The following is a 72,089-nucleotide window of genomic DNA, read 5'->3' on the forward strand; positions in this document are numbered from 1 at the left end:
CTGCCTCTGATGTATGTATGCCTGAGGCTACTAAAATTGCTCGGCTACCTCCCATTCAAACATCACAACATCCAGGGGAAGCCGAACATGAATCATAGAAGTGATATTTAGATTTCTCCAGTTTTAAAAGACCACCCTGATAAACAACTGTGAATGCTTCCTAGCCAGTTTTCCTATCTGTCCTGTGTAGGATATAATGCTACCCTCGTTGGAACCCAGGACAGTATTCTTTGTTTGTGCTGTAGTTCATTTTGTCCACTTGTGCCCCTAAATCCTATGCAACTCCTGATAATGGCACTGTTTTCCTTTTCTCCTCATTGATCTCACTACACATATCTAAAAGCGTTGTAACGTGTATGCCAATATATATGTACACACTATACCCTTTTGATTCGACAAATGAGTTTATAAAACTTTCTAAAAATAAACCTACACACAATGAGTGTAATGTGAGGATAGGAACCTCTGGAATAAAATGAAAAGTACTTTTTGAAAACATACTTTGATCTGTATGGTTGTTTCTCAAATGTCTACAAACAGATAATAACTATAACCGCTCATGTCACTTTTGTTAAGCTGAAAAAGAGACAGCTCCACTTACTTGCACATATTGCATTTGTATGTGCGCATACACCAATTACACCTGTTGCAAGGTTTTGATGAGCAATGTGTACCTTATCAATGTCATTTCAGTGTGTATCAACAAGATGCATTTTCTTGGTAGACACAGAGTGAGAAGGTCCTGACAAAGTACACACAAAATTGCCACCATTAAATGTGATGTTTGAGGCAAACACAGAATGTCATAGAGTTTTTAGATAACTCCCCTGAATTCCGTGGAGTAGAACTCTGCAAACTCCACCCATCCTTAGAAAATGGGAGACATATATGAAAAAATGTTTGTTGTCTTCTTGTTCTAACTGAGATACATGATGTGGCACACTAAGCAAAAAGTAAATTCAAATTATGATGGACGCTGTCCAGGCAGGTGTCACTTCCTGCACAATTAAAATTCGCAAAACAATGCAGGACTCCTTGCACAATGGTGCAAGAGTGTTAGCCTTAGTGCTAAGGCAGCAGTTTATGTCACAATGCAGGTAGGGAGAAACATTCTGTAATACAATGTCAAATTAAACACTTACCTCTCCACTCTCTTTCACACAGGGTGCTACAGTAAGTAATGTCAGTAGCTGACAGACAGGGGACAAGCACTGAGCATTTTGGCCCAACTGTATTCTTACAGAGTTTACCAGGAGCTTTCCACCTATCTTAATATTGCAGTCAGAGCAGGAAATGCAATATATCTAGGTGTCTACAGGAATATAAAGATGTATAGATGTAGGGATAGCAATCTCTCTTTATGTTCCAAACGGGGCTGTCCACTTAAAGACAGGGGTGCAGCTTCAGTGGTGGGGGTGTTTGGGGTGTTATACTCTCCCAATAAATGTATTTTCTGATGAATAGTTGGGTACAGGTGCTTTCAGTCCAGCTTGGTAAGGATGATGTGATGGCACATGTGGGAGTTTCTCCAGAGATCTTAAAGGAAAGAAGATCACCCAGTACCTTTGCAGAGTATTTTTCTTAGCTACCAGGGGCAGTAGGTGCCCTTAATTATTGGCCTATCCTGGGAGGAGGGCCTGGGGTTATTACTAAAACCCACACTTCAGGTGCAAGATGAGTATGTCAGGAGTTATGGGTCAACCCTTTGTACAGTTGGAGACTGAAAACAATATTTTTATTTAGTTATAATTTGAGGATTGAGCATGTAGAGGGAGTACTCAAGTTCCACTCTTAATTTATATTTGTTAATAGTTACAAAAGGGCTAATGATCATCTGCTGCTAAAGGAATCAGTCTAATGCAAAAGGACAAGGTATTATGAAAATGCCCTGGGAAAGAACGTTCCTCCGTCTACTAATGAATCTGATGGAGTATCACAGGTGGAGCGAATAGTCATCAGAATGTCTGCCTGTCTAGTGTCCTAGTAACTCCTTTCTACTTCAAACTGTTTTTATTCACTTTTCGCTCTGTAGATAGTGTGGATTTGGTGCCACCATCCTTAGGACCAATATACATATTGATTCTCTTTAAATAATTCATGGGTAGGAAAGTAAGTCGAAACTGGTATATAATAATTATTTATTCCTTCCCTACCTTATTGTCTTGCCAATTCTGGTGTTGGTTGGGTATTAGTTCAAAACACAAGTCACTGTAAGGATTGTATAGTTTATACAGAGTGAACACTGTGGTGGCAGAAGTTTGGTGTGGTGGCCCTCACATTTAACAAGGTGTCACCTTCTGGTGAAGTGTTGCTCGGGTTAGTGATTTTCCCGCTGGAGTGTATCATGTTGTTAGTTAATGTACATAGTTATGCATTTATGGCTTAGTCGGATGTTATATTATGTTCCTGCAGGTTCTGGAAATTTGTTTTGGAGTCTTGAGAAAATGTTGCGTTCCTGATGAAGGCGTTTCATGCTGAAAAGGTGCATTGAAAACATAATATGTTAGCTACAGTTGTTGAATATAACAAACAAATGATTTGCACAAACAGAATTGAGCAATATGCAAAAATGAAAATGTGTTTCTGATGTTGAATATATTTAAATGTAAGATATTCTAGCAAGGCCTGGGGTGTCACAGAAAGAATGATTTTAACAATTGTATGTGTGGATGACAAAAAATAATTGTATGTAGTGTGTATGGGTGTGGATGAGAGAAATTGTATGCTTCTTTAAGAATTATAATTCTGTTTCTACTGTAACCTATGCTGAAGAGAGTAGGGTTATACTAAAAAAACGAAAAGAAACATGATGTAAAGAGGAATAAATATATTTTTGTACTGGAAAATAAAGTATAATGAAAAATAAATGTTAAATTCTCTGAAGCATATATATCTATATGAATAAGGCGAGAGGTTTTCAAAATATTCAAATAGTAGGGTAGTCGGGGGTTCCAATTTTTATTGAAATGACAAAATGTTCATCAGGGCTGGTAATTGGTCAATAGTGACCCTCAATTGGGGAAAGGGCTGCTTGCCATTACTTAGCCCCATTAGTGGTTGCTCCATATAACCCAATACACATTTTATGCCAGGTGTGCTGCCTAGTGTGACCTTTTGATACTTCTGCACCTTAGTGTCACTCTCTGTTGCCTTGTATGTCACAAGGCATCCACACATTGCAGCTACATTTGTATTTTAATTTTAGCATGACTAATACAACTATATTACAATAAGATGATGGTACATAAATACATACCTAAAAGATCTCTAACCTTCAACCTCAGCAGGTCCACCACATCCACTTCACGGGCTATCACATCTGCCCAATGGTGCTTGAGCTGTGAAACAGACCAGTCTTCTCCAAAAACCTGGGCCATGTGCTACCACGCCCTCTACCATCTGTCCTTTTGATCCTTTGGGGGTAGCCTTGGCTCGCTCTACCCCCAGAAGCCACCATCTGTGGCAGGCAGTGCACCACCAGCCATATCAATGCACCATCATCTCCGACAGAATAGTTTTTGCCTCAGGCACTGTCTTATCCCTCCTTAAAACCCTAAACAGACAAAAAACACCCCTTAAACAACAAACTATACCCAAATTACAAATGCCCATAAAGAGGCAAGCATCTGACAAAATTAGCAAAATAAAGACAAATACAATTGCAAAATACAAAACAAAAACACAAAAAGTACACAATATATCGGAAACAGGGACAAACCAGACACAGACTACACCAAAACAGCACAAATCTCAGCAAAACTCTCTCACCTCTCCAAAAACAACCAGCACCAACCAACCGAACTAACCAAAGGTGAAAGTAACTTTCACACTTCCTAATATGTAGCCTGCCACACCCACTGCATCATTTCTTGGGTGCAATTAGCATGTGTTCGACGTTTGCGCCAATTTGTCTGATGCATTGCTACGTAAAGGTACATTGTATGATGCACTGTGTGGTTGTACTCATGCAGCTACGCAAATGGCCACACAAAGGCGAAGGTGTATCAGTTTCAAGCCGTGCAAAAGGAGCAATGCATCAGTTCTGCCCCACGCAACAGAGGCGATACTCCAGTTCTGACCTATGTACCAGATGTACCAGATCTACAGAAAACGCATGGCTTATGTTGGAGCAAACACCTTAGGCCCAGTTCCATGAGTTCACTCATGGAAGTTCACTGAGGTGGTATCACTTAGCAGGACAGACTGACAGATGGCCAGAGTCCAGGTGCTGAAGCAGGGTTGTTGGAAGTCTTTAATTTCTTTGGGAATTCATAACAGGAGACCAGCTGGATTGCCCTTGGATTCACTTTGGGTTCAAGGGATGCATGTGCAGTTCTTATCATTCAGCTGGTGGAACAGCAGGCAGCAGGGCAGCACAGCATTGCAGGACTCCAGAGCTGATTGCTTCCACATCAATACACTCCCATGTTTGCTCTGTTTAACTCCTCGTGAAGGCAGTTGCGTACAACAACTATGAGTGTGGGTCTTTGGGTGGCCCTCTTTGTCCAACCAGACTGCGATCCATGACACATGCCTATATCATGGCACACACACATATTCCATGTTCCCTTATGGAAATATACTAGTGTTAGTGATTCACACAACAATACCATTGGGCACTCAGGCAGGAGTACACGGCTCATACCATGCAGGGGAAGTTTCCTGCCCCACTCCACCATTGCACCATATATATTGAAACTGTGGCCCATATTTATACTTTTTGACGCTAAACTGCGCTAACGCAGTTTAGTGTAAAAAAATTTAGCGCCGTCTAACGCCATTCCGAAGCGCCATGCGGGCACCGTATTTATGGAATGGCGTTAGCCGGCGCAAGCAGACCGGCGCTGCCTGGTGTGCGTGGAAAAAAACCACGTAGACCAGGCAGCGCCGGCGTAGGGGGAAAATGGCGCTAGGGCGTCTTAAAATGGCGCAAGTCGGGTTGACGCTAAAAAATCGTCTTAACCCGATTTGCGCCATTTTTTCGACGCCCAGACGCCATTTAAATGACTCCTGTCTTAGTAAAGACGGGAGTCATGACCCCTTGCCCAATGGCCATGCCCAGGGGACTTATGTCCCCTGGGCATGGTCATTGGGCATAGTGGCATGTAGGGGGGCACAAATAAGGCCCCCCTATGCCACCCAAAAAAAATTGAAAAATATAAAAAATTATACTTACGTGAACTTACCTGAATGTCCCTGGGGTGGGTCCCTCCATCCTTGGGTGTCCTCCTGGGGTGGGCAGGGGTGGCAGGGGGGGTCCCTGGGGGCAGGGGAGGGCACCTGTGGGCTCATTTTGAGCCCACAGGCCCCTTAACGCCTACCCTGACCCAGGCGTTAAAAAGTGGCGCAAATGCGGGGTTTTTTGACCCGCCACCTCCCGGGCGTGATTTTTGCCCGGGAGTATAAATACGACGCATTTGCGTCGCCGTCATTTTTTTAGACGGGAACGCCTTCCTTGCATCTCATTAACGCAAGGAAGGCGTTCACGCTAGAAAATGACGCTCTTTGCCCATACTTTGGCGCTAGACGCGTCTAACGCCAAAGTATAAATATGGCGTTAGTTTTGCGCCGAATTTGCGTCGAAAAAAACGACGCTAATTCGGCGCAAACGGAGTATAAATACGGGCCTGTGTATGTCCACAGCCATTTGTGCTTGCATTTTGACATAAATGCTACCCACATTACCCATCTCATTAGTCACCTGATGTGGTGGTCAGGAAAAATTTCCCTTGTCTTGCTTTTCAGAAAAATGCCATGTGTTGTAACTTCAGCTGTTTATTATGTTTTGTTATGTGCCTTTGAGCCTCCTTGCATTGCTCTGCAAAGCATGGTAAATGTATATTGTATCAGGTGTGGGCAAATTTATTCTTTACGACAATCAGCCATGGAAAGGCATTACACATGTGCTATTTTGTGGATCCCCAGACATGCCTGAATGAATTTGACATCTACATCTGAGACTAGGTCTTTGCTCATGACAGCTGTCTCCCATGATCTGTGATGGTGCCTGTTGTAACATTTGCACCAGCAAAGTGCTGCAATTTAGCATTCTAGTCCATACCTTAAACATACTACAATTAGGAAATTGTAGGAAATTGCCCCAATGACTGCCTTATTGGGAGATTTGTGATCCATCATACACTGAGTGCCACATGAAACATATTTTGATGCAGCCGAACACAGTAAGACTGCTTAAGAGAGGGGGGACAGGAAAGCCCCATATCTGTGTAGATATGTAACAATCCTGCCCTCTCCCTTTCATGCACTGCATTACATTACATTGGCCTGCGCATTGATTTGTTCTTAGTTTGAGATTTGGCCCCATGCTTAATTAACAGCTCACAAATCAAGATACATACATGTTGAGTCCAACATCTCATTGCTATTCATTATGCAAAAAAAATGTCACTATTTGGTCCCATCTGCGCTGACCTACCATTGTGTGCTGTGTATCTGCAACATTATCTGCATCCTCTTCCAATTCCTGTGGAATTTGTGTCTCATAGTCTCATAGCATATTGTTTTTTAAACAGTTATTATGCAATATTGCACAAACAAGGAAGATTTATCACACCATAGGAGGTGAGTTCAAGAGTCTTCTGCCTGATTTGTCCAGACAGCAGAACTAGGACTTTAAGACCTCAAGTATTCTCTCAACGGCATTCCTTGTCTTTGTCAGAGCAGAGTTGATTTTTTTTCCCCCCTATCTCTGGATTGGTGAATGGAGTCATGAACCATGGCTGCAACTCACATCCTTGGTCACCCGATAAGTGGAAAATACCAACAGTCAATGATTTTGTACTTTGTTACTTAGACATATCTCACTATGGTGGTCATTACAACCCTGGAGGACGGTGTTAAAGCGGCGGTAAGACCGCCAACAGTCCGGTGGCAAAGAAATTGGAATTACGACCATGACGGAAACCGCCAACAAAGACAGCCACTTTAACACTCCGACCGCCACGGCGGTACAGACAAACAGCTTGACGGTCACCGCCAACAGAGAGGCGGAAGACAAAGTACCGCCCACAGTATCACAACCTACCAATCCGCTACCTTTTCCGGGGCGGATTCACCGCGGACAAAAACACGGTGGAAACAAGACTTCGAAGGGAAAACGCTCACCTCTACACACCCCACAAGGAATCCGGACGCCATGGAACCCGAGCTGCACATCCTGCCAGCCCTCATCTTCTTGCTCCTCTACCAGGAGCACGAAGGCCGGTGGTGAAGACAACGGTGAGTACTGCACCTACGACACAGGGGAGGGGGGAGGGAAAAAACAGACACACACACACGCAACACCCCCACCCTCACCCACTACAACACACACACTAATACATATTTATACATTATAGTTACACTCCCTAACCCCCCGGAAGAATGCAAAGACAAAAGGAAATGAGTGTAACCATTGTAATATATTAAAATCAAGTGCGCAAAAATATATATATATACACCATAAACAAAATATACACCAAGCTTGGTAGTCCAGGTAGTGCTCCAATGAAGTCCTTGGAACACTGGGCCCACACGGTATGGGTGAGTCCCACACAAGATCCCCGACCATAACGGAGAGAACACTGCAGGGGCATCAGAAAGCAAGAAAACAGGCACCTCAGGGGGAGGGAAAGGGGGGGCTCCTCAGCCGGTTCAGTGCACAACACCAAATTCATGAGGGGGCCACATGCCCACTGTTCAATCCTGGGGAGTGCAAAGCCACAATCTCTCAAGTCTATACAGTGGGTGGGTTGCCCACTGTTCCATCCTGGGGAGTGCAAAGCCACAGTCTCTCAAGTCTCTACAGTGGGTGGGTTGCCCACAGTTCCATGCTGGGGAGTGCAAATCCACAGTCTCTCAAGTCTCTCCAGTGGGTGGGTTGCCCACTGCATTATCCTGGGTAGTGCAAAGCCACAGTCTCTCAAGTCTCTACAGTGGGTGGTTTGCCCACTGCTTTATCCTGGGGAGTGCAAAGCCACAGTCTCTCAAGGCTCTACAGTGGGTGGTTTGCCCACTGCTTTATCCTGGGGAGTGCAAAGCCACAGTCTCTCAAGGCTCTACAGTGGGTGGTTTGCCCACTGTTCAATCCTGGGAAGTGCAAAGCCACAGTCTCTCAAGTCTATACAGTGGGTGGGTTGCCCACTGTGCCATCCTGGGGAGTGCAAAGCCACAGTCTTTCAAGTGGATGCCTTTCTCCACTGGTTCTGGAGGGGGCTTTGTGCCCAGAGTGCTTCATCCTGGCAAGGACAGAGGTAGTGGATGTATCTCTCCACTGGTTCTGGAGGGGGCATGGTGCCCAGAGTGCTTCATCCTGCTAAGGACAGAGGTAGTGGATGTATCTCTCCACTGGTCCTGGAGGGGGCATGGTGCCCAGAGTGCTTCATCCTGCTAAGGACAGAGGTAGTGGATGTATATCTCCACTGGTTCTGGAGGGAGCATGGTGCCTAGAGTGCTTCATCCTGCTAAGGACAGTGGTAGTGGATGTATCTCTCCACTGGTTCTGGAGGGGGCTTGGTGCCCAGAGTGCTTCATCCTGCTCGTGACGGACTCAGTAGCGTGGGCCAGCGGTGCTTGTTTCGGAGGTGCCCTGTTGAGCGGTGCTTGTAGAGGCGGTGCCCTGTTCAGAGGTGCTTGGAGCGGCGGCGACTTGTTCAGCGGTGCTTGTAGCGGCAGTGCCCTGTTCAGCGGCGCTTGAGGTGGCGGTGCCCTGTTCAGCGGTGCTTGAGGTGGCGGTGCCCTGTTCAGCGGTGCTTGAGGCGGCGGTGCCCTGTTCAGCGGTGCATGAGGCGGCGGTGCCCTGTTCAGCGGTGCTTGAGGCGGCGGGCACCTTTGCAGTGACGCAGCTGCTGCCGTTCCTCTCTGTCCCAGCGGGGCTTGTGCTGGCAGTCCTCTCTGTCCCAGCGGGGCTTGTGCTGGCGGTCCTCTCTAGCCCAGCGGGGCTTGTGCTGGCGGTGGCCTCCTGGGTAGCAGGGCAAGTGCTGGCGGTGGCCTCCTGGGCAGCGGGGATGATGATGGTGGCCTCCTGGGCAGCAGGGATGATGGCGGTGGCCTCCTGGCAGTGGGGATGATGGCGGTGCCCTCCTGGGCAGTGAGTATGATGGCGGTCTCCTTCGCCGTGCTGCTCTTCCTAGACTTTCTGGGTTTCTTGTGGCCCTTCCCCACCTTGGAAGGTGACGCAGCTGACTCCACACTCCCACCGGGACCCCTGGGAGCGGCTTTGATGGCTGGAGTCTTCCCCCTCTCCCGCTGGGCACTGGCCAACCTTTGATGCTTGACAGGTGGGGGACTGTCCGTGCTGTGGCTCCGTACCACACTGGCTGCCCTGGTGGCCGGTGCACTCCAGATTCCGGTGACTATAGGCACCCCTGGTCCCGGAGATGTTGTGGCTGAGGTACTAGGTTGGGACCTGGAGAATCGGGCACTAGGAGACGGACGGGGTGGGTAGGTGTGGGAAAGAGGTCAAGGTTGGACAGGAAAAGATTTTGGGAGACACTGGGACGGGTAGCTAGAGTGGGTTTGGGAGTGGAGGAAGAGGTTGTGGTTGTAGGAGGTGTTCGTTTGGTGACTTTGGGTGAAGATGCATGCGCTGGAGGCTGTCGTGAGGTGGATGGCTGTTGGGTGGGTGTGTGCCTGCGTTTGTGTATCTTGGGAGGTGGCATCACAGACATACTGGGAGAGGACACAGGGGACGTGTGAATGGTAGCAGGGTGGTGACTGCACGTGAGCGGGGTGTGGTGGTGGGTGTGCTGGTGATGGCAGTAGTGGCTGTAGATGTAGTGCAGGCAGGTGTGAGTGGAGACAAGACTGGGAGGGAGGAGGGGGACGAGGAGGAGGGGGACACAGTGGAGGCAGTGGATGTTGGTGTGTCTGCATGTGTGTGATGCTGGCATGAGTGCCTGTGGGATGTGTGGTGCTTATGTTTGCCTGAGCTTCCCTTGTGTGTTGAAGTGTGTGCATGCTGGTCTGAAGGTGTGCTTGGGATAGGCTGGGGTACAGGGGATTGGGTCTGGGTGGAGGAAGTTGGAGGGGGGAGTCTAGAGAAGGGGAAAATGGCTGCCATCAGTGCTGAGGCCAGAGTCTGTAAAGCTAGGTGAAGGGCCGCCTGACCAGAATGAATGCCCTCCAGGAATGCATTTGTTTGTTGCAACTGCCTTTCGACACCCTGAATGGCATTCAAAATGGTAGACTGTACAACAGTGAGGGATCTGAGGAGGTCAATGGCCTCCTCACTGAGAGGGGCTGAGGTGCCTGGGGCGAGGGTGATGCCCATCCTCCTGGGTGAGCGGGCACGGGGCAAAGCCTGAGGGGCTGCTGGGAGGGCGGTTCTGGTAGGGGGTTGGTGGCTGTAGATGCGGGGGCACAGATGTTGCCGCCACCACAAGGGAGCTCCCATCAGAGGATGAGTCTGTGTCTCTGGTGTCAGCTCCTGTCCCTGCCGTGGAGCTCCCCTCGCCCTCCATCCCACTGGTGAACTCCAAGTCTGTAGTATCGCCCTCCAGGGCCATGTGGGATGCAGCTCCCTCGTGCTCCGGTGCCACTGCTCCTCTGCCTGATGATGCTAATGTACACAAGAACAGGGAGACCACAAAAAGGCAGGGGACGACAGAAGAAAGACATGTTCAGTGCATGCATTACCGCTACCATTGGCGGACACGACAGACACAGAAGCCCCCTGCACTACGCCGCGCTCTTGGGCTGCACTGTTCAATCCCTGGGAAATGGCCTTCTAGGCTATGGATGACATCTGCACACATGGATGACACAGGGGCATGACTCGGTGTACTTGGCACTCTACAGAGGTGGGGTGGGGTGCCACATGGCCTGCCTTACAGAGGTACCTTGCCTACTAAACTTTCCCTGGCCTAGGGAAACCCACAGCCCACCTCCCCCACCCAGACACCTCCACTGCGCGCAAAATCAGCAGGATGAGAGTGTACTCACCCCCTTGTGGCTGCTGTGATGCCCTCAAGCGCCCATCCAACTCCGGGTACGCCACCGCCAGGATCCTGAACATCAGGGGGATCATGGTGCGACGGTCACCCCTCCCACGTTGGGAGGCCATCCCCAGCTGAGCCTCCGCCGTCTTCTTGCTCCAGCGACAAATGTCCTCCCATCTTTTCCGGCAGTGGGTGCTCCGTCTGTGGTAGACCCCCAGGGTCCGGACGTCCTTGGTGATGGCACGCCAAATATATTTTTTCTGGTGGGAGAAGCTTATTACCAACTGCACCGTCACAGTCATTGGCCCCCATCCCTACCCTTGCCATGTGACACATGTACTCACCGCCGTTTCATGCATGCCGCAATCTCCCCCCCCACTTACTTCCATCCCACCCCACACAGGCATAGCCCATACAGCATGCTCACAGTGTACTTACCTGTTTGTCTGGAGGACCGTAGAGTAGTTTCTCCAACTCCTCCGATGTGAAGGCAGAGGCCCTTTCCCCAGACACTCGAGCCATTGTCTCTTCCACACCGAGGTCACAGCAGCACTTGCAGTGTAGGTCCTCTCCTGTCAAAGATCAGGTATCGAGTGATTGAACATGTCATGGCTACTGAACCCAGTGAGGAATCCCAGGACAAGGGCAGAGGAAAGCTACAATGAGGCCCATGGGCGAACACAGTGGATAATCGAGCGGACCTTCGGCCTCCTGAAGGCCAGGTTCAGGTGCCTCCATACGACAGGTGGATCCGTATTCTACTCAACAAAGAAGGTGTGCCAGATCATCGTGGCCTGCTGTATGCTTCACAACTTAGCTTTGCAACAACAGGTGCCTTTTCTGCAGGAGGATGGTCCAGGTGGCGGTGTTGTTGCAGCTGTGGAGCCTGTGGACAGTGAAGACGAGGAAGCAGAAGAAGAGGACATGGTCAATAGAGACTCAGTGATCCTGCAATATTTCCAGTGAGACACAGGTAAGAATACAAACCTGCCTACTACATGTACTTTAACACTACTACTTCTCTACTGTCTGTCGTTTTCACCCAGTGTATGGTCACTGAGTTGTCACTTTCCCTTACGATTTCACAGATGTGGGTCCCACTGTGTGACATCTGCTTTGATTCCTCATGGACTAGAGCTGTGCGACATAGGTATGTTGACATTACAACTGAAAGAGCTTTTTGCCACAGTAATTGCTAATACACTATTCCAAAATCACAGACTGACTCCAGATTGTTTTGTGCTTCAAGGTTGTTTATTTAAGTGCAAAATATTGGAGGAGGTTGCAAAATGGTGAAGGATGATGGTAGAGGAATGTCCATGGCAGAGCCCAGTCTATTAGTCTCACAGGTGCATTGCCCAAATGGGCATAGGAAGTGGAGCTGGGGCAGTTTAAGGATGGACTGGGTGACAAAGTGGGACTGAAGGATGACATTCAGGGTGGTCTCATTTCTTGGCGGGGGTCTTGGCATCATTCTCTGTCTTTGTCCTGGATCTCAGGGACTGTTTGCGGGGTGGTTCTCCCTCTGCAGGGGGTGGGGTGCTGGTGTGGTGATCCTGTGGCAGTGCCTCCTGCCCACTAGCGCCGGCGGAGGTGGTGGGCAGTTCATCGTCCATGCTAGTGTCAGGGGCCCCTTGTTGTGCCACAGTGTCCCTCTTGGTGTTGAGTACTTCCTTCAGCACCTCTACGATGGTGCCCAGGGTGGAATTGATGGCTCTGAGTTCCTCCCTGAAGCCCAAATACTGTTCCTCCTGCAGGCCCTGGGTCTCCTGAAACTTGGCCAGTACCGTTGCCATCGTCTCCTGGGAGTGGTGGTAGGCTCCCATGATGGAGGAGAGGGCCTCGTGGAGAGTGGGTTCCCTTGGCCTGTCCTCCCCCTGTCGCACAACAGCCCTCCCAGTTCCCCTGTGTTCCTGGGCCACGGCCCCTGGACCGTGTGCCCACTGCCCCCAGGTCCCTGTTGTTGTTGGGCTGGTGGGTTAGCCTGGGTTCCCTATAGTGGTGGACACACTGCTGATTGGCGTGTCCTGGGGACAGAGGTATGGGCCCGCTGGGTGGGTGCTGTGCTGGTGTTTCCAGAGGGGGGAAGCTCTGTTGTGGCCTGTGACTGTGTGATGGGAACCGACTGTCCCGAGGTCCCCGATGGGCCGGTGCTGGTCATCTAGATCCAGTTGGACAGAGCTGCTGTCATCACTGTGGGCCTCTTCTGTTGGTGATGTGGACATGTGTGGACCCTCCTGTCCGGTGACGTTGGGTAGGGGTCCTGCAGGGGTATAACATTATGTTTATTACATCTGTGTGTGCCATGGTGTGCAATGGGTGGGTGACCGTGTACCCCAGTGCTTGCATTCCTGTGTGGGACCTTGTGTGATGATAGTTTAGGGGGGTGTATGGGTTTGTGCACTGGGCATGCTTTGGTGATGGGTGTCCATGCTTTGGTGTTGCATGCAGGGCTTGGTGTTGGGATGTGTGGTTTGTGATGCTGGGACATTTGTGAGGAGTTGGAGTGATGGGGGTGAGGGTGGAGGTATGTGATGGCATGCAGGTAGGGTGGGGGATGTAATAGTTAAGATTTGACTTACCAGAGTCCATTCCGCCATCTACTCCTGCGAGGCCTTCAGGCTGCAGAATCGCCAAGACATGCTTCTCCCATGTTGTTAGTTGTGGGGGATGAGGTGGGGGTCCGCCGCCAGTCCGCTGAACCGCAAGGTGGGGTCTTGAGACCACGGAACGCACCTTCCCCCATAGGTCGTTCCACCTCTTCCTAATGTCATCCTGATTTCTTGGGTGCTGTCCCACTGCGTTGACCTTGTCCACAATTCTTTGCCATAGCTCCATCTTCCTTGCAATGGAGGTGTGCTGCACCTGTGATCCGAATAGCTGTGGCCCTACCTGGACGATTTCCTCCACCATGGCCCTGAGCTCCTCCTCCGAGAACCTGGGGTGTCTTTGCCGTGCCATGGGGTGGTGTGGGTGATGTGTGGGGTGGTGTGTGTGGTGATAATTGTGCTGATATGTAGTGGGGTGTTGTGTGAGGTGCGTGGAAGTTATGTGGGTGATGGTCTGGTGTTGTTGATGTGGTGTCTCTCTCTGTGCTTCTTTCTCAATTGTGGTCATAGGGGTTTGTGGGTGATCTTGGGTGTGTGGGAGTGGTGTGTGTATGTGTATCAGGTGTGTGTATTTTGAATTGTCCAATGTGGCTGTGTTTTGTATGTGTGTGTGTATTTTGAGCACGGCGGTTTGTACCGCCAATGGAATACCGCGGTTAAAAGACCGCCGCGTGGATTCGTGTGTTGTGATAGTGTGTGCGTATTTCTGTTGGCGTGACGGTGTTGGTTTTGTTTTCGCCAGTTTATCACTGACCTTTGGTGTGGCGGACTTGTGTGGGTGTCTGAATTTTGGCGGATTCCGTGCTGTGGGTGATAATAGCTGTGGAAGATTTCCGTGGCCGCGGCGGTGTGTTGGCGGTCTTCTGCACGGCGTTAAGCAGCTTTTATCGCCAATGTTGTAATGAGGGCCTATGTGTGTTACATATGCAGGCAAACTCATACACATATGATGTGCACTTAATATGTCTGCAAATGAACAAACTTATGATCAGATTATCCTGCATACATTCAGCCCTATACAGGCTGCGACAGTGCCAACATGTTTGACACTCACACATACATGTGTCCTTTTGACACCTGTGATGTCCTTGCTTGTCTACATAACATTTGCACAGCCTTTGATTTGTTGAATTAACTTTACATGCCAATTTACCTAGTAAATGTAACCAGCTATTCAAATTGGAATTATTCATACAACAGCTAATGTTTTTTGTATCCAACTTGTTGTGCAGAATTTATATTGACACATAGGTATGGCAATGTGGACCTTTTTCTTATGACAACAGGACATAGATATATGTCACTTTATACTACAGACCTGAGCACTTTAGGTTTTCACGTGTATACATGTTATTCTACCTTGTAGTTGATTCTGTACTTACATGCCTTGATTGTGACATCATAGATTTGGCATGAGATGATTTAGATTTGGATAATGAGTACACTGTGATAGTTTACGTTGGTTGCATTTCCTCCTGTTATTTCCTAGTGTATGACATGTTTCACAGCAACTTCACTGACTGTGTCAGTTTTACATTGATGACTTGAGATGCAGGAATTATAGGCAACTAGAGCCACTAAACTGTTAATCTTTCACATTGATTAGGTATGTCATTGTGGGTTATTATTTGTGTGAATGTTCAGACCTAGAATGTTGGAATGGCTGAAAAATAGGCAAACTTTCTATATTTGGTATCACAGATATACCTGGAGTTGACATTTACACATGATTGGATACTTCGTTTTCAGAGCATGACACACATGGAATTTAGAAATTATTTTTCCATTTGTGCTTCCTGATACTTTGGTCAGCCTACACATATACTTAGGAACCCATGATTTGTTCACACCCATTATTTTAGTGAGACTTTAACTAATAATCCAAACTTGATACACCATTGCACATCCACACATCTCACAATTAGCTAATATGTATCCTTTCTACATGGATTGAATTTAATTGTTGATAACATGATTTGTTAGTTGACTTGTTCAACAGTACAGAAAATGTGGTTCTGTCCGCTCACAAAGTGTGAGATGGCACAACACTTGTCACTGTGGGATGTTTTCTTCTTCCATTGCAGGATTAGTGAGGGAATGACACAATAGGACATCATGGACTACATGTTGAAGTAAGTTATTCCCACTATGTGGACACAACATAAGATCCATACACAAACACAGAGATGGCTATTATGTTGAACATTACACAGTCTTTGTTAGTATAATTAATATTTCTATGTTCCTTACAAATGAGTAGGCCATTCCCAAATCTGCTATTCTGACTAGCAGTGCTCATTGGTGGTACTGTGGAAGAAGATGTATGCATTATGTGTACTTCTAGGATATTTTACCAGAACCCTGATGAACATACCTCGATGGTCCTCTATGGCCTGGACAGTGATGGAGTAGGTGCTCTTGCGGTTTCTGTACAGGTGGGATGTTGCAGCAGGGGCACCAGTTGCACATGTGTGCAATCAATAGCACCAAACACATTAGGGAATCCAGCAATGGAGCAGAATCCTTTCTTGGTAATCTGATGTTGTTGGGTAACCTTGGGGAAGAGAAGGTACTAGGGTGTGGCTTTAAAGATAAGTCTTTGTTTAAATATGATTTAGTACTTCTCAACCATTCATCACACTACTGTTGCCAGGACAGTGCAAGTCATCCGTAAAAATGGCCATAATTACCTTGCCCTTATACCCCTGTGATCACAGGTTGACAGGCGCTCCAGAAACCTTCACAGCTTTTCAAGGTCCTTCTCGGCTAAATTGTGTATTAATGTAATAAGCCTCAACCTCAGGAATACTTTCAAAGCCTTAATGACCAGGAAATAGAAGCTATGACCATGACCCAGAGATCCTCCAGACACAGTGTCCACTGTCAAGCTGATCATATCTTGAAGTCAGTGGTTACTATTTTGAATGCATCAACAATAACAGGCAATTTCTTTCTATGCATTCATTACAGAGTTATTGAGCAAACTATAAAATGGAGAACCGAAATATATAAAAAAATATTCTGGTGCACATTAACAAGTCTTTCAAAAGGCTCTGTTTATAGTTCTGTGAAAAAAGGTGAAATAATGTTGCCCTAATAATAAATTAGATAATAACACAGGGCCCCCGGGCGTATTTTTAGCACTAAAGCGTTTTTATATCCCTAAAGTCAAACTGGCTGGTTAAATCCCGAAATTGTTCAACAAAATAAAACCCACGGTAGATCCCTGAATTTGTAAGCATAATTGCATCCAGAAACGAGAGCACATCATGTGGGTGGTCAGATGGCCGTAAACATTATCTCTAAGTAAATATATTTTACACATCAGGTGCTGCTATAGTTCTTTTATTGTTCTGCATTTTAAAAAATAAACTCTAATTATGCACTACTTTATTTAAATTAAATGAGAGAACTGTTGTGAGTACACATTTTATTCCGTCTACATTTTTTTATTAGATTACCTTGCTCTTTTATTGCTAAGCAATGCAATTACTTTTTGTAGCATGTTTATATGATAAGTATTTTGTGCTGTAATGCATCAAATTTAATTTTAATTATAATTAGGCACAATAAATGAATTTTCAGACTAACGTGATTTAAAGCTTGTTTCATTATACAAAAAAGACTGTTTAAAAACACTTCATATGAGGGTGTGTGTATATATATATATATATATATATATATATATATATTTATGTACTATTTAAATAGAATAAAACAACTTAAAGTGCAGTTATGGTTTAACTACCAATATAAAATGCATTGCGCATAACCTCTTAATGAAACACGTAATTTCAAATGTTGTAAATGCTGTATATAATTTTTAAGTTGAATATACATTACTCTTACCACCTTGACAGAGATGAAAATGAATGTAGTATCATTTAGTGTTTTGAATATGTGTTGTTTAATTATATTTTAATTTTAGGTGTTATTTATTGGCATAACTATTGTTAGGTCATAAGCATTGCACTTATTGTTGAAATTATGGTTAGGGGTTGGGGATATATTCCACTCCGCCGGCGGGGCTGGTAGAGTTTTGATCACTCTGTGTTACGCTTGCAACTCTGAGTTATGACCAAATACTGCTACTAATTGACAGACAGGATAGAGGGAGAAGTGTGAAAGTGAATGTAATAGTAAAACAATTGTTCTCACCTGTGTGTCCCTGGAAATATTGCTGTATGACTGACTCCCTGTTGTCTATGTCCTCTTCCTCAGCTTCCTCCTCATCACTGTCCACAGGCTCCACAGGCTCCACAGCTGCCACAACTCCGTCATCTGGACCATCCTCCTGCAGAAAAGGCACCTGGTGTTGCAAAGCAAGATTGTGAAGCATCGAGCAGGCGATGATGATCTGGAACACCTTCCTTGGTGAGTAGAATAGGGAACCATCTGTCATATGGAGGCACCTGAACCTGGCCTTCAGGAGGCCGAAGGTGCGTTCGATCACCCTCCTAGTCCGCCCATGGGCCTCATTGCAGCGTTTCTCTGCCCTGGTCCTGGGATTCCTCACTGGGGTCAATAGCCAGGACAGGTTGGGGTAACCAGAGTCCCCTAGCAGCCACACACGGTGCCTCTGGATTTGACCCATCACATACAGGATGCTGCTATTCCGCAGGATGTAGGCGTCATGCACTGAGCCAGGGAACATAGCATTTACCTGGGAGATGTACTGGTCTGGCAAACATACCCTCTGTACATTCATCGAATGATAACTCTTCCGGTTCCTGTACACCTGTTCACTCCTGCGTGGGGGGACCAGAGCTACCTGGGTGCCATCAATAGCACCTATGATGTTGGGGATATGTCCCAGGGCATAGAAGTCACCTTTCACTGTAGCCAAATCCTCCAACTGAGGGAAAACGATGTCGCTCCTTACGTGTTTCAGCAGGGCAGACAACACTCTGGACAACACGTTGGAAAACATAGGCTGGGACATCCCTGATGCCATGGCCACTGTTGTCTGAAATGACCCACTTGCAAGGAAATGGAACACTGAAAGCACCTGCACTTCATGGGGGATTCCTGTGGGATGGCGGATTGGTGAGATCAGGTCTGGCTCCAACTGGGTACACAGTTCCTGGATTGTGGCACGGTCAAACCTGTAGGTGATGATCAAATGTCGCTCCTCCATTGTTAGCAGGTCCACCAGCAGTCGGTACACCGGAGGATTCCACCATCTCCTCAAATGTCCCAGCTAATGGTGCCTAAGAAGGACAACAGCGACCACAGAGTCAACAAATTCCCAGGTATGTACCCACAGCTACACAGAACACGACACCAAATACAAAATTCTTCCTGTATGTGTGTTGAGTGTAGGCCTAGGTATCTGTGACGCAGTAGTAAATGAAGCCATGTGGGCCCCTGAAATGGTGGATGCCTGACCTCTAAAGTGGGACAATGGGATGTGAGGTAACTGCGCTGGTGTTGTACACCGTTGCGGTAGGCGGTCGTAGACCGCGGCGCAATGCTGCATTGGTTAACATTAGACCCTATGGGTCCCAGGAGCCAATGATGAAGTGCGCCGGCGGGGATGATACGCAGCACCGCAGACGTCACTGCCGTGGATGTGACCGCCATTTTCTATCTGTTCAATCACTCAATACCTGATCTTCGACAGGAGAGGACCTACACTGCAAGTGCCGTTGTGACCTCGGTCTAGAAGGGACAATGGCTGCTGCGTCTGGGGAAAGGGCCCCTGCCTTCACTGTTCAGGAGTTGGAGAAGCTAGTCAACGGGGTCCTCCCCCAGTACACGCTATTCTTCGGTCCTCCAGACCAACAGGTAAGTACACAGGGAGCACGTTGTATGGGCTATGCCTGTGTGGAGAGGGCTGGTTGTGAGAAGGAAGGGGGCAGAGTTTAGCGAGCATGAAGGAGTGTGAATGCATGTCCACATGGCAAGGGTAGGGATGGGGGCCACTCACTTCGATGGTGCAGTTGCTAATGACTTCTCTTCTTCCCCTGTACATGTCATGTAGGTCAGCGCCCGCCAGAAGAAGGACATTTGGCGTGCCATCGCCAAGGATGTCCGGACCCTGGGGGTCCACCAGAGACGGGGCACCTACTGCTGTAAAAGATGGGAGGACATTCACCGCTGGAGCAAGAAGACGGTGGAGGCTCAGCTGGGGATGGCCTCCCAACGTGGGAGGGGTGCCCGTCGCACCATGACCCCCCTGATGTTCCAGATCCTGGCGGTGGCCGACCCTGAGTTGGATGGGTGCTTGAGGGCATCACAGCAGACACAAGGGGGTGAGTACAACATCATTCAGCAGACTTTGCGCACAGTGGAGGGGTCTGGGGGGGGAGGAGGGCTGTGGGTTTCCCTAGGCCAGGGCGAGTTAAGTAGGCTAGGCCCCTCCGGAAAGCAGGCCATGTGGCATTCCACCCCACCTCTGTAGAGTGCCAAGTACAAGTATACATGCCCCTGTGTCATCTATGTGTGCAGATGTCCACCATAGCCATGTAGGCCAGAATCCAGGAATTGCATCTGTAGAGGCCAAGAGCACGGCGTAGTGCAGGGGGCTGCTGTGTCTGTATTGTCCGCCAACGGTAGCGGTAAGCCATGCACTCAACCTGTCTTTCTTATGTCGTTCCCCCCCCTTTTTTGTGCTCTCCCTGTTCTTTTGTGCATCAGCATCATCAGGCGGAGGTACAGTGGCACCGGAGCACGAGGGAGCTGCATCCCACATGGCCGTGGAGGGCCACACCACGGATTCTGAATACACCAGTGGGACGGAGGGCGAGGGGAGCTTCACGTCGGTCACCGGATCACCAAACAGCGACACGGACTCGTCCGCCGAGGGGAGCTCCCTTGTGGTGGCTGCACCATCTGTGCCCCCCACTTCTACAGGTACAGCCGCCACCCCCCCTACCAGCACCGCCCTCCCAGCAGCACCTCAGCCTTCACTCCGTGCCCGCTCACCCAGGAGGGTGGGCATCACCTTCGCCCCAGGTACCTCAGCCCCTGCCCCAGTCACCCCTGCTGCCCTCGGTGAGGAGGCCATTGACCTCCTCAGGTCACTCACTGTTGGGCATTCTACCATTGTGAATGCCATCCAGGGTGTAGAAAGGGAATTGCAACACGGTAATGCATTCCTGGAGGGCATTCATTCTGGTCAGGCTGCCCTTCATCGAACCCTGCAATCTCTGGCCTCAGCACTGATGGCAGCCATTGTCCCTGTGTCTAGCCTCCCCCCTCCAACTTCCTCCACCCAGACCCAGTCCCGTGTACCCCAGCCTATCCCAAGCATACCATCAGACAAGCATGCACACACCCCAACACACAAAAGTAGCTCAGGCAAACATAAGCACCACACAACCCACAGGCACTCACACAAGCATCACCCACATACAGACACAGCAACATCCACTGCCTCCACTGTGTCCCCCTCCTCGTCGTCTCCCTCCTCCCTCCCAGTCTCGTCTACACTCTCACCTGCATGCACTACATCTACAGGCACTAGGACTCGCACCACAACACCCAGCACCACACCCCGCTCACCTGCACTCACCACCCCCACTACCATTTACACGTCCCCTGTGTCCACTCCCAGTGTGTCTGAGACGCCCCCTCCCAAAGTACACAAACGCGGCTACCCACACACCCAACATCCATCCACCTCACGACAGCCTCAAGTACCTGCACCTGCACCCAAATCACCTAAAGTTACACCTCCTACAACCACCTCCTCTTCCTCCAGTCCCAGACCCCCTCCAGCTACCCGTCACAGTGTTCGTCAGAAACTCTTCCTCAGCAACGTTGAGATCTTTCCCACCATCCCCACCCCTCCAATTCATATGTCCCGTAGTAGCAACTCAGCCAAAAAAAGTCTGGTACCTGTGGTGCTTGTTAAAGGTGTGTGGAGTGCACCGGCCACCAGGGCAGCCAGTGTGACACGGAGCCAAAGCACTGCCAGTCCACCCCCTGTAAAGCACCTTAAGTTGGAAAGTGGCCGACGGGAGAGGGTGAAGACTCCTGCCGGCAAAACAGCTCACAAGGGTCCCGGGGGGAGTGCTGAGTCAGCTGTGACTCCTCCCAAGGTGGTGAAGGGGCAGAAGAAGTCTCCAAAGTCTGGGAAGAGAAGCACGGCGGAGAAGGCCACCATCCTCCCCGCCGGCCGGGACGCCACCGCCAGCACTGTCGTCACTGGTCCGGAGACCACCACCAGAGTCAGTGGCCTGGAGGGCAGCAGTATCGTCACTGGTCAGGAGACCACCGCCAGAGTCAGTGCCCTGGAGGGCAGCAGTATCGTCACTGGTCCGGAGACCACCGCCAGAGTCAGTGCCCTGGAGGGCAGCAGTATCGTCACTGGTCAGGAGACCACCGCCAGAGTCAGTGCCCTGGAGGGCAGCAGTATCGTCACTGGTCCGGAGACCACTGCCAGCGTCAGTGACCTGGAGGGCCCCGGCAGCCACAGCCCCGCTGGCCACTGAGGGACCTTAATGCCACACACCGCTGAACAGGGCAAAGCACCGCTGAACAGGTCAGAGACAGCAAAGGCAAGCACAGCTCAACAGGGCAAAGACCGCCATGGTGAAGACCGCTGAACAGGGCAAAGCACCGCTGAACAGGGCAAAGACCGCCATGATGAAGACTGCTGAACAGGACAAAGCACCACTGAACAGTTCAGAGACAGCAAAGGCAAGCACCGCTGAACAGGGCAAAGACCGCCATGGTGAAGACGGCCATGGTGAAGACCGCTGAACAGGACAAAGCACCGCTGAACAGGGCAAAGACCGCCATGGTGAAGACCGCTGAACAAGACAAAGCACCACTGAACAGGGCAAAGACCGCCATGGTGAAGCCCGCTGAACAGGACAAAGCACTGCTGAACAGGTCAGAGACAGCAAAGGCAAGCACCGCTGAACAGGGCAAAGACTGCCATGGTGAAGACCGCTGAACAGGACAAAGCACCACTGAACAGGGCAAAGACCGCCATGGTGAAGACCGCTGAACAGGACAAAGCACCGCTGAACAGGTCAGAGACAGCAAAGGCAAGCACCGCTGAACAGGGCAAAGACCGCCATGGTGAAGACCGCTGAACAGGACAAAGCACCGCTGAACAGGGCAAAGACCGTGTATTGCTATATGCACTACGTGCAAGGTAAACAGTGGTGCAGGGTGTGGACCAATTGGCCTCTGCTTCCATTTTGGTTCATGACTCCATTTTGTCGAGTCTGGTTCTGTGCGTAAGGCACTGTTCTGTGTTTTTCCACAAGCTTCTGCAAGCTGCCGGGTGGGGTGTTTTTCTGCTCAACTTCGCTCCATCTGCCTGATACGAAGAATACTATTTACATTCCACGAGCTATCAGTTAGGACAACAGGGGGAAGCGCCTGTACTCAAGGAGGAATGCAAGCTTCACCTTGGAACCCTCTTCTGGGAACTTGGCCCGTTCCAAGGAGACGTCTCGAAGGGTGAACAAGGTACTGCCGATTGCACAATTTGTAAAGGAGGGGGTATTTTTCTAGAAAAGACTCCTGGGCGTTAGTAAATACTATAAAGGTCGGGAGCCTGGATGCACTGGTTTAGGAACTCTCTTCTGGGTTGGACGCAACGCCAGGAGGACTGATTGTCCCGAAGGAGGCTCCCTGTGCCAGCCGATTTGGGTTCCCCGGCTTTGTGTACGGCGGAGGGATGCAGACTCTCTTTTCGGTGAAGCTTTTCAATTTATGAGCACTGAAGCATATTGTGTGTGTGCGTGTGTAATATGCACTTATTCTTGTAGTCATTTTCGTGTTATTCTTCATGATATCACAGAGTGTTTATTCTCATGTTATTTTTCATGATATATTAGTGTGGTCAGTTTTGCTATATGAGAGCTTGCCCCATAAATAAACCTGATTATTCTATCTGCTAAGGTGTGTAAGAGTGATTGTTTTACCTTGTGCTCTAAACTATCCTGAAGTGCATAGTTATGTTATTCTGAAGGGTGAAGCAACACAGACCGCCATGGCAAAGCACCGCTGAACAGGTCAGAGACAGCAAAGGCAAGCACCGCTGAACAGGGCAAAGACCGCCATGGTGAAGACCGCTGAACAGGGCAAAGCACCGCCAAATCAAGCATCGTTAGCCCATGTGCAGCTGGGACAGTGACGGAACTGGGACCGTCACGGGGAGCATGATGCACTCTGGGCACCATTCCCACTCCAGAACCAGTGGAGACCTGCATCCACTCTGTCTGTCCTTCACAGGATGAAGCACTCTGGGCACCAGTCCCCCTCCAGAACCAATGGAGACCTGCATCCACTCTGTCTGTCCTTCACAGGATGAAGCACTCTGGGCACCAGTCCCCCTCCAGAACCCGTGGAGACCGGCATCCACTCTGTCTGTCCTTCACAGAATGAAGCACTCTGGGCACCAGTCCCCCTAGAGAACCAGTGGAGACCTGCATCCACTTGAGAGACTGTGGCTTTGCACTCCCCAGGATGGTACAGTGGGCAAGCCACCCACTGTAGAGACTTGAGAGACTGTGGCTTTGCACTCCCCAGGATGGTACAGTGGGCAAGCCACCCACTGTAGAGACTTGAGAGACTGTGGCCTTGTACTCCCCAGGATGGTACAGTGGGCAAGCCACCCACTGTAGAGACTTGAGAAACTGTGGCTTTGCACTCCCCAGGATACATCAATGGGCATGGAGCCCCGTCGTGGATCTGGCGTGGTGCTGTCATCCGGCTGAGGTGCCCCCCTTCCGTTCCCCATGAGGTGCCTGTTGTATTTCTATCTGATGCCCCTGCAGTGTTCTCTCCGTTTGTGGACAGGTATCTAGTGTGGGCCTCGCCCATGCATTTTGGGCCCAGTGGTCCACGGACATTGAAATGTGCATACCTGTACTACTAATCATGATGTATATATTTGGAATGTGTATATATTGATGTATATATGTGGTTACTGACTTTTTGATACATTACAATGTTTGAATTCATTTCCTTTTGTCTTAGCATTCTTCCGGGGGGGTTGGGGTTGTTACTGTGATGTTCGGAAATGCATTGCTGTGTTTGTTGTAGTGAGTGAGGGTCGGGTGGGGGTGGGGGTGTTTCGTGTGTGTCCCTCTGACTTTTGCCTCCCCTATGTCATAGGTGCAGTACTCACCGTTGCCTTCGGCGCCTACGTTGCTGGTGATCGTAGATGAGCAGGAAGACAAGCGCAGGGAGTATTTGTAGTTCGGGCTCCATGGTGGCCTCCTTCCTCGTGGAGTGTGTTGAGGTGAGCGTTTTCCCATTGCAAGAGCTGTTTCCGCCGTGTTTTTATCTACAGTGAATCCGCCCCGGAAAAGGTGGCGGATTGGCGGGTTGTGATACTGTGGGCGGTACTTTGTCTTCCGCCTGTCTGTTGGCGGTGACTGCCGCGCTGCTTTTCTGTACCGCCGTGGCAGTCGGAGTGTTAAAGTGTCTGTCTATGTTGGCGGTTTCCGCCACTGTCATAATTCCCTTTTTTTGTCCGCCGGCCTGTTTGCGGTATTACCGCAGCTTTAACACCGTCCGCCAGGGTTATAATGACCACCTATGTCATTATGAGAGGAGGAGATGCAATTGGGAAAGTTATTACCATGAATAAGAACAAATAGGGCCTAGTCAAATGCCTGACACAGATGCTGCTCCCTTTTGAGGTTTTCACACAAGAACTTAGCAAGGAAGGCAGTATGATGGGCCAAGCTATCCTGTTGTTGTATTTGCTACAGGACTAGCTAAAGAAGATGTCTGAAAGGTTCACACTAGGAGATGTGAATGAAAACTGAAAAGCACATGTCTTTGTTGAGAGTCTAAGCTATCACTTGACTTGTAATACAGACTGAAAACTCACATTATCTCATACAAACTGTACATCTGTGCCACCCTACTTGACAAATGCTACAACAATGATTCTTTCCTCTTTCATTCCTTTTTCTCAAGGGGATGTTTCAAAATACAAGAGGTGGATTGTTGAGCATGTTGGAGAACTGAAAGAAGTATGGCTGGAACCTAGAGTCCTACTCTTTAGTTCTAAGGTGCCACCTTCAACTTCCAGAGAGGGCAGTCTTGTCTCACAGCAGCTGACACCAGCAACAAGAACACTGGCAACAACAGTATCATAGGAATCAGACGCAACTGCTACATTGGCTTGGTGTCAAGTGGTAGGTCTTAAGTCCAGTGCAGAGGCGAAGGCAAAAGAGGTTGAGCAAGTGGCAAACAGCAACAACTCTTCAGAGGATGCTCTAGGAGTATCTGGATGACCTAAAAGAGGTGTATGTGGATCGAAACCCAATGGTTTGGGAAGATACCCAAATGGCCAGAGCTCAACAGGCTGGCAAAAAAGTATCTGCATGTGTTGTAGCGAACATTTCTGCTGAATGTATGTACAGTGCAGCGGGAGCAATTGTTACAGAGAGAAGGACCAGTCTCTCGCCTCAAAACATGGAGAGATTAACCATGATCAAAATTAAGCAGCATTTTATACCACCTGGTTACACTGCTCCAGAAACAGAATGGGAGGAGGAAGAGGATGATTGGTCAGACTCAAGTTTGTTTTCAGTCCAACTTCTGGGTGAACCACCTGAGTTTGAGGACAAACACTAATTCCCGGACTGAGTATGCCAGTGCCACCATAGAACTTTTTAATTATTTCTCGTTGAACTTCTTCCTTTCTTTCTTTATTTCTTTCTATCTTTCTTTCTTTCTATCTTTCTTTCTTTCTTTCTATTTTTCCCCCAAAAAATTGTTTAACTTGTGTGAAGCGAAGAAGCCCCCATATTCCCTCTAACACATTGGAGACAATGCCTGCTTCCCTCACTCGCCATTGTCTATCCTTTCTTTTACATCATCTAGCAGCGCTGCCCCAGAAGATCATTGATTAAAAGACTGTCAGTGCCAATACTAAACTCCAATGTGCTGCTAACCATCAAAGAAGACATATTTTTTTGTATCAATCAAGCATGTGCTTGAATTAGAAGAGGTAACTACTAACTATTGCACAAATGAGAGGTGATGTAGTGAGTAATTTGAGTGATGAGTGGTGATGTATGTTGTGGCTGACAGTAAGGGAGGAGTTCAACAAATTTGTAAACTTGATTTCGATGATTTGCAATGTTTTGGGGCTGACTAGTGATCATTTGTTTCTGAAAGTGATTGGCCTTTCAAACCTAGTGAATTTACCTGCAGGGTTCACTTCTTATTTTTGGTTCCTCAGGGACCAGACCAGTCACGTTTAGTTACCAAACACAAATCTACACCAAATATTGCAAATCTCTTTCACAATGTATTCTTTAACAGCAGTACACTACACATTTCCACCTTGCTCTGTTTGGGACTGGAACAAAGTTACTCAGAATCAGGAGGAGGAGGAGGAGGAGGATGGAAGGACTAAGGGTGGAACTACCTCAATAGATAGAAAGAAAAAGTTATCAACTTCAAAGAGAAACCATGATGATGGCAAAGACTCTGAGGCATGGTACTCACTCAGCTCTTTGCAATGGTGAGAGGTGAATTGATTTGGGAAATGCTGCTGAGTGTGTGATTGCTGCATTGCTGGATCAAACATCAAATTCCTCTTTATGTTCCTGCTCTGCCTCTGATCCTTCTTGGTACACTCCTTTCTCCTCATGAAGCTTACCTTGCTTCCTTTTTTCCTTCTCATTTACTCTGGAACACAGTTCATGTTTTTCAATATGAAGGCCTTCTCCTAGTCCTTTCCTGCATGAACAAAACTTGGTGAAAGCTCAATACTCCAGCTTACATACTAGAGGGGTTCAGTCAGGCACCCAAGAGCGATGGCAAGAAGAATGAAGATGCACCACCCAATTTGGCAATACAGTATCATCTTCTTTTACCAATCATAATTTGTCGAACTGGGTGGGTTAACTTCAATCCCACATAATTTGTATTTTTCAAGCCTAGAAGAAATAACATTTAGAGATATAATTTCTTTGTTCTCCCTGGGGCAGAAGGACTGCTTGCAAAGCATTTAACTGAACAGTGTGATACTTATCCCTTCATTCTTCCCTTCTACAACAGTTTGATGATAGTGTGCAGCTCAGGGGCCCGATGAATATTGCTGTGGTTTCTTTTGTGTAGTGTTTGTCTTTTTCATACCTTTCTCCAAATCCCCTTTCCGAAACATTCATCAAACCCCTAATCTTCTTCCCCAATGAAAATTGCTGTGGTTTCTTTTGTGTAGTTTTTGACTTTGTCACATCTTTCTCCAAATCCCCTTTCCCAAACATTTATGGAGCCCCTAATCCTCTTCCCCCGGGCTGTATAATTTATTGAGATGTGACTTAATTGTACACCATAAATGGATGACACACTTGCTGGGGCAGATGTGGTGAAAGCGACAACAACTCAATGCATGACCTTCTGTTACCTGAGCAATATTCCACCGGCCCAATCAACATCAGCATTAAGGCCTTGTGCTGTGTGTTGCATAAACACTTAGGTCCTTATTGTGACACTGGCAGTATATCCCGCTTACCGCCACGCTGACGGCCGCCAACATACCGCCATATATCTGTTAACCATATTATGACACAAACACACCAATCCAACAAAATACTGCCACACACGCAAATCTGCTAGCCCAAAGGTCAGTGCTAAAGTGGCACTACCAACACCCATACTGTTACGCCAACAAATCAATGCCCACCACATTATGATCCATGAATCACCACTGCGGACATTCAACGGCGGTAAACTATTGGTGGTACATACTGTCGTGATAAGAATGGACACCCAAATACAAAACAATACACTGGCCAATACAAAAGACACACACCTGACATCCATACACACACCACACCCACACACCCACACTACTATAAAACACACACTCATATTAACCACAACCCTTTGCCAACACCAAAAGACTGCAAGAATTAGCCAACAACATCACAGAGACAACTACAAACACATCACTGACACCCATATACCTCTCATGCACCCCACATCACATGCCCCACCACATCACCCAACACACTCTCACCAACACACAACATACTACAGCCATGGCACCACAAAGGCACCCCCATTTCAGGAGGAGGAGTTAAGGGTCATGGTGGAGGAAATCGTCAGGGTAGACCCACAGCTGTTTGGAGCACAGGTACAGCAGATTTCCATTGTACGGAAGATGGAGATATGGCAGAGAATCGTGGACAGGGTGAACACCGTGGGACAGCACCCAAGAACAAGGGATGACATCAAGAAGAGGTGGAACAACCTACGGGGAAGGTACGTTCCACAGCAGCAAGGTACCAGCTCGCCATACTGGTGGTGGACACCCACCTCCTTCCCCACAGCTCACAACATGGGAGGAGCAAGTCTTGGCATTACTTCATTCTGAGGGACTCACTGGAGTTGCCAGAGGACTGGACACTGGTAGGTCAACATTTAACACTTATCACCCCCCATACCTGCATGCCATCTCACACCTCACCCTCACTCCCATCATTCCACTACAACCCACGCACTGCACCTACACATATCACTAACCCCAATGCCAAATCCTGCATGCTGTACCAATACACGGACAGCCCTCCCAGCCCTGCATGGACACCCATCACCAAAGCATGCACAGCATAGGGAAACTAACAATCACACAATACATTACCATACACAAACAAAAGCTGGCAGGGCAACAGCAACCATAGAGGGGAGGATATGGATGTACAGTATGTCATACACATGAAGCATAATACATCACTCACATCCCCACAGGTACCCCAGCCAATGTCAGCGGAGAGGCGGTACCATGACTATCTAGTCCCCCAACAGAAGATGCCCCCAGTGATGACAGTAACTCTAGACTTCTGGATCTGGATGACCTACCTGGACCATTAGGGACCACTGGACAGCCGGTCACCTGAGCCCACTCACAGACCACCACAGAGCCTCCCCCATCAGGATCCAACACCACAGCACCCACCCAGTGTCCCAACACCTCTGTCCTCAGGACACATCAATCAGCAGTGTGCCACCTGTACAGGGATCCCAGGCCACACCTTGCGTCCAAGACAGTCAGGGACCTGGGGTCAGTGGCAGTGGGCACACTGTTCAGGGGACAAAGGCACAGGCAAACAGGGACACTGGGAAGACTGCTGTGCGCCAGGGAGAGGAAAGGACGAGGGAACTTACTCTCCAGGAGGCACTCTCCAAGATCCTGGGAGCCTACCAACATTCCCAGGACACGGTGGGCCAGATCCTAGACAACGTGCAGGAGAACAGGCGGCTGCAGGAGGGACATTATCAGGGGATCAAGGAGGACCTGCAGGCCATCAACACCACCCTGATCTCCATAGCAAGGGTGTTGGCAGACATGGCCAACATCATGAGGAAGGCAACAGAACACCAGCGGGCCCCTACAACTAGCCAGCATCCCCCCCCATGCAGAAGGTGAACCACCCCGCAAACATTCCCTGCAACCCAGACAGAAGCCAGAGACACTTGCCAAGACCACCGCTGGGAAATAAGACTCTCCTGACTGTCCCCCTTGTGTCCCACACTGTCACCTTGTCCACTTTGAACTGCCTTTTCTCCCCTTCCTATGGCCACTTGGACACTGCACATGTTCTACAAACAAACTGGAACAATACCCTGGACTTTCCTCCATCATCACCCCATTCCATTGCAACTTCCTCTCATTTTTTAGCACTACAATAAACACCATTGGCCACAACTCTACTACTTGTATGTCATGTGTTGAAAATGTGTATTCATGGAAACAGTTAAATCCATTGCAAATGTACTGTACATTGTGAGAGCATAGAAATAATGACCTGTAGCTGGCTGAAGTCAGCACATCAGTGCACAGTTGTTATATCACCAACATTTGCAATATGACAAATTATAGGTGACAGTAGGTAGAGGTAAAAGGAAGTGAATGCCATCTTGCCACAGCTAAACAGAATACACCAATAGTCATTGAAATGTTAATCTACACTGTCTCACCTGTGTGTCATTGGAAGTACTGATGGATTACTGATGTTCTGTTGTCCTCAGCATCGTCATCCTCACTGTCCTCAGGGTCCACTGCTGCCACAAGGGTATCTCCAGTCTCTTCCTCCTGCAGAAAAGGTACATGGCATCTGAGGGCCAGGTTGTGCAACATGTAGCATGCCAGTACTATCTGACAGACCTTCTCAGGTGAGTAGCTCAGGGATCCACCTGTCAGATGGAGGCACCTGAACCTGGTCTTCAGGAGGCCGAAGGTTCTCTCGATGATCCGTCTGGTTCTCCCATGTGCCTCATTATAACGTTCTTCAGCCCTTGTCCTGGCATTCCTCACAGGGGTCAGCAGCCACGATAGGTTTGGGTAGCCAGAGTCACCTGCAAGTATTGAGGGACAACATTTAGCCACACACAATCCTATGGGGTTGAAACCAGAGACATACACTAACACACACTGGGTAGAGACCAAGGCTCACCTATTAGCCACACCCTGTGCCTCTGTAGTTGGGCCATCACATATGGGATGCTGCTATTCCTCAGAAAAAAGGCATAATGCACCGACCCAGGGTACTTAGCATTGATGTGGGAGATGTATTGGTCCGCTAGGCATACCATTTGTGTATTCATTGAGTAGAAACTCTTACGATTCCTGAACACCTGTTCATTCTGGTGGTGGGGACAAACGCAATATGTGTCCCGTCATTCGCACCAATAATATTGGGTAAATGTCCCATTGCATAGAATCCGGCCTTCACTGTGGCCAAATCTTCCACTTGGGGGAAAGAAATGTAGCTGCACATGTGTATCACCAGGGCAGACAAAACTCTTGCCAGCACATTTGAAAACATTGGCTGTGACATGCCTGCTGCCAAGCCCACTGTCACTTGGAAAGACCTAGTTGCCAGGAAATGAAGCTGTGATAGCAATTGCACAAGAGGGGGGATCCCAGTGGGATGACCGACAGCTGATATCAGGTCAGGCTCCAACTGGGCATACAGGTCTGTGATTGTGGCCCTGTACAGTCTATATGTTAGTATTATGTGCCTGTCCTCCTGTGTAGCCAAGTCCACCAGAGGTCTGTACACAGGGTTATATCTCCCCCTCCTATTCCTCTGCATTGGTAGGTATCTAAGGGACACAAGAGTAAGTAGGCTGTCGCAAATGGAACAACAAAACCACAACTGCAGTCCACATGGTGCACTTATGTACTGGGACAGTGTAAATGGCGAAGTTTGTGGCAATCTAATCTGTGATGCAGTAATTGTCGATAGGCCTGTTTCCCCCTCCCCTGAAATGGCAACTGCCTGTCCTGTATGTAGGGACAGGTGGAAGTGAGGTAATTCCGCCGACGTTGGGCGTGGTGGCGGAAGGCGGTCTTGCACCGCCGTGCAATTCCTCATTGGATAATATGGCTCTCTATGGAGTACAGTGGCCAATGAGAATCTACGCCGGCGGTGACGGTGTAGACCGCCATGGACGTGACCGCCATTTTCTTTCTGATTCCTCACTTATTTCCTGCCCTTCAATAGGATAACACCTACACTGCGTGTGCTGCTGTGACCTATGTCTGGAACCTACTATGCCCATGTGATTGGGGATAGGGCCCCAGCCTTCACTTTGGAGGAGTTGGAGCGACTGGTGGATGGGGTCCAACCCCAGTACGGACAGCTGTAAGGGCCTTCAGACCAACAGGTGAGTACACTTTGGCTGCAATGCATGTGACAAGGATGCATGGAGATGTGTGTGAAAGCATCGTATAAGGGTGGGTAGGGGTGGGGGGATTGGCTGTTGGCAGTGTACATATTGTGCACTGGCCTATGTGTGTGCCAATGGTGATGGAATTGGGTATGGTGAACTATTTGTGTGACAGGCTGGACTGTTTGTTTAATGGTGTTCTCCTATCTGTCTTGCCCCTGCAGGTCAGCGACCATCAATAGAAGGGATTATGATGTGCCATCACCAAGGATGTGCGGACCCTGGGGTCTATGGCAGATGGAGCACCCACTGTTGGAAAGGTTGGGAGGACCTGAGACGCTGGGCACCGAAGACTGCGGAGGCCCAGCTGGGGATGTCCTCCCAACGAGAAAGGGGTGTCCATCGGATCCTGACCCCCTGATGGCCCACATACTGGCGGTGTCCTACCCGGAGCTGGATGGGCGCTTGAGGGAATCACAGCAGCCACAAGAGGGTGAGTACAGTGGGTTTCATTACATATTTTGGCTGGTGGTGTGGTATCTGGGTGGTGGATGTGTGTTAGTGGGTGCCCCTAAGGCCGGGCCAGACATTGCAGCATGGGTCAACTGAAGGGTAATGGTTGCATGACAAATACTGGTAACCTAGCTTGTTAGCAGTCCCTTTCAGGCAGGGCATTGTGGTTCCCAGGTGTGCTGCAGTTGGTGGTGTGTGATCCTCATCTTGCTTTAGTGACTAGCCATTTCACTGGTAGTGCAATGCATAGTGCTTAAGCCTGTTCCTGTGTGTGTGACGGTGATGTGCAGGCCAAGAGTGCTGTTGATGCAGTCATTGACAAATTGTATCCTTTGTCTCCCCCCTTTCTTGTTTTGTCATTCTGTCTTTGTGTGCATTAGCATCATCTGGCGGAGGAGCAGGGGCAGCAGCGACAGAGAGAGCTGCATCCCATAGGACCCTGGAGGCAGAGTCCACTGACGCCGAGGGAAACAGTGGGACAAAGGGCAAGGGGAGCACCACGGTGGAGACTAGAGGAGACAACACAGACTCAGATACCTCCTCCGATGGGAGCTCCCTCGTGGTGGTGGACACATTTGTGACCACCCCAGCTGCAGGTACAGCCACCACCCCTGTACCAGCACCGCCCTTCCAGTAGCCCCTCAGTGAGTTGCCCTTGCCCACTCACCCAGGAGGGTGGGCATCTCCTTCATCCCAGGCACCTCAGGCCCTGACCCAGTGAGCCCTGCTGCCCTGAGTGAGGAGGCTATTGACCTCCTGAGATCCAGCTCTGTATGGCAATCAACCATTGAGAATGCCATCCAGGGGCTGGCATCCCAGATTCAGCAATGCAATGCATTCCTGGAGGGCATTCACAGTGGTTTGGCGGCCCAACAGATATCGATTCAAGTTCTGGCCTCCCCTCTGATGGCAGCCATTGTCCCTGTTTCTACCGTCCCCCCTCCAACTACCATCTCCCAGTCCCATTCTCCTCTACCCCTACCCATCCCAGGCACACATACAGACAAGCATGACCACAAGACAACACCCCAGAGTGGCACAGGCAGACACAAGCACCTCACTTCATCCCACAAGCACTCCTGCAAACACCATAGAGTTGCAGACACAACCACATCCACTACTTCCACTGTCTCCCCCTCCTCCTCCTCCACCTCCCTCCCAGTCACGTTCACACTCACACCTGCATGCACAACATCAATATCCACCACCAGCATCACCACACCCAGCAGCACACAGACCTCACTAGCAGACATCCACTTGCCCCTGTGTCGTCTCCCACTGTGTCTGTCCCCCCTCCTAAAGGACACAAACAGAGGCACTCAGATGCCCCACAGTCATCCACCTCACACACGCACACTGCCCATGCTCCAGCACCCAAGTCCAGCAGACGTACACCTCTAACAACCGCTACCTCAACCTCCACTCCCATCCCTCCTCCCTTCTCCCACCCTACTGTCCCGAAACAGCTTTTCCTTGCTCAACTTGACCTCTTCCTCCCTCCTCCTGCCCATAGAATCAGGGTGCCAGCCAGCCAGCCCAGCACATCAGCCAAACAGTCCACAGGGACAGTAGAGGCACCTCCTAGTCATGGAGGCTGGACAGTGAGGGATTCCACTCCAACAGACAGAAAGCGGAAGGAGCCCACAACACCTATATACAGCCAGGAAGGGAAAGGAGCCCACAACACCTACAGCTAGGAAGGGAAAGGAGCCCACAATACCCACAGCCAGGAAGGGGAAGGAGTCCACAACATCCATAGCCAGGAAGGGGAAGGAGTCCAGAACACCCACAGCCAGGAAGGGGAATGAGCCCACAAAACCCACAACCAGGAAGGGGAAGGAGCCCACAGCACCGACAACCCTGAAGGGGAAGGAGACCACAACAAATACAGCCATGAAGGGGAAGGAGTCCACAACAACTACTGCCTGGAAGGGGAAGGAGTCCACGACAACTACAGCCAGGAAGGGGAAGGAATCCACACCTCCTGCCATGGAAGGAATGAAGCCCTCAACTCCAGCAGAGGCTCAGAGGGTGAAACCACCAACACCATCGCCACCACCTGTGGCCATGGAGCCCTCACCGCCAGCAGAGGCAGCCCAGGAGGCACCATCACCTGTTGCCACAGAGCAGCACTCCACACCAGCTGTGGCAGTGCAGTTATCACCACATGCAGAGGCAGCCAAGTAGGCACCATCATCTGTTGCCACAGAGCAGCACTCCACACCAGCTGAAGACGTGCAGCTATCACCGCCAGCAGAGGACACGTAGGCCACCTGCCAGAGACTGCTGAACAAGGGGCCCCCTTCAGAACCAGTGGGCATGTTCCCCAGCTCAGAGACTGTAACCTTGCACTCCCCAGCAAAGAGAAATGGGCATGGAACCCCCTCCAGAAGCAGTGGGAAAGTCACCCACTCCAGAGACTGTGGCCTCGCACTCCCCAGCAAAGAGGAATGGGCATGAAGCCCCATCCAGAACCAGTGGGGAAGTTCTAGTTTTCAGCAGAGGTGCCCCCCATCTCCCTGAGGTGCCTGGCCACTTGCAAAATGATGCCCCTGCAGTGTTCTCTCTGGATGTGTCAGGATTCAAGTTGGGCCTTGGACTGTGCCCTGTGGCCTTGTGTGCCCTTATGAATTTGGACTGGGCATTGGCCCTTTACGAACATTTGTATATATTTGGTTTGTGTGGTGGGTTTTGCTATGCTAATACATTGTCAGTACTTCAGAAATCTGGTCCTTGTTTTAGTATGCTGTGTGTCATGTGCCATTGGTTTACGTGTGCAGCTGGTTGTGTGTATGGTGTGTGTTGTACGTATGTGTGTCACTGTCGTTTTCCTCCCTCCCTCCCTTGTGTGCTAGGCAGCTGTACTCACCTTCGTTGTCTACGTCAACGTTGGTGTTCCAGGTGGAGCATAACGTAGAAAATCATCAGGAACTTTTGCATATCGGGTTCCATGGTGGCGCATTTCTTCCCTGTGTCTCCAATTGTGAGTCCTTTCACTTTTGAGCTCTGTTTCTGCCAGGATATTGTTGGCATTGGTACTGCCCAGGAAAAGGTGGCGGTTTGCAGTGTCTTAATATAGTGGGCAGTACTTTGTCGTCTGCTTGGCTGTTGTCGGCTACTGCTGTGGTGAGTTGGCCCTGGCGGTTGGTGTGGTACATTAGCTGTCTATGGGAGTTATCACCGCCATGGTCATAATTTGGTGGAACTTACTGCCAGCCTGATGGCAGTATTACCACCACGTTATCCCTCACCGTCAGGGTCGTAATTAGGGCCGTAATCTTGTCCAACCACTCTGACTCTGATCCACTTCTCCTGACTCAAGAATTTAATTTCTTAAGTTTAGTTTTAAATACTAGCTCTGCATTGCTCAGAAGAAGTTGATATTGCTTATTTTTATTATCATATCAGGTCTTCTTTGTGGTGTGGCAAATACCGCCATTGTGGTAGTGTGGGCTCAGTCTTCCTATAGTTATGATGTAATATATGACCCACTAACTCTTTGTTTTCTTTCCGTCTAGTTGATGGTGATGGATAACCCTTTGATTAATCCTGCAGTTGCAGTTCACATAGGTGGGAGTGGCACCTTGTGTCTTACCTGTTGTGTGCTAGCCTGCTGCTAGCCTGCTGCTACTACCACCCCTTTGAGTTACGATGCTACCTTGAGTGAACCCTTCAATAAGAAGACTGGGGTATTAGCCCACTCTTCATATATTAAGGTAAGAGAGGAACAATAGACATAAGTGAACTAGTTTAGCTAGCACTTACCTTCTACCAAAAAAGATGTCTATATCAATAGTCAAAAAATTAAAAAAGGGTTCAGAAGAGAGCATTGTCTATTTGGGCCCAGAGCTGGTCAAGGCTCTGCTCCATCTTGGCAAACCAGCTCTCTATATGGTCCATCTGTTGCAGGATGTGCTGAAGTAAAGCTCCGTCAGACCGGGAGGGGGCGGCAGCAGGTAAAGCCATGGCCCCTGACAGCTGTCGGCGATGTGTTGGCTGGGAGACTGGGGCTGGCGTGCTGCTGATGAACTAGGTCCTGGGTCAGAGGCAGCTATTTCCGCCTCTTTATCCTCCAGGGCCACCAGCCAGTGGTATTCAGGTTGGGTGTTCTCCAGTCTCTATTGCTGCAGACAGGCCGCTATCTCCTGCCTGGTGAGTGGTGCTGGTGGACCAGCAGGAGTAGCTATATCGAGAAAAACAAAAATAAAAAAGACAAATTGTAAACAATGCTCTGAGAAAACACTTCTTTAAAAGTAAGTAGTGGGTGGCACAGTAGCAGTACATTGTTGGTCCCCTAGGGACATTGGAATTTGATGTGATTATGATTAGGAGAGTTACAAGGCCAATTTTATTTCTTTACCCACACATACCTCACATAAAAGCACTGACTGTCAGGTAGAAAAGAGTTAAGGCAGAATAGCACAAGATAAAAAAAAACTGTGAATTGTTTTTTCATCTTAAAGGCTTTTCTAGTTACTAAACAGACCCTTTTATTGGAAAAATAAAAATAAATTACCTTTCATTTATGAATAAGGCATTATGCAGTATGGAGTACAAGTGGTTGTGCCAAATTAAGGAAGTCATGCAAGCTAGCACTTTGGGTACTTAGCTACTGTCTGCAGCTACGGCAGCTGTAGTTGACAATTATCTATATTTCATTCCATTGCCCTGCTCGTCTCCAAAAGCCTTTCACTTAGTTTCTACCCTATATATGTAAGATACAATGTTGCACATGTCATGTATAAAATGCAGATACATTATCCTGTCTGCTGTAAGTAGATGGTGGGAAAAAATTATGCAATGCACTACAGGGAAAGGAACGGGCTATATAGATTGTATTTGCCACATTTGTCACAGAGTATCCCTTATGCCAAACTTGAAATCAAATCAGGCACTTTCTAGTCCCACTTCACTTACTGGCCTCAACCACACCACTAAGTATTTCCAACAAATGAATTCACTAGGCATTAAGGAAAGGAAACTTGACATACTCTACTGCAGGATAAGGCAAGGCGGGTAGGTAGAGCTTTTGCTCTATCCATCCAATAGAGGGATGTCAATGATCATCGATCTATCATGTGCCTAAGGTTTGGCTTATTCACTCACTGTAATAGATGAAAGTATGAAGGGAAAAATCTGAACAGGTATAAAATCTGTTATCGGAAACCATGAAATATATTTTGGAAACACTTCACATGGCCATATAATTGTGGCAAATGCCAAATATTGATTTTTCAATTTTTTTGGTAGGCTGGGACGGAGGAACTTAGGAAAGAATAAAGGAGTGGAATACTTAGAGAGGAGACTGAGTAGATGAAGGGAAACACAGCCTTTGTGTTTGGTTTGCAATGCATTAAACACTTTGTAAATGCTGCAATAACTGAAGCTGGTGCATATTTCAAAGTCAACACTGCAGTCACGAATTGAACCATACTGCACTTCTTCGGTCATGAGTGGTGAAATGCAATGGGCAGGGGGGTTAATAAATGATGATGGATTGAATACATATCTGCCTCCCTTAACAAATAAAGTGAGTAAAGGGATTAGAAGAATACAAATTAAAATACCCCCACTTTGAACCATATCTTTCTTGTTTATTCATCCAAGCAATTATTCAATCGTGCTTTCTTTCTTCCTTCTATATACACCCATAACCACTGTGATTTAAGATGTACTTTCTCTCATCCAACGTTCCATCAAAATGCCCAATCTAATATCCATCCATTCTGTATCCACCCTTTGCTTCAATCATCCTTTCACCTATCCATCCATTTACCCAATACTCACCCATGATCCTTTCACCCACCCACACACACATTCTTTCCTTTCACTCATTTTACCCATCCTTTCTTTTAACATTTCTTTCTTTCCCATTTCCATCAAGCCATCATTTTTCGTGTACATTATGTGATCTTTTGCTGACTGGCAAATAGAAGAGTCCATAGCTCAACCACTGCTATAGCTGGAAAAGAGGGGGCGGGGTTCACGATCACGAGTCAAGATGACACCCTTGTAACTAGTGAGTATAATAATAATTGTCAATAAGCAAGCAATGTGACTTACCTCGCCCGTCCCTGCCACCACTTCTCTTCTCTGCTTCTTCTGCTCCTGCAGCAGAACTTGAGCCAGCTGCTCTCTGTGTGGCTAGAAAGAAACACTGTACATTTTTTACATGCCAGGTATGCCTCTTCTTTTTTTAAATCAAAAAAATACAACTGCAATACATCACTACAGTTCAGGTACCACTGCACTATCTTCTATCAAAAATATCACTCTTGGCATTTTGTTGGTTCACAGTGTTAGAAAAGCCAGGTAGTCAAATCAACCAAAACCCTTTCGTAATTGAGGGGCACAGCTGCTGCATAGCCTATGATGAAGATGAGCCTGAATCATTGAAGTGCAGTGCAGGGGTGGAATATTAATGGTCAATGACACATGGTATTGGTTGGCAAATGCAATGGGACCTCATACTTTCCAGTTATGCAGCACTGTCATGGGAACTGCTGGTATATTGTATAAATGAATTACACTGCACAACATTGGGGATTAAGGAGGGGAGGTGCATGACCAAGGCCATTCTCTTGTTCACTAGAGCATGAATAAGAAAAAGAAAGTCTTCTCAACAAACATACATGGTGAATATTGCTAATAATACTAGTTTACTTAGGCCTGCAATCCTCACAGTAGACAGTAGAGTACCAAAATTCTATTCTTAGTCTTACAGAACCTCAAGATATATAGAAGAGAGAGAAAGATTACCAAAAAAGTAGAAGAAATCAACAGACTAGTGCAGACCCAAAAACGTCAGCTGCCAAAAAAACACGAAATAAGGAAAAAAAGATAATGGAGGGACAACAGGAATAAACAGAAATTGAATAGGAGAGTTGTAAAAAAGGAGACAGTAAAAAAAAAATAAACAAGGAAAAAATAAAAGTAGTATAATAGTGGGCAGAGGTTAGAGTTAGGGAAATATTAATAATAAATAATAGGAATTACGGCGTGAGCAGAGCCCTCAGCAGAGGCGCTGGTGGTCGAAGCCCCATCCCTAGGTCTTTCCAGACCATTGCTCCTATTCGTGCCCTTCATTGCTGATGTACGAAAAAAAAGAAGATAAAAAAAATAAATTTGTGGTACAGTTAATGTCCATCAAATTATTGTAACAGGCAAACACAGTAACATTGTATTTATCTTATGGTACTACTATCGAATAGCGTTGGGTTGGCTATGCTAATCCTAAAATCCCTATTCCAAATTTCCTTAACAAAAACAACATTTGGAACCAGTGCATTGCAATGAATGATCTTTGATTCTATTCTCATTTCTCAATTGCCCTTGACGGACCAATTCAGTCTCCTTTGTTGGCAATGCATAGATGCATACTTGTTCTACACATCACTGTGAAATTGCTTGGGACTGTACAACCTGCGTAAACAAAGTCACAGTGAAGGCTAACTCATTGATATCACTAATTCACTATGGTAACAGGAGGACAAAGGAGTCAGCATTGCAATGGCTTCTTAAATAATCACCAAAGCGAGCGCCGATGAGTACAATGAGGTAGCACCGAGCACCTGCCTAGCTCTAACTAGATCACATAATAATATTCTCAATGTAAACCAAATGTCACTTAACTCTGAGTTTGAGCAGCGTGCTATTCAGAAAGAAAATAGCATTCAAGAAAACCAGCACAATAATATAGTTCATACTCACCGAGCCCCAGAATCTCTAGCATGTCAAGCACGTCCTGCTCGTTGTCGATTATACCCACCCTGCGGTGCCTCAGCTGTGGGGTGGTATGCTGGACCTGGGTGGTGTACCAAACACACCTGTGTACCCTTCCCAAATGTAGCTGACGCTCTCACAGGGGGGCAACCACTGCCAGGCCTGCTGCCTGCTAAAGCATGGAGAGGAGGTGGTGCTGCAGTTGGGCCACCTGCACCTCACAGAAGATGAGCTGGGACTGCACTCCTTGACTGTGCCGCCACCACCCACAACCGCTGCTGCTGGCTGTTGGGTGGGGGCCTGGAGCTGCTGCGCCCCTGTTTATGGACGATGCCCTGCACTGCCATAGCGCTGGGTGGTGGGGTGGAGAAAAGAAACAGGAGAAGGAAGGTAGGAAGAAGTAACTAAGGAAGAAAAAGGAAAAATAAACAAAAATGCAAAAAGTCACAAAAAGCATGAAGAAAACATAAAAATACACAGACACAAAAAGGCACACTAGTACAATAAAGAAAAATGAGGGGTAGATGAATTAGGAGGTTGGAGGGTTGAAAAGATTATTATGGGATTAAATAAACAGGCCCAGCACCATAAACACAGTAAAAAACCATGCAAACAACGTAGTGCCATTCGCACACAATTTTGAACAAGAGAACGTACTCCACATTGTATTTGATGTAAAACGCAATGTGAACAGGAATACCGCCTGCCTGCATGTGGAACTCCACGTAGCAGAGCAGAGTTTTTATCACTTCATGAAGCCTGTATAAAGAACTCCAGTTGGGTAGACATTTTGCAAAAAACGTTCGGTGTTTTGGGATAAATAGGCATGGCAGGATTCTTTCTGGCACAATGCTTATTTCACAGAAATTAAGCCTCAACGGGAAGCACTGACAGATATAAAAAAGCAGGTGCTCAAGTTGATGCTCCCCTTCTGTAAAGTACTAATGATCCAAATTTCTAGTACATGGTCAAGGCAAAAGTAGGTCTGTTTTCTCTGCATTTTCACATTGAAAAGTTATCCTTGATGGTGGTGCTTTTTTTGAGTGCTATAGCTCATGTACTGACTGCCCGTACACAACACAGGGTTTGGTGGTTTTAGGGGGCTGGCCGAAGGGCCCGGCTGCAGGCCAGGCCCTTCTGCCAACCCCATGCGCAGTGCGGGATTGGGTGGTTATAGGCAGTTAGCTGAAAGGCCTGGCCGTAGGTCGTGTGCAGTGCTGCGTTGGAGGGTTACAGAGGGTTGGCCACAAAGCTTTGCTGCAGGCCTGGCCCTGTGGCCAACCACCAACGCACACAGCCAAATGTCATCCATGGGGCTGGGTTGAATGGTTATATGGGGTTCACTGCAGGTCCTGGCCATGCGCCGCAGTGGTTGTATTAACAGATTGTAATTCTTGCAATTTACTTCTGAAACCAGTGCCATAAAAGTCTTCCAGAAAGCAATAAAAAATAAAATAAACAAGCTTAAAGAGAAATAGCGTCATAAAAAAGCTGAAGAAGAATATAATCTCCAGACCATAATCACCAAGTTTAAGAGCCACAGAAAAGTTCAATAATGCAGCTCAAGTATACAATTCATAGGCAACAAATAAAAAATGTATGCTAAAATTCCATTGAAAGCACAAAATTGATGATATAGTTAAACTCACATTTTAAACTAAAAAAAACATAGAAATTCAACAGTTATAGTTATGGTTATTCCAAGTAACTATAACTTGTGCGCTAGGGTAACTGCTACTAGCGCCATCGACATGTGGTGCTAATTATCCCACATATGTTTATCAGATTCAGACTGTATTGTGATGCTGTTGAGTTTAGCTCTCAACATCTCCCCATACGGGATGCTTCATTTGAGTCTAGGTGAATGATGACTACGGGCATGCATGATGCTGTTACCTGTGGTGCTTTTCCTAAATGAGCTTGTGTGAAAGCTAGTACGTTCCACCATAACTAATACATCCAAAAATTCCATACATGTTGTTGGAGTCTTGTAGGTGAACTTGAGATTGTTTGATTGTCATTAATCCATGAAATGAAAGCATCCAAATCACTTTGTTGACCATCCCACATTACAAAAAGCTCATAAATATATTGTGTACAAAATGCCAAATGCTGTGTCCATCTCGTACTTGCCTCCATCCAAATCTACTGGTCCTCCCACCAGCCCATAACAATGCCAGCATAGCTGGGAGCAAAGAAGCTTCCCATTGCAGTTCCAGTTAATTGCTTGAACCACTGGTCACCAAACAGAAAGAAATTATTTTCCAGACAAAATTTTAGCATGTGTAGAAGCATCATGGAGTGCTCATATAAATGCAGTAGTTTATCCCTGAAGAAATGCCTACAGGCATGTAGCCCTAAATCATGGTTTATGCGGTGATAAAGGGATACCACGTCAATAGAAAGCAAAATATAATTGGGCTGCCATGGAATAGCTTGGATCTTAGTAATGAAATCTATATTGCCCCTATAGTATGCAGGGAGACTCAGCACATATGGACACAAATATAAATCTAGAAAGATAGAAGTAATTTTCAACAAACTATTGTTTCAGAACTTATGGGCCTGTCAGGTAGCTCTGTGTCATGCTTGTTAATTTTAGGCAGCATGTAAAAGAAAGGTGCAATTGGTTTCTTAACAAGTAAAAAATCATGTTTCTCCCTATCGAACAAACCCTGCTCATACCAAACTGACAACAATGTGGGATACTGTATGATAATGTTCCTATAACTAGTAACTATAACTCATGCCTCGCCATGCACAGTCTTTTCCGCAATCGTTTTACTGCAAATATTACATTGATATTATCAATGATGTTATCAAAGATGTCATGTGTTTTGCAATATGAGTATATATATATATATATATATATATATATATATATATATATATATGCACACATATATGTGTGTGTGTCTACTTGTGTAAAAATGCACATAAATATGTAGTTAAAGTTTGGTATAGGAAGGACAGTCTTTATTTTCTTATCAGCTATCTGTCAAGCGAGAGTCCGGAAAAAAAAAGTGGCCTGAAATGTTGATTTCCCTTTTAAATCCAGTGGACAGTTTGTTCTCCAATACACAAAACACAACCAACAAAATTGCATCAGGTTTGGCAAAAAATTTGAACTACACTCAGAAAGTGCTCTTTTCATTATTTGCTGTACATTTGTTCAGTAATTAAGTAAGTTTTGAAAAGTTAGCATTTAAAAATGTGCCAGGGTGAATGTGAAGAGGTTAATCACCAAACAAAACCTAGTAATATCTGGGCTGTTGCTGTCCAGGTGTGCTCTGATTGATCGGTTGAAAGAGGATTGGTCAATCCTGATTACCTTGTCACAATATGAACAACATGTTGTGGCAGCCTTGTAATTGACTAAGGGATTTAGCCGCTGCATCCTGAAAATTAATTTAAAAAGTAGGGGCAGGATGAACACAGCCTAACCCCCCGGAGGCATGTGGAGAGAAATGCCCAAAGAGACTGTCCCCCTTGATTGGTTGGCCACAACATGGACAACATGTTGCCTAAGCCATTACAGGACACGGGAACATGGAACCCGTTGAAATGCATTATAGTGGAAGGCTGTTATTGAGGGTTACAGAAAAGAATACATAAGAAGGGTAATAGATTTTAACCACAATCTGAATTATTTGTTGGTGGTAACATGCCAATTGTAGGAACTGTGGTGTATTTACAGGTGATTTTACTGTGTAAAAAATGCTGATCCTCTGCAGGGGTTGAATGAACCATATTTGAAAAAAAAAGAAAAAAATTCTGGCATGGAGGTTATAGAAGGTGCTCCAGAAGGTAAAATGAGAAAAAAATTATTGTAAGTTAAGACTTTTGTTGTCAGTCCTGGAAGAACAAAATCTGATATTCAAAGTAAAACGTGTACATTCAAAAGCAGCAGCAGATCACTAGTTGAATCCCCTTTGCACTACTGCAGCTTCACCATATTGTTCTAATGTACAACTAGAGTGCTAGCACTCTGTATTGATGTCAAATGAGTGGCATACCTGAATGCCATCTTGATGGAATAAAAGCTATGAAAATGAAAGCATTTCCTAGAGAGGACACTGAAATAAATGAAGAAATGTTGGGTTTCTGTTACGAACTGTGTCCAGTGCTTTAGAAATCTAAAATCGGGGCAGATTTTCTATGACTTCTCTAAACTAGCTTCCTCATTCAAAAGCATTCTGACAGGCAGAGTGAAACTTCCAATACCAGCAGTCAACTTCATATAGACCAACTCCAGCTTTACCAGAGAGTTTTAAAGAAAACCAGAGCACCAATATTTGTATTCAAGAAAAAAGTGATGACCTCCTAAACACCATTTTGTTGGAACAGGAGCTGTTGAATTTAAATCCGAGGAGCAGGTTGAAGTAATTGAGGTTTGAGTTGTTAATGCATGTATGAGGCTAGCATTAAAAAATCTGAGGGGAGGTATGGGTTTTAGTAATTTGAAACATAATTTACTTGTAAAAGGGCTAAAAAGAGTTAAGGTTAGAGACACTTGTGTAAGTATAGCATTCCCTTTCCACATCTGTTTACTCATTCTACCCTTTTCTGAGTCACTTAACAGTTTTCTAATTTTAAAATAGCAAAAATGTTGATAGGCAAACTTTGTGTACAATGGTGGTTGGTTGCACCCAGAGGAATACCGGCAGGGGATTGGATGCAGATCCAGTAGCCAACCCTGCATGCACTTCAAAATGGTGTGTTCACTGGGCGTTAGTCACCTGATGAGAGTTATATGCAGCTCCTGATCTCGAGGCAAGGCCTGTAGCAAAACCCCACTGTACACAACCAAATGTCTTACACAGCACTGGTTGGGTGCCAGCAAAGGGTTGAGCACAGTGCCTGATTATGAGGCCAGTCCATGCATCCTGCTCTCACTGTTCTCAGTTTAAAGCCTTGTACAGTGGGGGGTTGGGTGTTCATGGAAGGTTGGCTGCTGGACCAACCTAGATTAGAATTTAAAAAAAACAAAGAAACTGACTAAAACAAAGGTTAAGAGTTGTTTTATTTAAATATTGAAATGAAACAAGAATTGTTATTAAAAAACTTAGAACTGAAATATGCCCACTATAGATTATTCAGTTAATTATAACATGTACCCCCATCATAAGCAAATTATGACCTCACATATTACATCACTCATGACATCTATAATGACATAATTGATGACCTTACTAATTAGGGTTGAAGAATAATTGTGTTCAAAATACTAATGAGTATTGTATTCCTGCAGTAGACCTATGAGATTATGTGCTTCAAATCCAAGTAATTTGTTAATATTTCTACCTGCTATAGTACAATACATGAAGTCTTTGAATATCGATGGAACTTTAAAAATTCTAGTAACTTTTTCATAAAGTTACCATCATAACATCAGTGTACAATACAACTAGGTCACTATTCAGCTCCTCTGCTCACACAGTATATGCAAAATTTCCTTCACTGACGGTCTCAATACACTACTATACCCTAGTGGGTGTGCATCATAAAGGATCAATAGTCAAGTTATTTATTTTAACTAATTTTCAACTTTGGCTCAAGATGAAACCAATTTAGTTTTTGCTATAAATTTGGTTTTCATGATCATATTCTTAGGCCCTCATTATGACATTGGGGGTAAGTGCCACTTACCGCCATGCTGACTGCTGCCAACATACTGCGACCGTGGCGGTATACCGCTACGCATATTATGACCCACACATAGAAATCTGCCAATATACAGACACACACACAAGTCCACCAGCCCAAAGGTCAGTGATAAAATGGCAGTACCAAAACCCACACCGTTACACCAACAGAAATACTCCCACAGCATCATGACCCATGAATCACAGCAGCGGACAATCAACCGCAGTACAAAATTGGCGGTACAGACCGCTGCGCTCATAATAAACACACACTAACAAAACAATACATTGGACAATTCAAACTACACACACCTGACATACATACACACACCACATCCACACACCCATACCAACATAAAACACACATACACTACCCACAACCCTTTATGACCCAAGGAATTTGACAACTGAGAGAGAGACAAGCCAGGAGCACCCACTGAATCAGAGCCATAAAACACCATCACCCATACACCATCCACGCACCTCACAGCACACACCCCAACACATTACCCCACACACCCTCACACACACCACTCACACTACACCCATGGCACCACAAAGACACCCCAGGGTCTCAGAGGAGGAGCTAAGGGTCATGGTGGAGGAAATCATTCGGGTAGAGCCACAGCTATTCGGTCACAGGTGCAGCTGACGTCCATTGCAAGGAAGATGGAGCTATGGCAGAGAGTCGTGGACAGGGTCAACACCTTGGGATAGCACCCCGGAACAAGGGATGACATCAGGAAGAGGTGGAACAACCTATCAGGGAAGGTGCATTCCTTGGTTGCAAGACAACAGAAAGCTGTACAGAGGACTGGCGGTGGACCCCTACCTCCTCCACCACAACTAACAACATGGGAGGAGCGAGTCTTGGCGATCATGCATCCTGAGGGCCTGGCAGGAGTAGCAGGAGGAGTGGACTCTGGTAAGTCAACTTTTTACTACTTTATCACCCCGCACATGCATGCTATCACAACCTCCTACCTCTACCCTCACCCCATCACTCCACCACCTCACATATACCCCACCATCACAACCCACCCATCCCAATACCAAGCCCTGCATGCTATACCAATGCATGGACCCCCATCACAGACCTGCATGGACACCCATCACCACAGCATGCAGATTGGTGACAATCACTTAGCCAACCAAATCACAAATCATGCAAGCCAAAGCTGCCTTGCTAATAACAACCATGAGGGAAACATGCCCATGCACAAGATGTCACACGCAGAAACAATAACACTGCATTTACATCCCCACAGGACCCCCCACACAACGTCACCGGAGAGGAGGTGCCAGCCACATCCAGTCCACCCCAGAAGAGGCCCAAAGTGATGACAGTAGCTCTGCATGCCTGGATCAGGATGACCAACCTGGCCCATCAGGGACCTCTGGACAGTCGGTGACCCAGCCACATTCCCAAACCACCACAGAGCCTCCCCCCTCAGGAAACACCACCACAGCACCCACCCAGCAGGCCCATCCCTCTGTCCCCAGGACACGTCAATCAGCAGTGTGTCCACCACTACAGGGACCCCAGGCAACCGCAAAAACACAGGATGATCAGGGACCTGGGGTCAGTGGCAGTGGGCACATGGTTCAGGGGACAGAGGCACAGGAAAACAGGGAAGCTGAGAGGACTGCTGTGCGACAGGGGGAGGACAGGCCCAGGGAACCAACTCTCCACGAGGCACTCACCAACATCCTGGGAGCATACCACTATTCCCAGGAGACCATTGGCATATTTCAGCCAAGTTGCAGGAGACCCAGTGGCTGCAGAAAGGACAGTACCTGGGGATCAAGGAGGACCTGAGAGACATCCACACCACCCTGGTCACCATTGCAGGGGTGCTGGCAGACACGGCCAACACCATGAGGGAGACAGTGGTACACCAATGGGCCCCTGACACAAGCCAAATCGAAGAACAGCCCTCCACCTCTGCCGATACTAGTGGACAGGAGGCCCCACCACAGGACCAAAAGGCCACCAGCACCACTTCCCCTGCAGAAGGAGAACCACCCCACAAACTGTCCCTGCGATCCACACAGAAGCCAGCGAACATTGCCAAGACCACCGCCAGGAAATAAGACTCCCCTGAATGTCACCCTTGTGTCCCACTCTGTCACCCTGTCCACGTTGAACTGCCATTGCTCCACTTCCAACTGCCCCTTTGGACAATCCATCTGTGATACCAATAGACTGGACTCTATCCTGGACATTTCTCCACCATCATCCCAGCCCATTGCAATACCCCCTACACTTATTATCACAGGAATAAACACCCTTGAAACTAATACAAGTATGGAGTCTGTCAATTGATTGAAATATGTATTAGTTTAACAAACTGTAAACATTGCAATTCAAATGTACAGTTATATTTACATAGGTATGATCTGTAGTGGGCAGCAGTAAACACACCAGGAGCCAGAGTGGGGCACAGATATCTGAAAATAAAGATGCCAAAGGTTACAGTAAGTGGCCATAAAAATAGGGAAATCAGGCTGCCATGTACACTGTCCAGCACAAAACTGCAATGGAAGGTGAAGTTACAGTGTCTTACCTGTGTCACTGGAAGTACTGTTGAATTATAGTAGTTCTGTTGTCCACATCCTCTTCCTCTGCCTGCTCTTTGTCACTGTCCACAGGCTCCACCGCTGCCACATGACCATCTCCAGCCTCATCCTCCTACAGAAAAAGCACCTGCGGTCTCAAGGCCAGGTTGTGCCACATACAAAGATGATCTGGCACACCTTCTTGGGTGAGTCGTATAGGGATCCACCTGTCAGATGGAGGCAGCGGAATCTGGCCTTCAGGAGGCCAAAGGTTCACTCAATGATCCTCCTTGTACGCCCATGTGCCTCATTGTAACGTTCTTCTGTCCTTGTCCCGGGATTCCTCACTGGGGTCATTAACCATGAGAAGTGGGGTAACCAGAGTCACCCAAAAATATCAAGGGATACCTGTTAGCCAGTCACTCACCCTTAGAGACAACCCCACACCCATCTACCTACATCAAGTGGGTGGGGACCTTGGGCTCACCTATTAGTCACACCCTGTGCCTCTGGAGGTGAGACATCACAAATGGGATGCTGCTATTCCTCAAGATAAAGACATCATGCACAGAGCCAGGATACTTTGCATTGACATGGGAGATGTACTGGTTGGCCAAACACATCATCTGCACATTCAGTGAGTGAAAGCTCTTTCGATTTCTGAACACCTGTTCATTTCTCTGGGGTGGGACAAAGGCAATATGTGTACCATCAATAGGAACAATGATGTTGAGGATATTTCCCATTGCATAGAAGTCAGCCTTCACTGTGGCCAAATCATCCACCTTGGGGAATATGATGTAGCTGAGCATGAGTTTCATCAGAGCAGACAACACTCTGGTCAGCACGTTTGAGAACATAGGCTGTGACATCCCTGATGCCAAGGCCATTGTCGCTTGGAAGGAACCACTTGCCAAGAAATGGAGCACTGACAGGACCTGCACTAGAGGAGGGATACCTGTGGAGTGGCGGACAGCTGCAATCAGGTCTGGCTCCAATTGGGCACACAGCTCTGTGATTGTGGCCCTATCAAGTCTGTAGGTCAGGATAATGTGCCTGTCCTCCATTGTTGCCAGGTCCACCAGGGGTCTGTACATGGGGGTATGTCTCCATCTCCTATTCATCCTCAGCGGTTGAACTCTGGGGTGAAAAATGTGAGCGGAAGGTCATATTCAAACATATACTCAGATTAATATGCTGTGTTTGTTTTACAGAAACAATATGTGAACTTGTAAGTCAGTTGATGTGCCTATGTCTGCTGTGATGCAGCAAGGTGCCATGGCCTGTGCCCCCCTGAAATAGAGGCTGCCTGACCTGTGAGAAGGGCCAAGTGGAAATGAGGTAATTCCACTGGCGTTGTGCGCCATTGCAGGCGGTGGTCCACGACCGCCATGCAACACCGCATTGGTTATCATTGGGGCCTACTGGTTCCAGGAGCCAATGGTCATGTACACCGGCGGCGACAGTACGCACCGCCGCAGACGTGACCACCATTTTCTATCTGTTCACTCACTTGCTACCTGACCTTCAACAGGAGAGGACCTACACTGCAGATGCTGCTGTGACCCGTGTCTGGAAGCGACCATGGCTCGAGTGTCTGGGGAAAGGGCCCCTGCCTTCACTTCGGAGGAGTTGGAGAGACTGGCGGATGGGGTCCTACCCAAGTACCATTTACTTATGTCCTCCAGACCAACATGTGAGTACACTGTGAGCATGATGTGTTGGGCATGAATGTATGGAGTGCTGTGTGTGTAAGCCTCGTGTAAAGAGGGGCAGTCGGGTCCTGGGCAGAGTGCTGCATGTATGGTGATCAATGTATGTGCGTAAGGGGATGGGAGGGATATGTTGGGCCATGAGTATGACAGTCCGGACTGTATGAATAATACCTTTTCTGCTGTATTTGTTTTTGCAGGTCAGCGCCTATCAGAAAAAGGGTATTTGGCGTGCCATCGCCAAGGAGCTATGGACCCTGGGGGTCTTTGACAGGCGGAGCACCCACTGCCGCAAACGGTGGGAGGACCTGCACCACTGGGCAAGGAAGATGGTGGAGGCCCAGCTGGGGCTGGCCACCCAATGAGGAAGGGGTGCCTGTCGTACCCTGACCCCCCTGATGTTCCGCATCCTGGCGGTGGCCTATTCAGAGTTGGATGGGCGCTTGAAGGCATCACAGCAGCCACAATGGGGTGAGTACAGATTCAGATTCATGCACGCGTTAAGGTGTTACCTGGGTGGGGGATGTGGGTTGTGGGTGTCCCTAGGCCAGGGCAGACATGGCATGGTAGGTTCCATGATGGGCAAGTTCAGAAGCACTCCAACCCCAATGATGTTAGTGGGCATCTAATACTGGGCAAAGTCCTATGGGTTTCAGATGTGCAGCTAATGGCGTTAGGCATTGTACCCCATGGGCTGGTGACTAGCATTGTAACTGTTAGTACACGGCCTAGTGCATAGGGATGTTCCCTGTGAGTTGTGTACACCAACGGTAGTGTTGTTGCTGGAATTGACCAAGTGTATCCTCTGTCTCTTCCCCCCTTTTTGTTTTATCACCCTGTTCATGTGTGCATCAGCATCATCTGTCAGAGGAGCAGAGGCACCGGTGCCGGAGGGAGCTGCATCCCACATGGGCCTGGAGGCCGAATCCACCAATGGTGAGGGCACCAGTGGGACGAAGAGCGAGGGGAGCACCACAACGGAGACAGGAGGGGACAGTACCGACAGCGACTCCTCCTCCGATGGAAGCTCCCTGGTGGTGGCGGAAACCTCTGTGCCCACCCCAACTACTGGTACAGCCACCACCCCCGTACCAGCACCGCCCTCCTAGCAGCCCCTCATCGTGTTTCCCGTGCACGCTCACCCTGGAGGGTGGGCATCTCCTTCGCCCCAGACCCTCAGGCCCTGCCGCAGTCAGCACTGCTGCCCTCACTGAGGAGGCTTTGACCTCCTGAGTCCCCTCCCTGTTGGGCAGTCAACCATACTGAATGCCATTCAGGGTCTAGCAGGGCATTTGCAACAAACAAATGCATACCTGAAGGGCATTCACTCTGGCGTGGTGGCCCAACAGAGAGCATTCCATGCTATGGCCAACTCGCTATTGGCAGCCATTGTCCCTGTCTCCAGCCTCCCCCCTCCAACTTCCTCTACCCAGTCTCAATCCCCTCAACCCAAGCCTATCCCAAGCACACCTTTAGACCTGCATTCACCCAAATCAACACACAGAAGTGGCTCAGGCAAACACAACACCACACTTCATTCCACAGGCACTCACACAAGCACCATCCAGATGCAGACACACCAACATCCACTGCCTCCACTGTGTCCACCTCCTTCTCATTGTCTACCTCCCTCCCAGTAGCATCTTCACCCACACCTGCATGCACTACATCCTCATCCACTACCTACATCACCAGCACATCTATCACTACATGCCCTCACTGACAGTACCACCCCCACATCCATGCACACACCCCCTGTGTCCTCTCCCACTGTGTCTGTGATCCCTCCTCCCAAAGTACACAAACGCAAGCACTCAGACACCCAACAGCCATCCACCTCCCAACAGCATCCAGCCCATGCACCTGCACCCAAACACAGCAGACACCTCCTACCACCATTCCCTCTTCCTCCACTCCCAAATCTTCACCCTCTTCCCTTTCCAGTGTCCTTAAGAAGCATTTCCTCACCACCCTTGACCTATTCCCTACCTCTCCCTCGACCCCGTACTTCACTTCTGGCCAGGGCGGCCAGAACCCAGCCGAGCACCTCAGCCACCCAGTCCACGGCCACTGTGGTTCTGCAGCAACTGCAGGTGTGAAAGGCTCCAAGGAGGCACCCGACAGCACTGCCAGTGTGCCTGCACCACCTGCCAAGGGCAAGAAGGGGCCACCAGCTAGCAGGGGCAGGAAGGGGACACCAGCCAGCAAGGGCAGGAAAGGAACACCAGCTGGCAGAAGCAAGGAGGCACCACCATCTGCCAAGGGCAGGAAGGGGCACACAACACCAGCCAAGGCACTGCAGCTGTCCAAGGCTGAAGGGGAAGGGCTGAAGCCTCCCCCCTCCACTGGCAGCACTGCCACCTGCACTGTGTCCAGCACCGCCACCTGCCCAGCCGCCAGTACCACCACCTGCCCTGCCGCCAGCACCGCCACCTGCAGTGCCAGCAGCACCACTGCCAGCATCCGCAGCCCCAGTGGGCAGCTGTCCTTGGCTACAGAGGAAGGGTGGGAGCCTCCCCCCACCACTGACAGCACCGCCACCTGCACCGCAGCCAGCATCGCCACCTGTCCCACCGCCAGGACCGCCACCTACCCCGCTGCCAGAATCGCCACCTGCCCGCTGCCAGCACAGCCACCTGCACCGCCAGCAGCACCACTGCCAGCAGCAGCAGCCCCAGTGGGCAGCCGTCCAAGGCTGCAGGGGAAGGGCTGGAGCCTCCCCCCACCACTGACAGCACCACCACCTGCACCACAACTGACATCCACTGAGCAGCCGTTACTGCCGGTGAGCAGTGTGTAGTCATGACTACCTAGGCTGCAGTGCGTCCTGGCCCCTGCAACACGTGTAGATGTGACACCCAGGTAAGAGACTGTGACCTTGCACCATCCAGGATGAAGCACACTGGGCACAAAGCCCCCTCCAGAGCCAGTGGAAGAAGGCATCCACTCACCCCTTCCTTGGCAGGATGAAGCACAAGGCACACTGGGCACAAAGCCCCCTCCAGAACCAGTGGAAGAAGGCATCCACTCACCCCCTCCTTGGCAAGATGAAGCACACCGGGCACAAAGCCCCCTCCAGAACCAGTGGAAGAAGGCATCCACTCACTCCCTCCTTGGCAGGATGAAGCACACTGGGCACAAAACCCCCTCCAGAACCAGTGGAGAAGCCATCCACTCCAGAGGCTGTGGCTTTGCACTCCCCAGGAGCAAGCTGTGAGCAACCCACCCACTAGAGAGACTGTGGTTTTGCACTCCCCAGGACCAAGCAGTGGGCAGCCCACCCACTAGAGAGACTGTGGCTTTGCAGTCCCCAGGAGCAAGCAGTGGACAACCCACCCACTAGAGAGACTGTGGCTCTGCACTCCCCAGGACCAGGCAGTGGGGAACCCACCCACTAGAGAGACTGTGGTTGTGCACTCCCCAGGACCAAGCAGTGGGCAACCCATCCACTAGAGATACTGTGGCTTTGCACTCCCCAGGACCAGGAAGTGGGCATGCAGCCCCCTCCAGGAGCAGTGGCATTGAACCATCTTCCAGCTGAGGTGCCCCCAAATCCCCATCCCCCTGAGGTGCCTTGGTGTTTTCTGTCAACACCAGAGCAGTACGCGCTCTGTTGGTGACAAAAATGCAAAAACCCACCACTCTCAAAACAACGTAATTTATGCATTGTGCTGATATGTTGTGGTTTAACCTTTTGCATTGCAGAGTTCAATCCTGAAAAATTATTTTTAATATGCTTACAAATACTGTTCCTTTGCAATGTATTGCTGCAGGTTTTCAGAGTGTGTTAGGGTGTGGCTCCTTTCCAGGGCCTTCCAGAGACTTTCCCTGCAACATGCCTGGGCGTGGTTCTGGGCTAGGCCAAGACTCTATAAAAGAGAGTCAGCCCAACTCCCAGTGCTCACTATTCAGAGGTCCCGGTGCAGAGCAGCAGCTTTTCCCTGAGCTCCTGTCCCGGCTGCCTATTTGGATCTTCCAGTCTTCTGCCCTTCATCCTTCATTGGTGATCATTGTTCCAGGCGGTAAGACGTGGTTGGACTATCCCGACACCGTTATTGAGAATTTTCAAATTCTTGGTTTAATTCTTAAATGAGTAACAGATTACTTGCGCGCTACCATTTCTTGACATTTATATGGTAGTTTACAAATAGGCAAGACACGCGGTTTGTTTCACAAAGGTTTGACTTTGTTATTCATTGCGTGCTACCATTTCTTGACATTGGCATGGTGGCTTAAGAATCGACAAGACGGGCGATTCGTTTTAGGGTGTTTAAACATTGTTGTCCATTGCGCGCTACTATTTCTTGACATTTACATGATGTTTTACGAATTGGCAAGACGTGCAACTCGTTTCATGAGGATTTAAGTTTGTTGTTCATTGCGCGCTACCATTTCTTGACGTTAACATGGTGGCTTAAGAATCGGCAAAAGAAGCGCGATTCGTTTCATTGTACTTTGATCTTGTTATTTATTGTGAGCGGTTTATTTCTTGAAATGTACATCGTGTTTTCCGAATCGGCAAGACGCATGATTCGATTATTGATGATTTGACTTTGATATTCATTGCGTGCTACCATTTCTTGGTATTTTACATGGTGACACTCGAATCGGCAAGACGCACGATTCTCTCCTCGAGCGTATTTCATGTTGTTTATTGTATGCCACTATTCTAAGATATTTATTATGTAATATTCGAGTTGACAAGTTATGTGATTTGTTTCCTGAATCCATATTGTGTTATTCATGGTGCACAATCCTTTTATGGTGTTTACTATATATATATATATATATATTCACAAAAAGAACTCGAATTACCGAGGCTCAAAAAGTGGCGGTCCGACCATGGCTTCGAGAAATGCCATAAAAATGCAAGGAAATCTTGTAATAACAAGAAGGGTCAGGACACTTCCAGTATGATTAAAGCTTTTTACTCTTTACAATGAAATTCCTCCCAACGCGTTTCAGCCGTAGCCTTGTTCACAGAACAAGGCTACGGCTGAAACGCGTTGGGAGGAATTTCGTTGTAAAGAGTAAAAAGCTTTAATCATACTGGAAGTGTCCTGACCCTTCTTGTTATTACAAGATTTCCTTGCATATATATATATATATATAAATATATATATATATATATATGCAATATGCGCAATTTGTGTTGAAACATTTTAAGAGTACACAGAAGGCCAGAGTTTCTAGATGCAATATTGTATGGTCCTAGTATACATTCTCAAAACAGGATTTATATGACTGGTTTAAAATTTAGTCAGAATGTTTTTTCTGATTCTCATGTAAAGGAAAGTACTTGAATAAGAACGTTTTCATTTAATTCATCTTGATTCCCCTACAGGTATCCGGCCATCTTGAAACTTAGTCATTTTAAACTTAACTCTTAGATTGTTCATGTTTTCAGAGTGACTAGGCTTAGAATCATAGTCTAGTATTGATTTCAGGAGATATCATTTTCATATTGTGTGTTATAACCTTTTTCTTACTACAGGTCTCCTTCCCAGCTGTTCCCTTCCTAATCCCCTCTTCCCCTCTTGAACTCTCTCAGTCTCTGTGATTTATCTATCAGAGTCTTGGAGCTGTTCAGTGGTGGACGTGTTGGGAACGTGCACAGACCCCGAGGATCTGGTGACTCTGACATTTTTGACCAGATGCCCCAACAGTGTTCTCTCCTTATCGTGGCAGGAGTCAAGTGTGCCCTTGGCCTATGTGTTATGGCCCCATGGGCCAGGGACATTTTGGAGTGGGCATTGTCCCTCCTTTTGCATATATTGTACATACTGTTTATTGATTTAAGGACGTATTTATCTTAAATTGGACTATTACACTCATTTTAATCCATTCCTTTTGTCCTTGCATTATTCCTGAGGGTTACTGGGTGTATATGTAATGTTGTTGCATCTGTTTGTGTGTATAGTGTTGGGGGTGAGGGTGTTGTGTGTGTGTGTCACTCTCTTTTTCCTCCCCCTCCCTTGTGTGCTAGGTGCAGTACTCACTGTGGTCGTCTTCACCGGCGTTCGTGTTCCTGGTGTTTGAGGATGTACATATCAAAAAGAGTACACTGTTCCTAAAAAGCAACTATGAAAATACAGGCTCATCACTGGCAGTTCTAGTGCTAGAAGAAGCAGGCCCTCACACATCCATAGGATGTCATGCGTCATCATAGGGCCTGCTCCACGTCAGACTGGCACTGCAATGTCTGACGGGCCCCCAGAGGGGGCACTCTGCCAGAGGTGTTTACCAACAGTGAGTGTCTGAAAAAGGGTTAGGAATATATCTGAACCCACCCTAAAGAAGCAGAAGAAAACCTAAACCAGAATAAAATTGGCTCAAGGTCCTCCAAAAGCTAATTTTAATTGGGGTGGAAGACCTTGGTCAAGTTAAAAAATAGGGAGTGGGTGCGGAGTAAGGTTCCTCCACTCACACAGTGAAAGCTCTGTAGAGAATAGTCTCCCCAACAGCTAGTAACTCAGGTCAACATGTTTTCGCGCCTGTCGTGCCCCTACGGATCGGGCGGCGCTTCATCAGGACCAAAAATAGCAATTCATCTTCTGCTGTACTACATTCCCCTCAAAAAATTATCATTAGTGGTGGTGTTTAACTGTCTTTATCTAGTTGTCCTTTCACCTAGGAAAGCATTACATTTCTTAGGACAATGTTCTTTCACTTTGTGCTTTCCTCAAGGCTGCCGCGAAAGAGGGTTGTCAGTACAAGTGGTACACTGTGTCTCTAACATTCACAGAAACACACATATTTTTATATGGGGACATTTCCTCAGAACATCAGTTGTTTTATTATAAAAACATTTCCCTGTCCAATGCACATTAGAGGGAGGTTCCAGCCAGATGACCATGACCGCATGCTGTTTGACTTCATTACAGCTGCTTGCTGAGACCACTGGTTCCCTGGCACATGTGGGGATAGTGTCTCTATGGATAACAGGCCACTTTACCACTGTCATATTCGGGTATGGAGGATGATGTCTTCCCAAGGTGGAATCCTGAAGGGTGAATTAGGGCTTATCCTACTGTGCTCTAACATAGCTTAGGTAGTAATTACATACATTGTGCATAGTGATATCATGGTGGGACTTTTCCTGTGTTTCACTTTTCTTGTCACCATTTTGCTTCCAGTATGTTTGATCATTCTCATTACTGCATTTCATGCCATTTTATTCAAGACGCAGCTGCTTCTATAAATCTTATTGAACCAATTTCTGCCTATGTTTGTCGTTGCATGAGTGAGAGTAATGTAAGTGAGAGAAAAGGATGGTATCTGACCCACCACGATTTCCCTAAGAAATCATAATGTCATGCACCCAGTTGCCACAAATTGTCCCTGCTCTTGGCCAGGGGGGAGGCGCTGCTAGCTGGCCAAAAATGAATTGGGCTGACAGTTGTCACATGGTGTGGGATTGGTCTAGGTTCCCCATAATTCAGGTGTTGATGCTGTGCCAAATCCAACAGCCTCATTGATACGAGAGCCAACATGACACCAGCTATTATTATTGATGCTCCACAGTAACTGACTATGAACTTGTCAAAGTGACAGTTCAGCTTCTTGCTACAGAGGGCTGCACAAAAAAGCAAACCTTTAACAGAGCACATGTGGCTGAAACATGGTTAACAGCCTACACTCCACATCTGAGGTTTAAAATCCACTTCTCAAAATGACAGAAAATCTGGGATGAATATATCAGACCAATGGAATTTGTCACTTCCCTCTTGTAATTGTAATTGCATTTATATAGCGCTTACTACCCCTCTCAAGGTGTTAGAGTCTACGAGGGCAGTATGCTGCTCTGGAACCCAATGTTGAAGGTTACTTTAGTGTTATTGGTTACTGTTAGCTATTGGCATTACTCTTGTGTACTCAAACCAAACCATTCTATGCAGCCATTTCAGTTTTTTATGGTGGGCTGCAGTAAGAGTGGTTTGTTGCGATCATTATTGAGGGGGTGAGCTCAAACACACGTTGGTGGGATTAATACAGGAGTTACAGAAGAGTAAGTATTTATTGTTAAGTTACAAAGGTTTGACTTCCAGTGGAAAGAGAAGACATTGTGATCTTGTAAATGAGTTGTGGGAAAATTGCTAATATGGAGAGTAGTCCTAAGAAGCATACGTTTTTGTTGACTAGGTTCCGTCTTGGAACATTACACTTTTTGTTGGCTTTCCCTAATAGAGGGACATGGTTTCCATCTCTTCCACCATACCACTGTGAAGCCTCGGCGCATCAATCGACAATGCATCTTACTTTAGTCTATACATTTTATGCAAAGGAGAGAAAGTACTTTTTGTGCCCACTCTTGAGGGGCACTGGTTTGAGGGCTCAAAAAGCAGCTTTTGCCTTTTTGCAAGACCTGGGCAATGATGAAGTGATTGTGACTATATTAAATTTGATCTTAAGTGTTTTTAAATCACAATGTTTTTATTGGATTATTTTAGTTTGCATAATGTATAGTTTTAATGGTTTTACAGTTTGATGATTGCATGGATTTGATGTATCTTTTGTGGCTGATTGAAGTCGAATAAAGAATTTTGACTGACTGATTCTGGTGTTCATCCTCATGTTTGCCTCAGAGCATTAAGTATACAGCAGAGTGGGATACATTTAAACGCCTCTGGTTTGCATTGGCACCCGATGGATGGCGAGGACAGCTTCTCAGACAGTGGAAGTGCATTGCCTCCATTCCACTGGTTGAAAGGCAGGAAGTGCAAACACTGCTGTGATTGCGGGGATGGTGAATGGGCTCCCGTTACAAATTCAGTGAACACTTTTTTTAGCGAAAGTCTGATGATTAGACTTCCTGAAGCACTGCCCTTTTTGGAGATGCGATCGGTGAGCAGGGGTGGAACTGAAGCTTGATGGGGATCCTTTAGGTGAGGCCTAGTAATTGGTTATCTTGATCACACTTCAGTGGAGAGCATTTTGAAATGGCCCTTTCTGCAGGGTCACCCCCAAACCTTTTGTTTTCCTCCTCTGCTTTTTGCTGCATTCTTTTTCCGTTGGATTTAGGACTTTGGGCACTTTACCATTGCTAACCAATGCTAAAGTGCATGCGCCTTGTCCCTAAAACATGGGAACATGGGCTTATCCACAATTGGCATATTTATTTGCTTATAAATCCCTAGTAAAGTGCACTACATGTGCCCATGGCCTATAAATTAAATGCTACTAGTGGGCCTGCAGCACTGATTGTGCCACCCACTTATGTAGCCCTTTAAACATGTCTCAGGCCTGCCACTGCAGAGTCAGAAAGTGCAGTTTCACTTCCATGTGAACTTGGCATTTAAAGCCCCTTGCCAAGCCCTAAAATCCCCTTTTATTTCACATAAGCCACTTCTAAGGTACAGCCTAGGCTGCCAATTGAGAAGGGTGCTGTGTAAGTAAAGGGCAGGATATTTACTTTTTGGTTTTATATGCCTTGGTAGTGAAAAACTCCCAAATACATTTTTCACTACTGTGAGGCCTACCCCTCTAATAGGATAACACTGGGGAGTCCTTAATACATTTATTAAGTATAATTCCTGATTAGAAGGAGGAAGAACTTTAATGTTTAGTACCCATAGAATTGTAATAATAAATCCACCTTAATTGTAAAGTGGAATTTATCAGTAAAATTTTTAATATGCCACTTTTGGAAAGATGGCATTTTTCTGCTCTTGACCTTGTGTGCTTGCAACCTGTCTCCAATACATGCCTGAGGTGGGTGACAATTGAGCCTTGTGCATTCCCTCTAGACAGCCACACACAATGGGAGATTAGGTGTGACTTGAGAAGCCTTAATGGACCATTAACTGGCTTGATGGGGGGCAGAGCTTAGCACTGCCTCACTTACACATGAATAGACTTGTCCAGTCCACGCACAATAGGGTTTAATGATCCAGCATTGTCACTCTACCAGCTTTGAGCCAAGTCAGGGGAGGCAGGGCATCTGTGCACTTCAAAGGCTTGCCTATATGAGATTTTCCCACCTTCCAGAACCAGGTCACCGAAGTATAAATACTGTATCTCAGACCCCACCACCTCAGTATGCTTCTGGACCTGTGGATACTCTATCAGGAAGAAGGAATGATGTGATGTTGAATGTACTGCCAATCTGCTGGACTGCTACTTTGCTATACTCCTGGTTTGCTGTGCTGACCTGTGCCTGCTGCCCTCTTGCCTGGGAATGAGAAGGACTGGACCTGCATCTCTACAACCAAGAACCAAGGGTGACTCCAAGGGCTAGCTGCCTGGCCTCCTGTTTTCTGAAGTCTCAATGACATAAAAGACTTCCAACAAACCAGCTCCTGCACCCGGACTCTGCCATCTGTGAGTCTGCCCTGCCAATTGGTACCACCCTAGTCCTGGACCCTTGGAAGTTTGCCTAAGGTGCTATGCCCTCTGTGGTCCTCACCGGACCTGCCCCAAAGCCTTGCAAAGCAACTTAACACAGGATTTAAGGTACTGTGTTCAGTGAGCGTAAGTGGGTCCCTGTATCTGGCCCATGCTCTATTGCGGTCTGCCTGAACTCTTGACTTTGTCCCGGTCCGCCGCGACCAAATAAACACAGTTGGCCCTTTGCGCTTTTATAAGCTACATTTTAACCCACATTTTCAAAGTTCATATCACAGGGTCTACTTATTGGATTTTTGTTCTTATGGTCTTTTTTTACTCAGATAAATATTCATTATGTTTCTAAACTGGTGCGGAATATTTTGTAGGGTTTTCACTGTGTTACTGTGATTTAAGTGTTGCACAAATACTTTACACATTGCCTCCTAAATTAAGCCGGGCTGCTAGATGCCAAGCTACCAGAGGGTAAGCACAGGTTGATTTAGGGAGGGTAACTGACTCATCCTAACTAGGATTGTGTGTCCCTACTTGGATAGGGTGCTTCCCTTTGCCAACTAGAGATCCGATTTCTAACAGGAGCCCTCATACATCTTTGTGCCTCTATTGTGGATGTTCAAGGCTGAAGACAGCCGTGCTGTGAGGGGCATCACTACACTAAGGCTATGTCTGGAGTGCCGCCTGGAAAAGATTTGAAATGTAAACGCATTGAAATTTACCTTTCCTTATTGTTTTTCATGGATATAGGCAATTTTAAACGCAGGACAACAGTGTACAAACTCTCCTCACAGAGATAAAAGGTTTCAAAGTAAGCCAATCAGGGGAGACAGAGTTAATGTACCACAATCTCATGGAATCTGTGAAATTTGACATCTACAAGGTAGCAGACAAACACAGGCAGCTTTACATGTTAGCCTGTGGCACTTTCTGCTAATATTTTTAAATTACTATTAATAACCCTTAAACAAGTAAATGAAAAAGACATTTGTGCAGGCAGACTTCTCATTGCGCTAATGCATTGCCCATTTGCAACAAAAACAAACTGGTGGTTTGGCTAGGATAAAAGTGGCTAGTCCGGTGCTCTGGAGACATTATGAAAAGCCAGTGACTGAAAGACAGTCATTGTTTGAGATGGGACTGGCTCTCTGAGGCTTGACTGGTGTTATTAATGGACAGGCCTCTCAGAAAAACATAATGTTGACAAGAGGTGTAGCAAGAGTGCCATTGGCCACAAATAAGGGACAATGGCTACTCTGTCCCTGTTTGAGTAAAAAAGAAGCCCTGATTGGGGAACACTGAACCCATTATACCTGTTGGCCCTGATGTCACATTGCACTGTAAATATTGCACCCACACCCAACCACTGTCTGGGTTAGAGCTACTCTTCAATGGGCACCAACCAAGAGCATTTTAATTCACAGAGAAGGGCACACAGGCCTAAGGAAGTACTTTATTGCCCAGTCTTGGAACATGCTAATAGATCAATTCAAGGATGCTATGAAAGACGACAGCCTCCCACTGTGAATACTCCACAGCACTTGGCTTCTCCGGGTATTGAGAGCTCTCCATTATACTACATCTCTGAGTGACACCAGAGAGGAGCACATGTGATCCAACATCACTTGATTCATTTTATGCAACGTAGGGTGTATTAAATGGAACTGACCCAGCAGAGGGAATGGTGAGGGGTTGGTAGGTGGATTGGGTGGACAGAGTTTCATATTTCTCTTTTGTGTGGTTTAAGTGATTAGAGAGAAAACCAAGGTGATGCATGGTTCAATCATAATTGATTATTCTACCTCATATACAAGTACTGGTTATTTGCTTTAACTGATAGCAAAGATGATATTCTGCTGTATTCTGTATGCACAGACGGATCCTCCATGCACAATAATAAAACATATTAAAAAATTAAAAAGTCCCTATAGTAACAAAGCCTTATAATTATTTTAACAGTGGCAAGCATAGATGTCCTATGAGGAAATTGAAAGAACAGCTTATAATACTAATGCTTCATCACTGGAATGGGATCAGCATGAAAAACAATTAAACCCTAACTGTTAGTGTGGATTAAAATACAATCCATTAAAGTCAGATTTGTATTTAATATTAAGGAAACATAACTTTTAAAAAGTTACCTTTTGCCTGCATGAGGTTCCTGGAGGTTATTTGCATTAACATTGCAGCAAATTAAAATCCTGTAGTTAGCCTGAAGGATGTGTTGAAAACCTCCCAGGAGTTACACAGTGATTGACAAGTCAACATCAATGGGCAAGTTGGATGTCTCTGAGCTCAGAAAAAGTTTGGGAAGATGGGCATCCTACTGGCACCACAATTTCAGACGCTTCCTGACAGGTCCGTTTGAGCCACGTGTAACACTTTGGCAGATTTGAATGGGAGCAAACTAAATGCTGGGACAATTCTTGTGTATTGCTCATCTGGTTGCTGAGGGGCCCTGCTTTTGTCTTTCCAGATCTCTGTCTTACACTTTGTTTTGGAAACAGGGCTTGCTTCAAACAGGATTTTATTGTTAGTTGTAGGTGGACACTGGTCATATCCACAATCCACTCCTCTACACACACTGAGCCTTCAGAGCCCACATTTAGAGTGGATGAAGACTTTGACCATCTTAGATTTGCCCTGACACATCACATTTTGGACCTCTTCTACAGTAAGGCAAACAGAAATAGCTGAAAGTAAAAAAGTGGACTAGGGCCCAGGATCATTTACACCATTGGTCAGTGAGGGATTGGTAGTGTCCTAGGATACTCCCCACCCATAAGCTGATTAATGCTTAATGCTGTTCTAAGTTAACTGTTGGTAGAACTTCTTTACAATAAACCTTTTACTTTTAGATACATCATGCTTAACTTGCTTTGAGCAGGTTAAAATAATTTACATTTGTGAATCATTTAATTTGCCTAAATTGAACTTTACAGCGTCTTATTCATCCCTTAACTGCATAAATCCACTGGAGTGCCCTTAGTTATCAGTGTTATGCAGTGTTTTGGTATGTTACGTTAAATGTTTTTCTATTGCACACATCTGCAAAGCTTCTTGTTGCTGTAAAAAAAAACATAACTAAGGGCGTATTCAGTAGGATCAAATATAAAAACTAAACTATAAAAAAAATATATATTTTGAGAATTAAAAGTCAACGTTCTCGGAACAGACAAAAGGCAATGATTGGCTGAACATAGTGAAAGAAGTAGATATGCAGTTTGACCAAAGAAACAATGTGTTGGTATAGAAGACCTTTTTGTAATAGACGTTGTGTTAAAGAGAGCCTTTTTGCAGCTTGAGAACCAGTTTAAAGATTTATGAGATGTGCCCTCGATAAACGAGTCCACCGATCATTCTGACAGCCGTGGTTTGGACTAGTTTAGAGTATTCATTTGTATCACAGCAGATGGTAGGCAAATATCACTGCATTAATCTAGATTAGATTAAATAAGAGCATTGATCACCACGGCATGTCATTGTAGAATAAACAATAAAAAAGGTAGCATCTTTTTCAGAAACATTTAATCTAGGATATAGGTTTCGACCACTATGGCTACAGGGGTTTCAAAGAAAAGAGCAGACATCATTTTACTGACCAAACAGTTGTCACACTTGTAATTTAAGGTTGTGTTGAATTTGCGTAACATGCATTTCTGTAATTACGTGAAATTGTGTGAAATAACTCTGTCATTCTACGCTATATTTAAGTATGAAATGCACCCATTTTCGACGCAAGGACATATTTTATGGAAAAGGGCAAACATAAAGGTGTCGCAAACAGCCAATGCTTACATTCTAGTCGTTCACATTATTCGGTGCTCTTATGCTACATTTTTATGGAAATATGATGTTATTTTGTGAAATGTCATAATTGTATAATTTTTTAGCAAGATAACGCCGGTGTAACTGAAATTTCGCCCTGGTCTTGTGTAATTGGTGTGCAAATTGATCCGGGCTGACCTACCACAGAATAAAAGCCTTGGGGCAATATTCTATTCTATGTCAGGACCTGAGGCTCCGATTATGCTTTCTCTTTCTTTACTGACTCAAACAGCAGCCAATCAAATACAAGTAACAGAAAAAACTACACATCCCAAGATGCCTAACATCCTATCACATGGTCCAATCACTATCCATGTCCTCTGATATAAGTCCTTTGACCTTTGATGTCACTTCCTCTTTCTTTGCTGCTTCGCAGCAGATAAGTACATGTTTTGATTCTCTTGTACATTTACCTGTTTATTTAATTGTTTAGACTGTTATTTCGTTGGTTTATAGCGTCGCGATTCAGCACGCTTATTAGATCCGGTTTTAGCGCTCATGCGCTTTGTTTTCTTTGGCTTTTTGCCAAATTCTGTAGCCCATAGCAAAGTGGAGTGGGAGCGGGAGCGGTGCTGCTCTTGCAGTCTCCTTTTCATTTCGACTCGAGCGCGCGCGGACGTCTCGACGAACCAATTCCTTTCTATTTTTGGAATCGATCGGCTCGTGAGGGGTGCGGCAAGGGCGTTCAAGTGCCCTTTTGTTATATCAGTGCTCCCTGACACCCAGCAGAGCGACTGCCTGGGTTGTAAAATAAAATTAGGCTCTAGCCAAGAGTGCCTTACAGGCAGCTCTCTCCACACTTTAATAAGGGCCCATATTTTCTCTTGCCTGAATTGAGGTTTTGCACTCCCCCTTTCTTGATTCCAAATTACCTACTCATTTTATCATTAACCCTTAAAGGTATTTTACCTTAACACTCTGGTCATGGTTCAGTGGGATGATCAAGGAGCAGAATATTATACAGATGAGTTAAGCAATCAACTAGAGGTTGATATAGTAGAAGCCCTTGATACCAGGGTTCAACAATCGGTAAATGATGCCCTGGTGAGGGCTCTGGGTCCCTTTTCAGGGCAATTATTTGACTATGCTCGCTCACAGGGCTGGACGCAAGGGCATCAACCTCCTCCCCAGTCCAAAAAAGTGAAGGACAAGGCAAAAAATGTAGAATCTAGAGCCGAGGTTAGTAGTCTTCACGCAGACGCATTCGAAAAACTACGTAAGAAACATAGTGGCGAACATAATTACAGTTCAAAAAAGGAAGTCTCCGTTTCTTCCTCTTCCTCTGATAAAAATTCCTCTGATGACTCAGATGATTCCGATGCTCCTATGCCTAGTAAAAAAGCGAAAAAAGTGCCACCTCCCTGTCAGGTTCTAGACTTCGATCCCACGGAAATCATACACCCCAGAGCGTCTAATTGGGTTCCTCCACCCGAAGTGGCTCAATATGTCCAATCTAATTTACGGAAAAGCTTCGCTAAGGAAGTCAGATCACGCTTAAAAGCAGAATGCCCTAGACCTGACCTAGACGGCAAGGTTTCTGAGACCCCAGAATAGACCCCACAATGGTCACCTTTATGAAAATAAATTCTAAGGACCCCAAAAAAGGTTTGGATCGCTCCTGGCGTAATTGCAAAGACAAATTGTTGGACCTTTCAGGACCTTTGACCAAGATTCTTGAGATGGCATATGTTGCTAAGGAATCTGGATCCCCGTTGGACACTGATGTCCTTATAGGTTGGGCACAAAGATCCATTTGCCTGCTTGGAAACTCTAATTGTGCTATTTCTGCAGAATGCAGAAAATCCGTGTTAATGCGCATTGACCCTAAGTTGTCAGACCTTGCGACTTCGGAAGCAGGCCCTTCGGCTGAAGGACTGCTTTTTGGATCTTCTTTTATCAAAGACTTATCCAAGTTCTGCTCCACTTTTTCTTCGCTTGACAAGGCTCAAATGTCCCTCAAGAAGGTCTTTAAACAAGGCCTTTTTCTCAGGGCCGGTCGTTACGGGGGATGTATGCCCGGCCGAGGAACATACAACAGTCCTCAGAACTACTATCCGAGAGGCAGAGGTGGCTGGTACGGAGATCAAGACCCCACCTTCTACCCTACGCGCCCTAGGGGAGGATGTCCCCATTTCCGTAGAGGCCAGCGCAGAGGGCAACAAGGAGCCATACAGGACTCAAGTTTCACAGGTGAGCATTATTCATTTTTCTCAGGTCAAACTTGGGGGCAGAGTAGCATTATGCTTGGCAAATTGGAAACGGATCTCCGGAGATCCTTGGATTCTCCAAACAGTAGAGGGATTTCGCCTGGAGTTTATCAGTACTCCCAAACAGCTCTACCCTCCATCACTAATGTGTTTTTCCCTAGCAAATCAAAATTTTATAGACAAAGAAGTGCAAGCTCTTTTAGACAAAGGAGCCGTCCAGTTTGCCTCCCCTCCCCCTTATGGTTTCATCAGTCCTATTTTCGTAGTAGACAAAAAAGGAGGAGGTCACCGATTAGTCTTGAACCTGAAGGATTTCAATCATTGGATCCTATACTGACACTTCAATATGGAAGGCATCCACATGTTAAGAGATATCCTTTTGGAAGGGGATTGGATGGTTCGACTGGATCTAAAGGATGCATACCTGTCGATTCCAATTTTTCCTCCTCACAGGAGATTTCTACAATTCCAGTGGAAGGGACAGTATTTGGAGTTTCTGGCCCTTCCATTCGGTCTGTCGTCAGCCCCTTGGTGCTTCACAAAGCTTCTGAGACCTGTGATGGAATGGCTTAGAGCCAAGGGATTCAGATTGATTATATATCTGGACGACATTCTGCTGATGGCTCAATCCCCTCACGTCCTCCTATCTCATTTGGATTGGACCATCAATCTTCTGCAAGATTTAGGTTTCCCTTTCAATGTGCAGAAGTCATTGTTGAAACCCTCTCAGGTGATAGAGTTACTGGGGTTCCAGATAAATTCCATATTATGTCAACTCATCCTTCCCTCTCAGAAGATCCGCAACATCAAGAGGGAATTGAGATCGGTTCTATCCAGTCAGACCGTCTCATTGAGGAATATTGCCAGAGTAGTGGGCTTAATAGCTTCGTCTATTCAGGCAATCTTCCCTGCACCCCTACATTACCAGGCACTACAAAGACTCAAGATCAGACATCTACAACAGGGTCTGAGTTACTCAGAACAAATTCCATTGACTGCCGAAGTAAGATCAGAGATTCAGTGGTGGCTCCATCATATGGAGGCTTGGAACGGCAGGGCAATTTTCGGGTCCCATCCAGAAGTGGTGATAGAATCCGATGCCAGCAGATGGGGTTGGGGAGCACGCAGCAAATCTTTAGTGACGGGGGCAGATGGTCAGAATGGGAGCAAACTCTACATATCAATTACCTGGAACTTCTAGCGGGATCTTTTGCCATAAAGAGCCTCTCCCCTCAGAAAACAGATTATTGCATACTCTTACGGATGGACAATGTTTCAGCAGTAAGGTATGTCAACAAATTAGGAGGCACGAAGTCCAGAATTCTGGCAGAGATTGCCAAGGATTTCTGCCATTATTGCTTAACTCAGCGTCTAGTGGTCATAGAGGAATACCTTCCTGGGGACCAGAACATCATAGCAGACTGGAACTCCAGATACCTGTCGGATTCCAGCGACTGGAAATTGGATCCTCTAATTTTTTCCCAGATAATCAGGGAGTGGGGCAGTTGCGAAGTGGATCTCTTTGCCTCACAGCTCAATTGCCAAATTCCAAAATTTTACAGTTGCCGTCCAGACCCTTGTGCGTTAAAGACAGATGCCTTTCTTAAGGATTGGTCCCAGTTTCGAGGTTATGCCTTTCCTCCATTCCTGATGATTGCCAGAGTTTTGTCTCAGGTGAGGAGACAGAAGACAGAGATTGTTCTGGTGACACCTTTTTGGAGAGCACAGCCTTGGTTCCCTATAGCTCTTCATTTAGCTTGTGCCTCTCCTCTTCTGATTCCGCCTCGTCTGAATCTTCTGTTGAGCCCGGAGGGCCTTCAACATCCACTGGTCTTGTCAGGGAAGTTGACTCTGCTAGCCTGGTTAATTTCAGGTCTAGATGGAGTACACCAGACATTTCGAAGCAAGCTGCGGAATACATTAAGCAGGCCTGGGCCGGTAGTACCCATAAAAGATATGACTCAGCTTGGCACAGATTGTCTAGTTGGTGTGATGGAAGGGGTGCCAATCCAGTGGAAGCACATATTGGAATGATTATTAACTTTTTAGCAGAGCTAGCCAGTTCTGGTTTGGCTTATCGGACAATTAATAACTTTAGGTCAGCTATTTCAGCAGGGCACTCTCATCTTGAGGGTAAACCCATTGGAGAACACCCATTAATTTGCAAGCTTTTGAGGGGCATACGTCTTTCCAAACCTCCTCAAGCTAAATATTCTGTATTATGGGATGTTAGCATTATTTTAAAATGTTGGGATTCTTGGCCTACCAACAGGTATTTATCTCGCAAACAGCTTTCTGCTAAGCTGACCATGCTTTTATGTCTTATCTCTTGCAAGGGGGTTTCAGACGTCAGAGCTTTGGATTTAGCTGGTAGAGTTTTTTCTCCAGAAGGGGTCACCTTTTCAGTGACAAAAAGGACTAAAACAAATTACAGGTCAGTATCCTACCCAATATACCCTGAAAATTCGAAATTGTGTGTAGTCCAATGTTTAAAGGAGTATGAAGTGGTCACAGAAGAATTTCGACAAGACGCTAAAGGTCAATTATTAATTTCTTTGCAAAAACCTTTTAAACCAGTGACCTCAGCCACTTTGGCCAGATGGTTGAGATGGTTGATGAGTGAAGCAAGTATTTATACTTCTATATTTGGGGCTCATTCTGTTAGAGGAGCTATGGCTTCCAAATCTTTTGCCTTGGGTTCCCGGTTAGAAGACATTAAGAAGGCAGCAGATTGGTCTTCAGAAAACACTTTTCGTAAGTTTTATCACAAACCAGTATTGGACGTAGCTGCGGTAGTAATGGAACAGCTTTAAACTAGCATAATCGGAGCCTCCGGTCCTGACATAGAATAAAAAATGTTCTAGCTATCACGTCAAGAATTTTCAATTCTATTAAGGACACAGAGGCGAGGATTATCCCTCCCTTTAAAATATAATTAAAATTGAATACCAATTATTGCAATATTTATGATTATTGCTATTTCTCCCTCCCATTTGATTGTCTATTATAGAAACATCAGTTTATTGAGACATTTTCAATTTGTTGGTGTAAGGAAATGCCTCCTTGGCATGGTTGCCCCCTGACTTTTTGCCTTTGCTGATGCTATGTTTACAATTGAAAGTGTGCTGAGGCCTGCTAACCAGGCCCCAGCACCAGTGTTCTTTCCCTAACCTGTACTTTTGTATCCACAATTGGCAGACCCTGGCATCCAGATAAGTCCCTTGTAACTGGTACTTCTAGTACCAAGGGCCCTGATGCCAAGGAAGGTCTCTAAGGGCTGCAGCATGTCTTATGCCACCCTGGAGACCTCTCACTCAGCACAGACACACTGCTTGCCAGCTTGTGTGTGCTAGTGAGGACAAAACGAGTAAGTCGACATGGCACTCCCCTCAGGGTGCCATGCCAGCCTCTCACTGCCTATGCAGTATAGGTAAGACACCCCTCTAGCAGGCCTTACAGCCCTAAGGCAGGGTGCACTATACCATAGGTGAGGGTACCAGTGCATGAGCATGGTACCCCTACAGTGTCTAAACAAAACCTTAGACATTGTAAGTGCAGGGTAGCCATAAGAGTATATGGTCTGGGAGTCTGTCAAACACGAACTCCACAGCACCATAATGGCTACACTGAAAACTGGGAAGTTTGGTATCAAACTTCTCAGCACAATAAATGCACACTGATGCCAGTGTACATTTTATTGTAAAATACACCACAGAGGGCACCATAGAGGTGCCCCCTGAAACTTAACCGACTGTCGGTGTAGGCTGACTAGTTCCAGCAGCCTGCCACACCAGAGACATGTTGCTAGCCCCATGGGGAGAGTGCCTTTGTCACTCTAAGGCCAGTAACAAAGCCTGCACTGGGTGGAGATGCTAACACCTCCCCCAGGCAGGAGCTGTGACACCTGGCGGTGAGCCTCAAAGGCTCACCCCTTTGTCACAGCCCAGCAGGGCACTCCAGCTTAGTGGAGTTGCCCGCCCCCTCCGGCCACGGCCCCCACTTTTGGCGGCAAGGCTGGAGGGAACAAAGAAAGCAACAAGGAGGAGTCACTGGCCAGTCAGGACAGCCCCTAAGGTGTCCTGAGCTGAGGTGACTCTGACTTTTAGAAATCCTCCATCTTGCAGATGGAGGATTCCCCCAATAGGGTTAGGATTGTGACCCCCTCCCCTTGGGAGGAGGCACAAAGAGGGTGTACCCACCCTCAGGGCTAGTAGCCATTGGCTACTAACCCCCCAGACCTAAACACGCCCTTAAATTTAGTATTTAAGGGCTACCCTGAACCCTAGAAAATTAGATTCCTGCAACTACAAGAAGAAGGACTGCCTAGCTGAAAACCCCTGCAGAGGAAGACCAGAAGACGACAACTGCCTTGGCTCCAGAAACTCACCGGCCTGTCTCCTGCCTTCCAAAGATCCTGCTCCAGCGACGCCTTCCAAGGGGACCAGCGACCTCGACATCCTCTGAGGACTGCCCCTGCTTCGAAAAGACAAGAAACTCCCGAGGACAGCGGACCTGCTCCAAGAAAGGCTGCAACTTTGTTTCCAGCAGCCTGGAAAGAACCCTGCAAGCTCCCCGCAAGAAGCGTGAGACTTGCAACACTGCACCCGGCGACCCCGACTCGGCTGGTGGAGATCCAACACCTCAGGAGGGACCCCAGGACTACTCTGATACTGTGAGTACCAAAACCTGTCCCCCCTGAGCCCCCCACAGCACCGCCTGCAGAGGGAATCCCGAGGCTTCCCCTGACCGCGACTCTTTGAATCCTAAGTCCCGACGCCTGGGAGAGACCCTGCACCCGCAGCCCCCAAGACCTGAAGGACCGGACTTTCACTGGAGAAGTGACCCCCAGGAGTCCCTCTCCCTTGCCCAAGTGGAGGTTTCCCCGAGGAATCCCCCCCTTGCCTGCCTGCAGCGCTGAAGAGATCCCGAGATCTCTCATAGACTAACATTGCGAACCCGACGCCTGTTCCTACACTGCACCCGGCCGCCCCCGCGCTGCTGAGGGTGAAATTTCTGTGTGGACTTGTGTCCCCCCCGGTGCCCTACAAAACCCCCCTGGTCTGCCCTCCGAAGACGCGGGTACTTACCTGCTGGCAGACTGGAACCGGGGCACCCCCTTCTCCATTGAAGCCTATGTGTTTTGGGCACCACTTTGAACTCTGCACCTGACCGGCCCTGAGCTGCTGGTGTGGTAACTTTGGGGTTGCTCTGAACCCCCAACGGTGGGCTACTTTGGACCAAGAACTAAGCCCTGTAAGTGTCCTACTTACCTGGTTAACCTAACAAATACTTACCTCCCCTAGGAACTGTGAAAATTGCACTGTGTCCACTTTTAAAACAGCTATTTGTCAATAACTTGAAAAGTATATATGCAATTTTTATGATTTAAAGTTCCTAAAGTACTTAC

This window comes from Pleurodeles waltl, chromosome 3_1 (genome assembly GCF_031143425.1).
Source record: "Pleurodeles waltl isolate 20211129_DDA chromosome 3_1, aPleWal1.hap1.20221129, whole genome shotgun sequence".
NCBI lineage: Eukaryota > Metazoa > Chordata > Amphibia > Caudata > Salamandridae > Pleurodeles > Pleurodeles waltl.